This window comes from Myxine glutinosa, chromosome 6, assembly GCF_964187855.1.
Source record: "Myxine glutinosa chromosome 6, kmMyxGlut1.1, whole genome shotgun sequence".
NCBI classification, from domain to species: domain Eukaryota; kingdom Metazoa; phylum Chordata; class Myxini; order Myxiniformes; family Myxinidae; genus Myxine; species Myxine glutinosa.
The window spans coordinates 46,149,665-46,218,261 of NC_136266.1; the positions used below are offsets into that span (position 1 = coordinate 46,149,665).

Consider the following 68,597-nt stretch of genomic DNA (forward strand, 5'->3'; position numbering starts at 1 on the left):
ATGGGGAGCAAATGCTCAAAAGCGTGCAGCTGACATTAAATCGGTATGCCTGACCAACATTTCCATTCTTTTTTCAGTTCATTTTGCAAGTTGATGTTTCCGGCTGAAAAGTAATGTTGGAAAGATGTTACAAACGGAAGAGGATGCAAAATGGCATGTTTCGCTGACCATTTTCTTTTCTTTTCTTTTTCTTCCTTTCTGTCCAGTCCGAGCATCATATCCTTCGTGCTCCACATCCATCTCCGCTTTCTGCACACAGGGGATTTTTTGGCTGCCGACACTTCTCCAAAGCAAATGCTCTTTTGGAGAAATCTGGGCAAAAGCCCATTGACTGGGCAGCACTTTAAGGACTTTTTTTTTACGTTTTCCTGAAGCTTCCCTGTTGTGTTAAAAACTTAATAAACCAACTAACCCCCTTCCTTCTGCTTTCAGATCAATACTGTTAAATATTTGTTATTCGGTTCAAGTTGCCACTGCAGTGATGTTTGACAGCATTGCAAGTTTGACATGTTTTCCATGCATGTATTATGAGGAATATGCTCCCTGGAATTTTGGAGAATTTCTCCTTTTCTAATGCTCCTGCTCATCAACTATAAAATGTACTTTTGTAACTACCAAATAAAAACACTTTATTTTATATTATAGTCGATTTCCAGCTATCCATGTCTTGGAAGACAGTTTTTTCTAATAAGTTTGTTCCATTGTTAATAAAAGTTTGGAAATTAGCCGGTGTTTGAAAGTTGTTTTGTTGTATGTTTGCTTCTTTAAGGTGCTATTGTTTTGATTGAGATTAGAGAAAACAGTCAGGAGTTCCTTTTTTCATGGCAGTGCATTCCTGAATTTCGATGGGGTGATGCCAGGTAATTATGTGGGGCACACTTGTGGCCTCCTTCCCTCAACACGTGAGCATAAATATTCCAAGGAACTTGTTTCCTGTCACACTGGCGTTGCACGTCGTGTGCGGATGGTGCACCCTGTTTGAGCCATGGCCTACTTGGGCCTCAGCAGTCTGACAGTTTATAGTCGGACAGAGATTTGAGCTTGACTACTCATACATGCCAATCCATTGTGATCCCTACCTGTAACGCGGACCATCAATATCTCATTCCTTATCGTCTTTTTACCAACTCATGAGATTTCCCTGCTCCTGCCCTACTCTTACCTCCCACAGTGACATTAAGTATATAAACTGATATATTTAATTAATGTGGTTTTGGTAAAACACAGGTATTATGGGCCAAATGGACGCCTTCTTCCTTCCTCAAAGGTCCTCCATTGTATTTCATGTTCACATTATCCAAACGGGCAGGTGCGAACTAAGTAGATCTACTCTTGAATTTGAGCCACCACTGAGTCTGAGAATAAATAAATTATATTCTTTTTTGAAATGCCATTGTCATATAGGCAATCTGTTCATCCCCCTGCCACTCTTCCCCCTCCTCGCTCACCCCCATCCTCCCTCTGCTTGCTCACCCCATCCTCCATCTGCCCGCTCCCTTGCCCACCCCATCCTCCCTCCCAGCCCCAACACTTCTTCTCCTCTTCCCTTCATAATGGGTGAGGTCCAACACACACCATTTGCCTCTGTACACCACCCATGGATCTGCCCAACACTACCTTCATGGATCTGCCCCGGTTCATACTCAATACCCACTTTTAAGAGTGAGGATTACTTTCTCCAGCCGGTCATGTTTGTCTGGAAACGATTACTTCACAAAGCGAGGAACTTTAGATGATGCCTGAGTTATCTCACCTAAATTTTAACTTTCTTTATTTTATTAAATTGTCACAAGAAAATTAGATTCGATAACTCAACCCGTGTACATATAACCTAATCACTTAAGGATGATTCACCACTCTTACACAATCACAGATAGAGTCCACTGTGGTTAAAACATCGGAAATGAGACTTTGCTTTTTTTTGGACAATAGTTAAGCCTCCCTCTATAGTCTATACTCTATACCCTACTATTGTGGCCAAAAATATTGGCACCCTTGCACTTTTTTCAAATAATGCACCATTTCTTCCAGAAAATTTTTAAAATGAAAAAGTATTTTGGTATCCACATATGTATTTCTTTGCTTTGCAGTGGAACAAAACAAAAAAAGTTCAAAAATTACTAAATCTGAGCTTATTCCACACAGAAATCCTAAAATGGCCCAGACAATATTGTTGTGGATATGAGGATTGTATTTTTTTTATTGTGTGTTTTATTAATATTGCTTGATTCTGGACCCTCCTGCCTCCAGTGTTGTGTAAAGGTCAAAGGGCGTCCCATAATTAGTCCATAAAGCATACACGTCAGCCAATCATAGATTTCCCCCTGGTTGATAGTTATATCTTTATTATGTGTATTAGGGTAAGGCCTTGTCTCCCATTAAGATGACACTCCATTGCACCAAGTGAAATAGAGTAGATTCCTTTCACTTTCCCCTTTCATCATTGCCAAGCCTCGATTGCCAATTACATCCCCTCCAAAACCACCATTGAACATGTGCTCGGGTCGGGGAAGACGGGCGTGCCCGCCCGTCGTCATCAAGGGCGGAGCCAGAGGGTCGCGTGACCAACCAGGGCCGAGGTGAGCACACCGATGGGCGTGTCCTGAAGGCCGGCGGCTTGATCGCCGGAGGCGCTATAAAAACGCGCGTGCAAGGTACTGCGTAAGATCATCCAGCAGCGATTCTTGTCCAAAAGAGACCATCCAGAAAGACCATCCAGAGAGATCATCCAGAGAGAACATTAGTGAGGATATCCAGGGAAGCACACAGCCTGCTATTCATCGCCTTGCTCGCCAAAGTTGGACCAAGCAAGAGAGTTGGGCAAGAAGCAAGCACGTTGTTCAGTGGTGTGGTTGGACCAGACGAGTCCTGGCAAAGCACGCGACGTCCACGCAGCAGGAGCAGCAGCCACAGCAGCTTCAGATACAGCAGCTTGGGGCCTGGACGGCAGTTTTGAGCGGGGCCGCGAAGGAACGGCGGCTGCCAAACGCGCCGATCGTGCTGCAGTACTGGTGGACCTTCCTCTCCCTCTAGCCATCCACCTCCCGCCAGTCCTATCATCATTCCCCGCATGAGTCTGTCTTTGTTTGTTCTGTCCCTGGGTATTTAATTAAGCTTGTATAAGGAATTTGCACTGTGTCTCTAATATCTTCTGTATATTATTTTCTTATCTTTCCTTCTCCTTGGTTTTTTTGAGCCTGTAAATAGTAAATAAATTAGATTCGTATTTCCAACCTTTTTGTCTTCTTCTTCACATCCGTGTCGCCTTAGTCTTTTCCCTATTGAATATCTGTGGTGCGATCTGGCCAACGTTCGGGAATCGGGTTAGTCGGGATAACTGTACGGCCGCGGTGCCATCCGCTCGGCAAACCAACATCCTTATCCGCGGTCCGTAACAATTGGTGGCTGGGAGTGAGATACGAGGCCCGAACCAAATTTTTAAAACATAAAAAAAAAAAAATTTGGTCAAAATTTGGAGCGGCCGAAATTTGGTTTGTTTTAAAGAAAAACCCGAATTTAGAAATCGCGCCATGGCTAGTCAAGGCGATCGGATGCCGGTGGGGGAACTAGAGGAGGGGTTAGGAGTAACCCAGGATCAGAGGGACGAAATAGAGGAGAGCAATGAGGTGGTTGAGGAGGTTTCAGGCGCGCAAAATGGCGCTCTCACGCACGAGGTTACAGAGGCGCAAAATGGCGCCTCGTACGAGCGCGCGGTAGCCGAGCCCGCTGTACCAGCGGGCTTTAACATGCAGCAGTTCATGGCACGGTTCGGCGAATATATGGCGGAGTCGAAGTGCGACAACGAAAAAAGAAGCAGGGAAATGAAAGAAATGAGGGACGAAGCGAGGGCTGATAGTAAAAAAATGGAAAACAGAATGATGGGGGTAATGAGGGACGAAGTGAGGGGTACCAGTGCCCAAATTGGGAAGATAGACAGTAAATTTGAGGGGTTAGACAAGAAAATGGAGGGGTTAGACAAGAAATTTGAGGGGTTAGACAAGAAATTTGAGGGGTTAGACAATGGGATAGAAGGGGTGAAACATGGGTGAACGGGGGTGGAAAATAGAATGGCTGCCCAGGAGAATCAGATAGAGGGGGTGAAAAATGGGTTAAGGGGGCTATAAGATAGGATGGAAGGCAAATTGCGGGAAATAGGGGAGCAATCGGCCCGGGAAATTAAACGGATGCGGAACCAGATAGAGGAGGTGAAAATCGGGTTAGAAGGTAAATTGGATGCTCAGAGGGATGAATTGGGACAGATGAGGGTGGCATCTACTAAGGAGATGAAAGAGGAGATACGACGAGGTGTAAGCGAGGAGGTCTCGGGGGTACGCGAGGAGGTAAAGCGAGGTGAAAAGCGTATGGAGAAAGAGGTGAGGAATAATACGGCTAGGTTACAAGGGGGCATAGAGGACCTGACGCAGGAGGTGGAACAGCTGACGGTGGGACAGACGGAGTTAACGGAGCAGGTACAAAAGAACACTGCGGTACCAGGAGGGTTAAAAGCGACGCAAAAAGACATCAGAGATGGGTTGATAGCGACGAAGAGGCAATGTCAGATGGTACGTGAGGGACTGACAACGAGGTTGGACGAGGTGACAGAAGTAATGGAGACGAAGGACCGGGAGGTGAGGAAGCACATAGAAACGGTCAAGGTAGCCTTAGAGGACGAGATAGAGGAGACGCACCGGGAAATAAAAGAGGTGAAGCAAAAGTTAAAGGAGGTGGAACAGGGGGTGAGTGAAATTAAGAAGAGACGGACGGAAACTAAGAGAGAAATACAGGAGGAGGTGATGGAATATGTACAAGGTCGGTGTTCAAATCATGATTATGTGCTCGCTAACCAAATAAAGAGTTTGCAGGTGGTGAAGGAGGTGCGGAGACGAGGTGCCAAGGTGAGTGGCGATATATTCGGAAATGTAGATGATGTGAGGGGAGCTTCAGTCGGCTTGTGGGTTGCTTTGGATCCGGGTGTTCGTGAGAGGCCGTTGGTGAAGTGTGCGACAGGTACGGTGTGCGAAGGAGGAGGTGTGCGAGAATGTCCGACTGGGGTGTGTGAGGAAAAAGTGCGCGCCAAGGAGTGAGTGTGCTGTCGAGAGTGAGTTGGTCGTAGCGCGTGTGCGAGGGGGCACATGGAAGCGCGGTGTGGTGAGTGTTACAGAGGAAGTAACGAGAGAGTGTGCGCAAGAGGATGCGCGAGAAAGGTGTGTAACGGACAGGTGCATGGGGAAAGAGTGCGCTGTCAAGAGTAAGGAAGAATGCACACCTGTGGTGAGTGTTACAGAGGATGTAACGAAAGAGTGTACACCTGTGGTGAGTGTTACAGAGGGTGTAACGGGAGAGTGCGCGAGAAAGGTGTGTAACGGACAGGTGCATGAGGAAAGAGTGCGCTGTCAAAAGTAAGGAAGAATGCACACCTGTGGTGAGTGTTACGGAGGATGTAACGGGAGAGTGTGCGCAAGAGGATGCGCGAGGAAGGTGTGTAACAGAGGAGTGCATGAGGAAAGAGTGCGCTGTCAAGAGTGGTGGTGAGAGTAGTGAGAGTGACACGGAGCGTAAGTTGGTTGTGGCAGGTGAGAGAGGATGTACACCTGGAATGGAGGGATGCACACCTGGAATGGTAGAACGCGTATGGGAATGCACACTTGAGTTAGTAGTGAGGCACGTGGTTGGGTGTGCAAGTGAGAGCACACCTGTGGTTGTCACCGAGGAGGGGGAGCAAAGAGGTGTGTTGGTGAAGTGTGCAAACGACGAGTGTGTGCAAAGGTGTGCGGTGGTCAGGTGTGTGACCAAGTATGTGAGCGAAAGAACGAGTGCAATAACGAAGTACGCGGGGTGTACGGGCGGCGTTGGAGCACCGAGCTCGGTGAGGGTGAAAGGGGTAGCGTATGCGTGTGAGCATGCAGGTGAAGCATCGACGGTAACCGGGTTAGCGGTTAGAACGACATTTAGCCGAATCGAGCCCTCGGTGCGCGCCGAGCAGCGTCGCGTGCCGCGAGGACCAGCGGGGATCCGAACCACGGCGGTTTCGAAAGAACCGCCGTACGCGATCCACGCTGGGCCTCGCTTTGAACGGCCGCGTCCGTGCTCCACTAGGCGGAGCGGGCAGCCCGATAGGAAGGGTCGTCATGGCGACCCCTTTTTGTTGAGGCGTTCCGGCAGGTCGAGATTGGGCCATTGGACGGCTCTGTGCCGAGGTGGTGCGTGGGATCTCGGCCCGGGTAAGTGTCCTTCCCTGCACCGAATGCTGGACGCATCCAGCCGCTGGCACCAAGCAACCCGCATTCATTGCTCGGCTTTTCGAAGCCGAGCTTTAGAGATGAATTGGCGCACCGAGAGGATTTAGTGAGTAGACGTAATGATGAGGATAGTGTTTTGGCCCCGAAATTAGAAAAACAAAATTTGATGATTGGCAGAGTGAGGATTGGCAGACGATTGGCAGATGATTGGCAAATTTTTGATTTGTTGAATTTGAGTGCAAAATTGATAGTGGGAGATGCCCGATGTGGTGGGATGGCAGCTCTGTCATCCCTCACAGCGGGGGCAAAGGAGCATTAGTCTTATGGGGTTTATGGCAGTGAAAACTAGCCCGGGAGGGTTTGGATAATGTGTAGGGACCTAGAGATTGACAATAGGTAACGGTAAGGTTAGGTAGCTACATTGGACAGGTAGCTGGGGACATAGAGAGGGTAGTTTGGATGATAATGACGTGGTATGTGCTTAGTTTAAAGGGGAGACGGGGAGCACTAAGTTAGCAGGGCAACAGGTAGATTAGATGATGCCATGTGTATGGTTAAAAGGTGTGATTGAACAGTTGTGCAACTGGACAGGTGGATGGAGCATTGTATGAGTGAGTGATAGTGATGTGAGTTGTGCTGACCAAATGGTCCAGGAAGGAAGGAGGGTGCAGGTGGCACCAGGTATGATTGCACAGGTGTGCAACAACAGGTGTATGGAGAATGGTTGTGTGAAATACATGGAGTGTGGAATACATGGAGTGTGGAATATATGGAGTATTGGAATGGATGGTCGTGGAGTGAGTATGGTGGAAACTATGGAGTGGAGTGGATGGTGCGAAGGTGTGAATGGGGGAAGGAGGGACCCCCATCACGAATACCCGGGGAGGGTAGTGTAAGTGTTAGGTAGAGGGTATAGGTAAATTGTGGTTGGATATTGGCATCTGTGGTGCGGGTAGTTGCACAGGAGAGTTGTGATGGATGCATTAGTGTTGTGGAAATGGCTGGGCGTGTAGCCTGTTAGTGTGTGTAGTTGGTTTGGGCACTCCACCACTGTGAGGATGTCGGCCAGGTGAGGCCGCAGGTGGGCTCTGGGAGCCGGTAGAGTTGTTGTGGATGGGGCCCGAGGATCCGGAGGACGGACCCGGGTAGCCCAGTGCCAGAGGGCACCGAGGGGTGACAGAGCCAGGAGGGGCCTTCCCCAATTAGATAGGTTAGGGTGAGGAGCTAGGTAAGCTCGGGTGGCAACTGCAGTGGTGGAGGTGTGCAGGTGGGTAGACCTGCTGGGAGAGCTACACGACCCAGCCCAGAAATTGTGCAAGGGCACAGGGAGATGAATCGGGGGAGTGAGACCCCAAATTGAGAAGCACCACAGTTTGGTCAATGGGAATTGGCTTTTAAAACCACATAGAGTAAGATTGCCAATGGTTTTGCAGGGAAAGACCCCGGGTAGTGTAAAGTGTGTTAAAGTCATTTAGAGGATAGTTAGGATTGAAATCTCCTTGCACCATCTACATCCACTCACCTGAGATGACGTACCTCCACACCATGCCAGGTTGTTTTATTATTTTTGATGCAAATGTTTGGAATGAGAGACGCATCATGACGTGGGTGTGACATTGTGCTTGATGTTCCATCTCTTCCTCCTTATGAGGATTGATGATGAATTGGGTGATGGCAAATTTTGGCTAGAGGGATTGTGGTGACGAATTTGGAATAGAAGAAATAGGGGGAAGACGTGACAGTAGTGACGAATTTGTAAAGGTGTAGGTTGTTGTACATATGGGGTAAGGGCAAGGGTCGTGTAGGTGACAGGGGGGGTGACGTACGGTAGGGACGAGTTTTCTCACTTCGCTCTCCGTACGCATTTCGCCTTGCATTGCCTTATTGATGTGTACCCTTGTGACCTTACCCCTCGCTCATCTGTCTCTCCCCCCCTTTGTCTCCCACATGAGGACCTGTGCGCCACTGGGCGCCGAGGGGAGCGTGCGTGAGTCCGCCATTGTGCGCCCGGAACTCCCAGAACCAGCTGTCTTCATCGATGCACCACATTATGGACCACATGTCTGTGGCCGAGCACCACTTATGGATCCCATGGGTTGGGGCATGGCCCCTCTGCTGGAACCGGCCATGAAGGCCCGAAATCTTGCTGGCGGACCTTGATCACAGGGCACCGATGCCCCACAGGTGAACCACACTAGTCGGCCCTGTGGGCCATAAATAAAATAAATAAAAATGGACACGTTGGGTGCATTTTAATAGTGCAAATAGGCCGCCAGCAAAGGAAGATGACAACACCAGGAAAATAATAATAGCCAGCAGAGGGAGCCAAAGAGCAAGAGACCACCTGCAGGGTGAGGGGTTGTTGTTTTTATTTTTATTCATGAACAATGATGACTGTGCACCGATTGGTGCTTGAGGGTGTGTTGGTGCGTTTTGGGTGCTTTCACGGTGCGGCGATGCAGAGCAGACTGTCTCTCCCCCCCAAAAGAACAATCACAGGTCCTGGGTTAGTTTTGTAAATAAAAGCAGAGTCATTGTAAATAATGCTCCCCACCATCAGTGTATAGTTTGAAGACCATTCCGCAATTCGGTTAGCTGTGGGCGTGAGTCTGTTAGGTAGGGTGCAATGGAGCAGCGGGACATATTTATTTATGTTTTAAAACTGTCGCACTCAGGGTCAGGTGAAATGTAGAGGGAACTACACCTACGTGTCACACTAAGTTAAAGTTATAGGTCCGGGACGTGTCTAAGAGGAGGAGGGTGCAGTGTTGTGGATATGAGGATTGTATTTTTTTTATTGTGTGTTTTATTAATGTTGCTTGATTCTGGACCCTCCTGCCTCCAGTGTTGTGTAAAGGTCAAAGGGCGTCCCATAATTAGTCCATAAAGCATACATGTCAGCCAATCATAGATTTCCCCCTGGTTGATAGTTATATCTTTATTATGTGTATTAGGGTAAGGCCTTTTCTCCCATTAAGATGACACTCCATTGCACCAAGTGAAATAGAGTAGATTCCTTTCACTTTCCCCTTTCATCATTGCCAAGCCTCGATTGCCAATTACATCCCCTCCAAAACCACCATTGAACATGTGCTCGGGTCGGGGAAGACGGGCGTGCCCGCCCGTCGTCATCAAGGGCGGAGCCAGAGGGTCGCGCGACCAACCAGGGCCGAGGTGAGCACACCGGTGGGCGTGTCCTGAAGGCCGGCGGCTTGATCGCCGGAGGCGCTATAAAAACGCGCGCGCAAGGTACTGCGTAAGATCATCCAGCAGCGATTCTTGTCCAAAGGAGACCATCCAGAAAGACCATCCAGAGAGATCATCCAGAGAGAACATTGGTGAGGATATCCAGGGAAGCACACAGCCTGCTATTCGTCGCCTTGCTCGCCAAAGTTGGACCAAGCAAGAGAGTTGGGCAAGAAGCAAGCACGTTGTTCAGTGGTGTGGTTGGACCAGACGAGTCCTGGCAAAGCACGCGACGTCCACGCAGCAGGAGCAGCAGCCACAGCAGCTTCAGATACAGCAGCTTGGGGCCTGGACGGCAGTTTTGAGCGGGGCCGCGAAGGAACGGCGGCTGCCAAACGTGCCGATCGTGCTGCAGTACCGGTGGACCTTCCTCTCCCTCCAGCCATCCACCTCCCGCCAGTCCTATCATCATTCCCCACGTGAGTCTGTCTTTGTTTGTTCTGTCCCTGGGTATTTAATTAAGCTTGTATAAGGAATTTGCACTGTGTCTCTAATATCTTCTGTATATTATTTTCTTATCTTTCCTTCTCCATGGTTTTTTTGAGCCTGTAAATAGTAAATAAATTAGATTCGTATTTCCAACCTTTTTGTCTTCTTCTTCTTCACATCCGTGTCGCCTTAGTCTTTTCCCTATTGAATATCTGTGGCGCGATCCGGCCAACGTTCGGGAATCGGGTTAGTCGGGATAACTGTACGGCCGCGGTGCCATCCGCTCGGCAAACCAACATCCTTATCCGCGGTCCGTAACAATATTATTGGCACCTCTTAGAAGTTGTTAGAAATAATTAGATTTCAAGCAGGTGATTCTCCTTTACTTTGGGATTGAACTCACCTGTGGTGAGTTGCAGGTGCCTACAAACACAACAACAACATGCATTTTAAGGCCATTTTCCCTGCCAGAGCGGGGGTTAGCCTTGCGGTCCCCATGACAATCTTCTCCATTTTGCCCTATTTTCTGGATCTCTCCTTGTTAACCCCCTTGCCCGCATTTCTTCTTCCACCATCTTTAGCCAAGTGTTTCTCAGTCTTCCCTGTCCTCTACTTCTTTCTACATTCATTTCCATCACTCTTCTCAACCAGTCACATTCATCCTTCCTCAACACATGACCAAACCATCTCAACCTGTTCCTCTTCACAGCATCAATCACAGGCTCTATTCCCATCATCTTTCACAATTCATCATTTGTCTTCCTCTCTCTCAACGATACTCTGCACATCCACCGAACCATTCGCATTTACACCCTTTCCAACCTTCGTTGCTGCTCTACGTTCATTACCCATGTCTCGCTCCCATAAATCATAACACTTCTCACACATGCAGCATACACCTTTCCCTTCAGCTTCAACGACACTCCCCTCCTCATCAGCACGCCACTCAGTTCCCCAAACTTCTTCCATGCGGCAACTGGATCTGTGAGGCCGGGAGCAGCTCGGGGAGGTGATCTAACCATTCGGACCCCGGAAAACATCGAAAGGGTTCGACAAGCTGTGGAGTCCAGCCCTCGTCGGTCAGCGGTACGGCACGCTCGCGCTCTACGGATGTCAGACAGATCAGTTCGTCGAATTTTGCACGAATTCCTTATACATTTTGCACATTATCACGCGTACAAAATCATGGTGGTTCAAGAACTGCAGCAGAATGATTTTGTACGGCGGTTTACGTTCGCAGAAAGAATGCTGGAACTGCTGAGGGATGCTGCTGTGCTGAGAAATGCTGGAACTTTTCCGCGCGTCTGCAAGAATGCTTGGACAAGAACGGCCGCCATTTAGATGGTCATTTTTCAAACATGAATTACATTTTGAAAATGTCTGTTACAGTGTATTACATGGCATTATATATGTAGTCTTTAAAAAAAAATATTTGAAATTCGACTAAAAATAACTGTGTACGAGTTTTCTGAAAATCGTCACACCTCCCTGACGGACCCTGTACATTGAATGGAGTTCACTCCGACACCCTTCCTGCACACAGCACATGGCCACTTCCCAGTTCTTTCCACCTCACCAGATGCTTTACCACTTGCCATCACCTTCGTCTTTCCTATATTCACCTTCAGACCTTTTGTCTCCATACATTCCTTCCACTTGTTCATCTTTTCCTTCAGTCCATCCATACTTTCCGCAATCAACACCAGATCATCTGCATACAACAACTCCCACGATAAACTCTCCTTTTCGTTCTGAGCCAGCACCTCCATCACAGCTACAAATAGTAGTGGATTTAGTACCGACCCCTGATGCACTCCCACCTTCACCTCAAACTCACCACTGTTCCCGTCCTTTGTCCTTACAGCTGTGCGCGCTCTTTTGTACATTGCCATCACTACTATGATCAACCATTCTTCCACTCCTAACTTCCTCAATGCCCATGTCAATACTTTGCATGGAACCCTATCGAATGCTTTCTCCAGATCAACAAACCCAAGAAACAACTTCTTCCTCTTCATGTACTGCTCCTGCAACTGCCTCACAATAAAGAGCGCGTCTGTCGTTCCTCTTACTGGCAAAAATCCAAACTGCATTTCGTCGATCTTCACCTTCTTCCTTATCCTCCTCTCCAACACCCTTTCCAATACCTTCATTCCAATGCTCCAATAACTTTATCGCTCGGTACGAGCCACACTCCAGAGGGTCACATTTCCCCTTCTGTAGAGGGACGAGGGTACTCAGTTCCCAATCCACTGGAATGCTGCCTTCTTTCACCACCAGATTACAGATCTCTGCCATTCTCTTTGCACCCCATCTTCCTGCTGCCTTCAACATATCTCCCACGACTCCCGTCGGCCCTCCCGCTTTTCTACTCTTCATTGATTTTATCCGTTCCTCAACTTCCTTCTCAGTTATGTTCTCTGCCAGTCCTAAAACTAGGTTACTCTCTATGTTGCCATCCCATTCATTCTCTGTATTCAACAGCATTTCCATATATCTTTTCCATCTTCCTTTAATTCCATCTGGGTCCACAACGATTTGTCCCACTTCATCCTTCAAGCAACTCACACCCATCACATCACACCTCTCTTTCGCTATCTGCTTTGCAATTCTGAATACCGCTCTCTGACCCTCTTCCGAATCCAAGCGTTCTCCGAACATTTTCCTACATGACTCCTACGCCTTTGCTACCTCTTTCTTTGCAGCCTTCTTGGCTGCCTTATAACTTTCATGCTCTGCTTTTTCCGCTCCCGTACCCTCTACCTTCTGCCACTCCTTGAACTTCTTCCTCTTCTCGTCAATCCTCTTTCCAACTTCATCATCCCACCACCATGTTTCCGAGTGCCTCGGTGGTCCTTTTGTCCATCCACATACCTCACCAACGGCTCCCAACAGACTCTCTTGCATTGACATCCAACCACTTTCAAGCTCAACCACATCATCCTCTACCCTACTCAGCCTCTCTTTTAATGCCTCCCTCACTGTCACCTCTTTCAACCTCCACACCTTCATTCTCGGTTGGTACTTCACCCGCCGAGCTCTCCTCACACCTTTCACCCTTATGTCGCAGACAACCAAGTGGTGCTGTGAAACAGCCTCCTCCCCAGGGATCACCTTTGTGTCCCAGAGGTGCCCCCTATCTCGCCTACGCACCATAAGGTTGTCAACGGTTGTCGTCGACCCACCTGACGTGTATGTAACAAGCTTATTATCCTCTTTCTGGAACTGAGTATTACAAATCAGCTCCATCAGCAAACTCCAAAATCCTTTCACCTTCTCCATTTCTCACACCATATCCGTAACCCCCATGAACTCCCTCAAAACCGTCCATACTCCTTCCCACATGTCCATTTCGGTCTCCTCCTACCACAACAACTTCCTCATCTTTCACGTTTTCCATCAGCTTCTCTATCGCACATAGTCAGGTTCACTATGTTTTTTCGTTCAAAATCATGGTAGATTAGCAAACCTATACATTTTTGGAAACGTTATTACATGGAAAATCTGAAAATCAATCAATCAATTTACATTTGCCAATTCCGACCAATTCGACCAATCGACCAATTCCATTCGACCAATCGCTTCGATCGACCATTCGACCATTCGATCGATTCGATTCGATTGACCATTCGACCAATTCGATTTGCCAATCAATTTGACCGACCTTTGCTTGTGTGGAACGGACTGTGAAAACGATGCGGACTATATTGTCGGATACGACACACGGGACAGTGATGACGAACTCTAAATGGCATATTCTGTAATCGTGTATGTTTGATGCCATTGACTGCCTGTGTATATTTTGTCATTGACTGCCTGTGTAGATGTGAAGTTATACTGACTGCATGTGTATATATGATTTTGCTGACTGCCTGTGTATGTTTGGTGATATGAATTATTGTGACACATTTTGATGTTATTAACTGCCTGTACAAAATGATAACATGTATTTGATTGTGCAACTTATCGCGAATATAAAGACAGTATTTTGCAATTCAAAACCTTTGATTCGTGTCTTACCATTCCCCATAGCACTAATTTGATACTTTCATTGGATTCCTTGTCCCTGAAAATATAGGTTTAGTATATTTTAAAAAGTTTTTCGGGTAATTAGAGGCAGAAATGGAACAAAATATGTATTGTTACAGACGCGGTTTTAGATGTTAGTTTACCGAGCGGTTTGGTATTACCGCGTCCGAACAGTTACTCCCCGATTAGAACCCTATCCCGCCCGATTCCACTCGAACGTTGGCCGAATTGCGCTACGCTAAATCAATGATGGAAAGGACACAACGGCTGGGTTAAATGAAACGACACAAGGGGTACAGTTCTCAAGACCTCCGGAGGAGGATATAATTGGTGATGCAGAAAAAGGGTAGATTACACGGTAAGAGGTAAAGCACAGAAAAGATGGGCACTTAAACACAGTCTTATCTATCCCCGACAGACCACAGACAAACGGGACAAGACTGACTTACACGGGGATTGATGGCAGGGAAGGACAGGCAGTCGATAGCTCAAGGTGCACCTTGGCTCAGGGGCAGAATCAACACGGTCCGGTCCAGAGATGCGGGGAGGTATTTCAGCGCTCGGAGGTGGCGTCTTCTCTCTCCAAGCTGGGGGCGCATCTGACGTCACCTCCCTCTTCCTGCGCATGCTCAGCGGGGAGTGACACGCCCTCGGCTCGTTGTCTCCGCCCCAGATGGAATCGGTCCGCCGCTTCTATTGGGTGCGGGGGGTTACCGGGCTCCGCCCTTGACGAGGAGCTGACAGCGAGCCCCTGCGTGGTAACCCCGTCGGAGCACATGTTCAATGGCGGCTAACTAAGCCGGAGTGAGGACGCACACTCCCCGCGCCGCCGCCGCTGTTGTTGTTGTTGTTGTTGTACCATGAGGAAGAGCTGCGGGGAGGTATTGGGAGGTCCTAAACTTTCTAACGGTGCCATACAATCACATTCTGGTGCAACGAAGAGTCAGAATTAATGGAAACGAGTCCTTAACTGACATAGACTAAGAATAACTAGCAAGATGTCCTATAGTTGTCTACGTGAGATGCGGTGGACCTGGATGCGACATTTAAGGGGGAAATAGGGGAAGGTCGGGGCTACAGAGTGTTGTTTACAGACAATGGGACTAGGGAATGGGGGATTGGGGATAGTTGGGAAGTATTGGGGAAATAGGGGAATATTTACAAGCGGATATGGATGGAGGCCAATCTCATATCCGCAACAGTATTTTACAGTGGCCATTTTGAAAATCCAAAATGGCCGCCATACAGGTATCTCTCCAAATGTAAACATTGATTTTTAGTTTCCTTATGCTATAACCTTTCCAAAAATGTATAGGTTTGCTAATCTACCATGATTTTGAACGAAATATAATTTATTGACATCGTGAACCTGACTAACACCAGAACTTGTCCTTCTCTTCATCGCTCTGACCAACCTGCGGAGCATACCCCGAGATGACATTCACCAAGAGCTTTCCAATCATCATTTTCACCATCATCAGTCTATCACTCACTCTAGTCACACTCACCACACTGTCTACAAACTCCTCAGAAAACAGGACACCAACACCATTCACGCCCTCCGGGCACCCTTGCCACAAACTTGTATTTCTGTTCCTGCCTACCCTTCACCATTCTCACACCACTTCCCTTCCATCTTGTCTCCTGCACACAACATATGTCCACTCTTCTTCTGACCAATACTTCCACCACTTCTCCTGATCTCCCTGTCATTGTCCATACATTCCATGTCCCAAACCTCAGAAACCGATCTCCACTTCGGGCTGTACCCTGCCCATATGTAGTTGCAATTGTCATGGTTCTCTTTTTGAGACAATGTTTTTTTTTATGGCCGGATGCGCTTCCTGACGCCAACCCTCTTAGTTGCCGCTTATGACACGCAGGGATACGGTGTATCTATTCTAAACCAGGGTACACACCGGGAAACGTTTAAAACATGGAAATTCTGGGGGTTGGGGGGAGGGCGGTGTCAGCACCACGGCTGCCGGGGCCTGCAATATAAAAATCACTCATTCAACCAGTTTGAATAGAGAAACGGAGTCATTTTGCTGTTATGTGTCTGTGTGTACCACAGTGAGCATGGAGGAAAGAAAGAAAAACAGAGAATTGTCTGAGGAGGTCAGACACAAGATTGTAGCCAAGCATGGACAATCTCAAGGCTACAAGTCCATCTCCAGAGACCTTGATGTTCCTGTGTCCACCGTACGCAATGTTTTTGGGAAGTTTAAGGCCCATGGCACTGTAGCCAACCTCCCTGGACATGGCCGCAAGAGAAAACTTGATCTAAGATTGCAGCGAAGGATTGTTCGAATGGTGGAGAAAGCACCTCGATCAACTGCCAAACATTCAAACTGACCTTCAAACACAAGGTACAACAGCTTCAATTCAAACCATCCGTCGCCAATTCAATGAAAGGGGGTTCTATGGGCGGAGACCCAGGAGGACCCCACTGCTAAGAGAGAGACATAAGAAAGCCTGACTGGAGTTTGCCAAAACGCACCTGAAAAGCCAAAATCCTGGGAGATTGTCCTGTGGACAGATGAGACCAAATTAGAGCTTTTTGGTAAGGCACATCATCTCTATGTTTACAGAAAACAAAATGAAGCCTTCAAAGAAAAGAACATCTTCCCTACAATCAAACATGGAGGAGGTTCAGTGATGTTTTGGGGTTGCTGTGCTGCCTCTGACACTGGCTGCCTTGAATGTGTGCCTGGCATCATGAAATCAGGAGATTACCAAGGCATTTTGGAGCGCAATGTTCAACCCAGTGTCAGAAAGCTGTGTCTCCATCGAAGGTCATGGGTCTTGCAGCAGGACAATAGCCCCAAACACACTTCAAAAAGCACCCAGGAATGGTTCAAGACAAAACGCTGGACTGTTCTGAAGTGGCCAGCAATTAGTCCAGATCTAAATCCCATTGAACACCTGTGGAGAGATCTGAAAACAGCAGTTTGGAGAAGGCACCCTTCGAATCTGGGATAACTGGAGCAGTTTGCACAACAAGATTGGGCCAAACTGCCAGTAGAGAGGTTTTGGAAGCTCATTCATAGCTATATGAAGCGCTTGACTGCAGTTATTTTGTCCAACGGCTGTGCTACCAAATATAAAATCTAGGGTGTCAATAATTTTGCCAATGCCATTTCTTTTTATTTTCTGATTTAAAAGGATATATTAAGTTCTGAATCAAAAGCAAAGGTTCTGTAATATTAACAGTGAAATAAAGAATTGTGGAGACCAAATACTTTTGTCAATTTCAACTAATTGTTAGAGAAAATTGTGAGTTGTGAAAAAGTGCAAAGGGTGCCAATATTTTTGGCCACGACTGTATATGATAGAGGGAGCCACTGGAGGCTTATACCTGTTGTAAAGTTAGTTTCTACCATTAATACCCCCAGTTTTTAATGGTACCGCAGAGTTTCTTACATCCCTAGGAGTACTAAGCCAACATGTAGGGGTTTTGTTTACCCCCCCCCCCCCACCTCCCCTTTTTCTGTCAATGTCCAAGTTGTATCTCGAACCTGGTTGGGATTTTCAGAATGAAATTTTGCAACGATAATGGGAATAAAACGTATGCCGGGTTGACAAGTTTTTGACCTTGACCTAACTTTTAAGGTCATGAAATAATTATAAACAATTTAACATTTTTCACCACAACTCGATAAAGGTTTGTCCGATCTCGATAAAGACTCGAGAAAGAATGGAATTGCCTTCTCCATATGCATGTGTGTTACAGCCTGAATTTAAAATGGATTAAACTGAGGTTTTTTTGTTACTGATCTACACACTGATCTACACATTGACAGACCTCATAATGTCTCGGTGGAATTTTTATTTTAGAATTTTTTTTACAAAATCATTAAAAAATGAAAAGCTGAAATGTCTCAAGTCAATAGGTATTCAACCCCTTTGCTATGACAATCCAAATTGTACTCAGGTGCATCCGATTTCTTTTTATCATCCTTCAGATGTCTCTACAACTTGATTGGTTGACTTGACCTGCAGCCAATTAAATTGATTGGACATGATTTTAAAAGAAACACACCTTTCTATATAAGGTCCCACAGTTGACAGTGCATGTCAAAGCAGAAATTCTACCATGAAATCCAAGGAACTGTTCGTAGAACTCCGAGACAATTGTGAGGAGGTATAGCTCTGGGGAAGGGTATAAAACAATTTCTAGAATGTTGAAAGTTCCCAAGAGCACAATGAGCTCCATCATTAGGGAATTGAAAGAGGATGGAACGAACTAACCAGACTCTTCCAAGAGCTGGCAATCCGACCAAACTGAGCAACCGGGCAAGAAGGACCTTGGTCAGGGAGGTGAACAAGAATCCAATGACCACTTTGACAGAACTACAGAGTTCCTTTACTGAGATGGGAGAACCTGCCAGAAGGACAACAGTCTCTGCAGCACTTCCCATTCTCGGCTTTATGGAAGAGTGGCCAGATGGAAGCTACTCCTGAGAAAAAGGCACATGACAGCATGTCTGAGGTTTGCAAAAAGGAATGTGAAAGACTCCGAGAATAAGGGAAAGATTCTGTGGTCCGATTAGACGACAATTGAATTATTTGGCCTGAATGCAAAGTGCTACGTCTAGCGGAAACCGAGCACAGCTCATCACCCATCTAACACCATCCCTGCTGTGAAGCTTGGTGGCGGCAGCATCATGTTATGGGGATGCTTTCCAGTGGCAGGGACTTGAAGACTTGTAAGGATAGAGGGAACGATGAATGGAGCCAAATACAGGCAAATCCTTGAGGAGAACCTGCTTCAGAGTGCAAAGACCTTAGACTGAAGCGAGATGTATGTTTCAACAGAACAATGACCCCAAGCAAACAGCCAAAGCAACACTGAAATGACTGCAGAAGAAGAATGTGAAAGTTCTTGAGTGGCCCAGACAAACCCCAGACTTGTTTCCCATTGAGAATCTTTGGAAAGACTTGGAGATTGATGTTCACCGACGCTCCCCATCCAACTTGACAGAGCTTGAGCAAATGTGCAAGGAAAAATGTGAGAAACTCCCCAAATCTAGATTGCAAAACTGTAACAGACATACTGAAGAAGACTCAAAGCTGTAATTGATACCAAAGGTGCTTCTTTGAAGTATTGACTCCAGGGGCTGATTACTTCCTTAAGTGAGATATTGCTTTATTTCATCTTTCATAAATTTATTTTATAATTCTAAAAACATGTTTACATTTTGCCATTACAGGGTATTATGTATGAACCGGTGACAAAAAATCTCAATTTATTCCATTTTCAATTCAGGCTGTAACACAACAAAATGGGAAAAAGTCAAGGGGTGTGAATACTTTCTGAAGGCACATTAGCTTAGGGTCCTGGAGCCTAGATAGAGCAAGGTGCATTTGTGCTTAATTTACATCATACACCCCTCTCCCGCCCCACCCCTCAGGTCTGGGTTAAAGGTCAAGGTCAAATGGCGGTCAGAAAAAAAACACATCTTTACAGTGGATCCCTAGGAGTAATAAGCCAACATGTAGGGGTTTTGTTTTAGGACAATTATTGGCTGGAAAAGCGTTTTCTGTATGTATCTCCCTCACAAATGTCCACCTATCAGAGCTGAGGATCGGGTCACATGACAGGAGGACATCATTTAGTAACTATTACAGTTGCACATTTTACTAAAAGAAAATATAATAACCTTCTGTAGAATGCGTCGGGGTCCCATTGGGTGTTGTAAGGTCAGTAGGAGGTTTCAGAAATTCCTCAATACAATTATGATTTTGAAATGCAATCGACACAGACCATGCTCCCGAATCCGGAAGTGAACAGATGATGACGGATTGCTGGTTTGGTAATATCTCATTATGCAGAAGAGACGTTGAGAGATTCTCACTTCCATGGTGACAGACAGCTTAGAGACTTACAGTACTTCAAAATAATTCAATACTTACATTATTTGCTAACTGGTTTCTCCACCCAGGTAATAATATCCTCTCCAACTAAAGTATCAAACAAGCCCGGCCACGCCACGCCGTTTTTAGACTTTCGGTCTTGTTTGTCATCGCTCAATCTTACCAATGCGGATCCTCAAAGACCACTTGGCCTTCCAAGATGTCCTTACATCATAATAATGTACCTGCACTGAAGTTATGCACGTTTTTGTTTCATGTCCTTGACCTACTTTTTTCGGATTGTGACCTAATTAACAAAAACACCTTTTTGATCTTGAATAATTTTCCTCCAATTTTCATAATGTTGAGTTTTATGCAAAGACTGTAGATGGAGACACATCTTCTTAATTTACACTCTATGACTGAAGGTTGAAGGTCAAGGTCTTATGGTGGTCTGAACATGGCCATCATTGGATCATGGGCGTTGGGGGAGGCTTACCCTTGGCGATCGCTTTGTGATCACAGATATCTAATTGGGTTGTACCTTCATTTTTGGCCCATCTGGAGCAAAATGTTGTTCAGGGGAGGTATTAGCATCGCACGGTGTCTATCAGTCAGGCTCTACGAAGGTAGTTTTAGCGTGAAGAAGATGCATCACCAACCACACACATCCCTTGTTGAGACCCTCTCACAGATATCACACTCAGCACAGATGTATACAATCACAGGTCTTCCCAATATTCCTGTGTCCCTCTATCTCCAACACTTCCAGGTACCTATCTAATTACAATTAAACCTATCTGCTGTTTGTGCTGCAACTACCTTTCCAGAGAGACCACACACCATGCATTAACTACTCACTGAGTGAAAGACCCTTGCCTTACTACCCCTCAATTAACTCCCCTCTTCTTTACTCTCAGGTTATGGCCCTTGATTCTAGCACTGTCTATTTTCCGAAATAACCCTTCTGCCCTCTTTTGGTTGATACGCTTCATTATCTTTCCCAACTCTATAATATCCCCCTCGTAACCGCTTCCTTTCTAATATACAAAGTTTTGTCTCCTTCAGCCACTCCTAATAGACATAGTTGAGTCTAGCTAGGCCCAAAATCAATCTAGTGGCCCTGCACTGACCACACTCTATAGCATATGTCCTTCCTGAAACGTGGTGACCAAAACTGCACTCAATATTCTGGTTGAGGCCTTATTAAATTCCTGTACAGCAACCAGTGTTAAAACTACCTCCTTTGATTTATCATTTACTAGCATGGATCGGCTTGCCAAGCTCGCCTCACCACATGTTGCTACATAGGCACAGGTTTGTTTTAACTGAGGATAATGACTGTGTCAGTTTCTGTGTTTTCATGATTTACACCAATCATAATACAAACATTTCTTACGTACAAATTTATTTGTGATATTGGTGATATTATTTATTTGTAATTTATTTGTACAGTAATCTAAAAATGTCCAATTGGTGTGAAGCTCTAAATGGTCAAGGGCCCAAGCTGTCTAATCTGTCTGAAGGGTGTAAGGGATCTAAATTGTATTGAGGTCTAAGTGGTCTAAAAGGACAAATGGTATAAAGGTCCAAAGATTATAGGGGGCTTAAATGCTGAAGGGATCTTAGGGTGTCTAATGTGTTGAAAGGTTCTTCAAGGTAAAAGTGGTCTTAAGGGTCTTGGTGGTCTTCAGGATTTTGGGGTCTTATGAGTCGAAAGGGTCTTACAGATAGATCTTTGGGGTCTCATTGGTATTTGGAGTCATAGGGGTCTTTGGGGTCTGAAGGATCTTTTGGGTCTTTGGAATCGAGGGTTTTTGGGGTTTCAAGGGCCTAAAGGGTCTTTGGGTCGAAATGGTCTTTGGGGACTGATGGGTCTTTGGAGATTTTGGGGTCTTAAAGTGTATTCAGGGTCTTGAGTGTCGTTGGGGTTTTGGGATCTTTAAGGATATTGGGGGTCTTAAAGGATCTTCAAAGGTATAAGGGGTCTCAGCAGTCTAAAGGGTCGAAAGGATTAAAAGGTACATTCCAATATTACGTAATTAATAGACTACGTGTAGTCAGGGTGCAACCGACATTCATACTACATAATTAATAGACATACGGCTTCACGGACTGTGTATTGTACACCGCACCTTTCCTATGCCATCTCCAGGCGCTGCATATCGTCATTGCCGGGCACCGAAGGGGGCTCGGTAATGACGCACGCTGAAAGGGAGTACTCAGTTTTCATTCTGGTTGTTTTTTTGTTTGTTTTCTTGTTTTCTTTCTTGTTTGTCCGGGCGATATCTCAGCCATCCTTCGAGCTAGGAAGCTGAAATTTCGCAACAATAGTGAGCAAGTCCTTTGTCAAAAACGTTATTTTTTTGTTTTTTGATTTATCAATTAATTTAGGAGTTATTTAATTATTAGCGATTAATTAAGTACTTATTTAATTAATTAAATTTCCTTTCTCTTCTGCCCATTATCTCCGGCACCTTTTGAGTTAGGAAGCTGATATTTGGACATGCCAATGACCAGGTGATTTGGCTGCAAAAGTTATTTTTGATTTATTACTTAATCAATTAATCGATTAATTATTTAATTATTGATTAATGACTAAAAAATTTTTTTTTTTTAAGTTACAGATTCTGATGAAATGGTGGTGGTTTATGTGTTCTATGACCGAATTGATTAATAATTTAATTTTTTTATGATTTTATTATTTATTTATTTTCATTATTAATCATTTATTTATTTTCTTTCTCATTTGGCCAATATCTCAGGCACCTTTTGAGCTCGGAAGCTAATATTTGGACATGACAGTGACCAAGTGATGTGGCTATCAAGGATATTTTTGATTTATTGATTAATCATTTAATCGATTAATTATTTATTGATTAATCAATTAATTATTTAATTTTTTATTAATGACTTATTTAATTAAATTTTTAAAAGATACATCTTCGGATGAAGCACTAGTGGTTTAGTTATGCTATTAGCCAATTGATTAAGAAAATATTTTGTGATAATCTTTTATTGATTTTAATTATACAATTAATCAATCAATTAATTATTGTACACCTCTCTCTCCCAATTCAATCTCTATGAGCTGCACTGCGGTATATTTAATTAATTGGCATGGGGGCGGTGTACTTTGAATGTATCTGTACTTGTTTCATTATTAGCTCACCTGCAACGAAGTTCAGGGGAGCTTATGCGATGGTGCGTTGTCCATCCGTCAGTCCGTCTGCAAACACTTAAAACTTCTTCTCCGAAACCGCTGATGGGATTGCGACCAAATTTGGCACAGATGATATTTGTTGTGTGAAATGTCACGTGTCAAATTTGGCACAGAATCTGTCTGAAGAATGTAAGGGGTCTAAATGGTGGTAAGCTCTAAGGAGTCAAAAGGGACTTAAGGGGTGTAAAGGCATAAAAGTTCTAAAGTGTCTTGGAGGTCTCAAGAATGTTGGAGTCCAGTGGGTCTAAATGCTCTTATGGGTCTTTGGGGTCATCAGGGTCTTAAGGCTCTAGGGGTGTTTTCAGTGTTTTGGGTCTTTGGGGTATTATGGGTCTTTGGGGTCTAAATGGTCCAAAAGGGTGTTTAGGGTCATCTAGGTCTTCAGGGTCTTTAAGAATCTTTGGGTATTTAAGGGTCTTTTGGATCTTCGGGGGTCTTTTGAGTCTTCATGGCCTTCAGGGTCTTTTTGATCTTCTAGGTCTTTTGGGGTCTTTAAGGTCTTTGGAGTATTTTGGGTCATCTGGGTCTTCAGGGAGTTTTGGGTCTTCAGGCTCTCTTGAGTCTTTGCATCTTTTGGGTCCTCTGGGTCTTTTGGGTCCTCAGTGTCATTTGAGTCCTTGGGGTCTCTTGGGTCCTCTGGTTCTTATGGGTCTATGGGGGGGTATTTAAGGGTCTTCTTGGTCTGTTTGGTGTTAAGGATCTTGGAGGTCTTCAAATGTCGAAGGGGTCTCAGCAGTCTAATGGGTCGAAAGGTACATTTCAATTGCACGTAATTAATAGACGTACGTAATTAATAGACAGGATGCATATTTATCAAATTTACCCAATCATCAAATTTCCAACCGAATATTATAGAAGTTTGCGTTTTAAGCTCATAATAAACGTATTGAAGAAATGTCACGAGTCAATTTTACGAGTCGGCACAATGAGTTTGCCACCTCGTGCTAATTGGCTGTCGTTTTGGGATAGTGTGTGTTCTTGTCATTTACCCATCTGTGATCTGATCCACAAAGTTTTGTCATGTCGATGTCGTCCACAACTTTTTGAGATATCGTGCTGTAACATCGTTTTAAATTATAGTTTCAAATTAATTACTAAAATTATACTTTGATAGAAATAAGACAAATGTTATTGTATCTGCTTGATTTATATTCATTAAAAAAAAAATTATTGGCAGTGTAGCCGGCGGTCCTGTTATAGGAGGTTTATCGGTTTGACGACAACCGGATAAATAATCCCTAACTGTTTTTAAAATATATATATATTGCTGGATATATATAAGGCATGAAGAAAGTAACATGAGCATTATAATACTAGCAGGATTAATTTGATTTGTTCGACGTATCACAGCGATTAATAGAACGAGAGTAGAATTGGCTAAAACCGAAGAGAATTTGGCAAACCTTGAACTTGAAGGTTTCGTTCACGGCGATCGTCAGGTAAACAGTTTTATTTCAATTTGATAATATTTATCTTTATCGCACAACTGTTGACGTTGGTATCGGACCATTATTTATCTACTGGAGGTTTTGTATGTGCGCCATGCCTGCATTAGTTAGTGTATGTGGAGGCGCAACGAGGGAAGAGCAGGAAGGCCTTTCTCTTGTATATAATTATAAATATACATCCTGCCCTGTACACATTTTATAGTGACTTACCTCTCCCATGCCCTCTACTCTCTTCTACTCTCCCATCCCCTCCTGTACTCTCCCATCCCCTCCTGTACTCTCCCATCCCCTCCTGTACTCTCCCATCCCCTCCTGTACTCTCCCATCCCCTCCTGTACTCTCCCATCCCCTCCTGTACTCTCCCATCCCCTCCTGTACTCTCCCATCCCCTCCTGTACTCTCCCATCCCCTCCTGTACTCTCCCATCCCCTCCTGTACTCTCCCATCCCCTCCTGTACTCTCCCATCCCCTCCTGTACTCTCCCATCCCCTCCTGTACTCTCCCATCTCCTCCTGTACTCTCCCATCTCCTCCTGTACTCTCCCATCCCCTCCTGTACTCTCCCATCCCCTCCTGTACTCTCCCATCCCCTCCTGTACTCTCCCATCCCCTCCTGTACTCTCCCATCCCCTCCTGTACTCTCCCATCCCCTCCTGTACTCTCCCATCCCCTCCTGTACTCTCCCATCCCCTCCTGTACTCTCCCATCCCCTCCTGTACTCTCCCATCCCCTCCTGTACTCTCCCATCCCCTCCTGTACTCTCCCATCCCCTCCTGGACTCTCCCATCCCCTCCTGGACTCTCCCATCCCCTCCTGTACTCTCCCATCCCCTCCTGTACTCTCCCATCCCCTCCTGTACTCTCCCATCCCCTCCTGTACTCTCCCATCCCCTCCTGTACTCTCCCATCCCCTCCTGTACTCTCCCATCCCCTCCTGTACTCTCCCATCCCCTCCTGTACTCTCCCATCCCCTCCTGTACTCTCCCATCTCCTCCTGTACTCTCCCATCTCCTCCTGTACTCTCCCATCTCCTGTACTCTCCCATCTCCTGTACTCTCCCATCTCCTCCTGTACTCTCCCATCCCCTCCTGTACTCTCCCATCCCCTCCTGTACTCTCCCATCCCCTCCTGTACTCTCCCATCCCCTCCTGTACTCTCCCATCCCCTCCTGTACTCTCCCATCCCCTCCTGTACTCTCCCATCCCCTCCTGTACTCTCCCATCCCCTCCTGTACTCTCACATCCCCTCCTGTACTCTCCCATCCCCTCCTGTACTCTCCCATCCCCTCCTGTACTCTCCCATCCCCTCCTGTACTCTCCCATCTCCTCCTGTACTCTCCCATCCCCTCCTGTACTCTCCCATCTCCTGTACTCTCCCATCTCCTCCTGTACTCTCCCATCCCCTCCTGTACTCTCCCATCCCCTCCTGTACTCTCCCATCCCCTCCTGTACTCTCCCATCCCCTCCTGTACTCTCCCATCCCCTCCTGTACTCTCCCATCCCCTCCTGTACTCTCCCATCCCCTCCTGTACTCTCCCATCCCCTCCTGTACTCTCACATCCCCTCCTGTACTCTCCCATCCCCTCTTCTACTCTCCCATCCCCTCCTGTACTCTCCCATCCCCTCCTGTACTCTCCCGTCCCCTCCTGTACTCTCCCGTCCCCTCCTGTACTCTCCCGTCCCCTCCTGTACTCTCCCGTCCCCTCCTGTACTCTCCCGTCCCCTCCTGTACTCTCCCGTCCCCTCCTGTACTCTCCCGTCCCCTCCTGTACTCTCCCGTCCCCTCCTGTACTCTCCCGTCCCCTCCTGTACTCTCCCGTCCCCTCCTGTACTCTCCCGTCCCCTCCTGTACTCTCCCGTCCCCTCCTGTACTCTCCCGTCCCCTCCTGTACTCTCCCGTCCCCTCCTGTACTCTCCCGTCCCCTCCTGTACCCTCCCGTCCCCTCCTGTACCCTCCCGTCCCCTCCTGTACTCTCCCGTCCCCTCCTGTACTCTCCCGTCCCCTCCTGTACTCTCCCGTCCCCTCCTGTACTCTCCCGTCCCCTCCTGTACTCTCCCGTCCCCTCCTGTACTCTCCCGTCCCCTCCTGTACTCTCCCGTCCCCTCCTGTACTCTCCCGTCCCCTCCTGTACTCTCCCGTCCCCTCCTGTACACTCCCGTCCCCTCCTGTACTCTCCCGTCCCCTCCTGTACTCTCCCGTCCCCTCCTGTACTCTCCCGTCCCCTCCTGTACTCTCCCGTCCCCTCCTGTACTCTCCCGTCCCCTCCTGTACTCTCCCGTCCCCTCCTGTACTCTCCCGTCCCCTCCTGTACTCTCCCGTCCCCTCCTGTACTCTCCCGTCCCCTCCTGTACTCTCCCGTCCCCTCCTGTACTCTCCCGTCCCCTCCTGTACTCTCCCGTCCCCTCCTGTACTCTCCCGTCCCCTCCTGTACTCTCCCGTCCCCTCCTGTACTCTCCCGTCCCCTCCTGTACTCTCCCGTCCCCTCCTGTACTCTCCCGTCCCCTCTTCTACTCTCCCGTCCCCTCTTCTACTCTCCCGTCCCCTCTTCTACTCTCCCGTCCCCTCTTCTACTCTCCCGTCCCCTCTTCTACTCTCCCGTCCCCTCTTCTACTCTCCCGTCCCCTCTTCTACTCTCCCGTCCCCTCTTCTACTCTCCCGTCCCCTCTTCTACTCTCCCGTCCCCTCTTCTACTCTCCCGTCCCCTCTTCTACTCTCCCGTCCCCTCTTCTACTCTCCCGTCCCCTCTTCTACTCTCCCGTCCCCTCTTCTACTCTCCCGTCCCCTCTTCGACTCTCCCGTCCCCTCTTCGACTCTCCCATCCCCTCTGCTACTCTCGTCTACTTTCCCATCCCCTCCTCTACTCTCCCATCTCCTCTTATACTCTCCCATCTCCTCCTCTCCCCTCATACTCTCCCATCCCCTCCTCTCCCCTCATACTCTCCCATCCCCTCCTCTCCCCTCATACTCTCCTGTACTCTCCCATCCCCTTCTGGACTCTCCCATCCCCTCCTCTATTCTCCCATCCCCTCTTCTACTCTCCCATCCCCTCTTTTACTCTCCCATCCCCTCCTCTACTCTCCCATCCCCTCTTCTACTCTCCCATCCCCTCCTCTACTCTCTTCTACTCTCCCATCCCCTCTGCTACTCTCGTCTACTTTCCCATCCCCTCTGCTACTCTCGTCTACTTTCCCATCCCCTCTGCTACTCTCGTCTACTCTCCCATCCCCTCCTCTACTCTCCCATCTCCTCTTATACTCTCCCATCCCATCCTCTCCCCTCATACTCTCCCATCCCCTCCTCTCCCCTCATACTCTCCCATCCCCTCCTCTCCCCTCCTGTACTCTCCCATCCCCTCCTGTACTCTCCCATCCCCTCCTGTACTCTCCCATCCCCTTCTGTACTCTCCCATCCCCTCTTCTACTCTCCCATCCCCTCTTCTACTCTCCCATCCCCTCTTCTACTCTCCCATCCCCTCTTCTACTCTCCCATCCCCTCTTCTACTCTCCCATCCCCTCTTCTACTCTCCCATCCCCTCTTCTACTCTCCCATCCCCTCTTCTACTCTCCCATCCCCTCCTGTACTCTCCCATCCCCTCCTGTACTCTCCCATCCCCTCCTGTACTCTCCCATCCCCTCCTGTACTCTCCCATCCCCTCCTGTACTCTCACATCCCCTCCTGTACTCTCCCATCCCCTCCTGTACTCTCCCATCCCCTCCTGTACTCTCCCATCCCCTCCTGTACTCTCCCATCCCCTCCTGTACTCTCCCATCCCCTCTTCTACTCTCCCATCCCCTCCTGTACTCTCCCATCCCCTCCTGTACTCTCCCGTCCCCTCCTGTACTCTCCCGTCCCCTCCTGTACTCTCCCGTCCCCTCCTGTACTCTCCCGTCCCCTCCTGTACTCTCCCGTCCCCTCCTGTACTCTCCCGTCCCCTCCTGTACTCTCCCGTCCCCTCCTGTACTCTCCCGTCCCCTCCTGTACTCTCCCGTCCCCTCCTGTACTCTCCCGTCCCCTCCTGTACTCTCCCGTCCCCTCCTGTACTCTCCCGTCCCCTCCTGTACTCTCCCGTCCCCTCCTGTACTCTCCCGTCCCCTCCTGTACTCTCCCGTCCCCTCCTGTACTCTCCCGTCCCCTCCTGTACTCTCCCGTCCCCTCCTGTACTCTCCCGTCCCCTCCTGTACTCTCCCGTCCCCTCCTGTACACTCCCGTCCCCTCCTGTACTCTCCCGTCCCCTCCTGTACTCTCCCGTCCCCTCCTGTACTCTCCCGTCCCCTCCTGTACTCTCCCGTCCCCTCCTGTACTCTCCCGTCCCCTCCTGTACTCTCCCGTCCCCTCCTGTACTCTCCCGTCCCCTCCTGTACACTCCCGTCCCCTCCTGTACTCTCCCGTCCCCTCCTGTACTCTCCCGTCCCCTCCTGTACTCTCCCGTCCCCTCCTGTACTCTCCCGTCCCCTCCTGTACTCTCCCGTCCCCTCCTGTACTCTCCCGTCCCCTCCTGTACTCTCCCGTCCCCTCCTGTACTCTCCCGTCCCCTCCTGTACTCTCCCGTCCCCTCCTGTACTCTCCCGTCCCCTCCTGTACTCTCCCGTCCCCTCCTGTACTCTCCCGTCCCCTCCTGTACTCTCCCGTCCCCTCCTGTACTCTCCCGTCCCCTCCTGTACTCTCCCGTCCCCTCCTCTACTCTCCCGTCCCCTCTTCTACTCTCCCGTCCCCTCTTCTACTCTCCCGTCCCCTCTTCTACTCTCCCGTCCCCTCTTCTACTCTCCCGTCCCCTCTTCTACTCTCCCGTCCCCTCTTCTACTCTCCCGTCCCCTCTTCTACTCTCCCGTCCCCTCTTCTACTCTCCCGTCCCCTCTTCTACTCTCCCGTCCCCTCTTCTACTCTCCCGTCCCCTCTTCTACTCTCCCGTCCCCTCTTCTACTCTCCCGTCCCCTCTTTGACTCTCCCGTCCCCTCTTTGACTCTCCCGTCCCCTCTTCGACTCTCCCGTCCCCTCTTCGACTCTCCCATCCCCTCTGCTACTCTCGTCTACTTTCCCATCCCCTCCTCTACTCTCCCATCTCCTCTTATACTCTCCCATCTCCTCCTCTCCCCTCATACTCTCCCATCCCCTCCTCTCCCCTCATACTCTCCCATCCCCTCCTCTCCCCTCATACTCTCCTGTACTCTCCCATCCCCTTCTGGACTCTCCCATCCCCTCCTCTATTCTCCCATCCCCTCTTCTACTCTCCCATCCCCTCTTTTACTCTCCCATCCCCTCCTCTACTCTCCCATCCCCTCTTCTACTCTCCCATCCCCTCCTCTACTCTCTTCTACTCTCCCATCCCCTCTGCTACTCTCGTCTACTTTCCCATCCCCTCTGCTACTCTCGTCTACTTTCCCATCCCCTCTGCTACTCTCGTCTACTCTCCCATCCCCTCCTCTACTCTCCCATCTCCTCTTATACTCTCCCATCCCATCCTCTCCCCTCATACTCTCCCATCCCCTCCTCTCCCCTCATACTCTCCCATCCCCTCCTCTCCCCTCCTGTACTCTCCCATCCCCTCCTGTACTCTCCCATCCCCTTCTGTACTCTCCCATCCCCTCTTCTACTCTCCCATCCCCTCTTCTACTCTCCCATCCCCTCTTCTACTCTCCCATCCCCTCTTCTACTCTCCCATCCCCTCTTCTACTCTCCCATCCCCTCTTCTACTCTCCCATCCCCTCCTGTACTCTCCCATCCCCTCCTGTACTCTCCCATCCCCTCCTGTACTCTCCCATCCCCTCCTGTACTCTCCCATCCCCTCCTGTACTCTCCCATCCCCTCCTGTACTCTCCCATCCCCTCCTGTACTCTCCCATCCCCTCCTGTACTCTCCCATCCCCTCCTGGACTCTCCCATCCCCTCCTGGACTCTCCCATCCCCTCCTGTACTCTCCCATCCCCTCTTCTACTCTCCCATCCCCTCTTCTACTCTCCCGTCCCCTCTTCTACTCTCCCGTCCCCTCCTGTACTCTCCCGTCCCCTCCTGTACTCTCCCGTCCCCTCCTGTACTCTCCCGTCCCCTCCTGTACTCTCCCGTCCCCTCCTGTACTCTCCCGTCCCCTCCTGTACTCTCCCGTCCCCTCCTGTACTCTCCCGTCCCCTCCTGTACTCTCCCGTCCCCTCCTGTACTCTCCCGTCCCCTCCTGTACTCTCCCGTCCCCTCCTGTACTCTCCCGTCCCCTCCTGTACTCTCCCGTCCCCTCCTGTACTCTCCCGTCCCCTCCTGTACTCTCCCGTCCCCTCCTGTACTCTCCCGTCCCCTCCTGTACTCTCCCGTCCCCTCCTGTACTCTCCCGTCCCCTCCTGTACTCTCCCGTCCCCTCCTGTACTCTCCCGTCCCCTCCTGTACTCTCCCGTCCCCTCCTGTACTCTCCCGTCCCCTCCTGTACTCTCCCGTCCCCTCCTGTACTCTCCCGTCCCCTCCTGTACTCTCCCGTCCCCTCCTGTACTCTCCCGTCCCCTCCTGTACTCTCCCGTCCCCTCCTGTACTCTCCCGTCCCCTCCTCTACTCTCCCGTCCCCTCCTCTACTCTCCCGTCCCCTCCTCTACTCTCCCGTCCCCTCCTCTACTCTCCCGTCCCCTCCTCTACTCTCCCGTCCCCTCCTCTACTCTCCCGTCCCCTCCTCTACTCTCCCGTCCCCTCCTCTACTCTCCCGTCCCCTCTTCTACTCTCCCGTCCCCTCTTCTACTCTCCCGTCCCCTCTTCTACTCTCCCGTCCCCTCTTCTACTCTCCCGTCCCCTCTTCTACTCTCCCGTCCCCTCTTCGACTCTCCCGTCCCCTCTTCGACTCTCCCATCCCCTCTGCTACTCTCGTCTACTTTCCCATCCCCTCCTCTACTCTCCCATCTCCTCTTATACTCTCCCATCTCCTCCTCTCCCCTCATACTCTCCCATCCCCTCCTCTCCCCTCATACTCTCCCATCCCCTCCTCTCCCCTCATACTCTCCTGTACTCTCCCATCCCCTTCTGGACTCTCCCATCCCCTCCTCTATTCTCCCATCCCCTCTTCTACTCTCCCATCCCCTCTTTTACTCTCCCATCCCCTCCTCTACTCTCCCATCCCCTCTTCTACTCTCCCATCCCCTCCTCTACTCTCTTCTACTCTCCCATCCCCTCTGCTACTCTCGTCTACTTTCCCATCCCCTCTGCTACTCTCGTCTACTTTCCCATCCCCTCTGCTACTCTCGTCTACTCTCCCATCCCCTCCTCTACTCTCCCATCTCCTCTTATACTCTCCCATCCCCTCCTCTCCCCTCATACTCTCCCATCCCCTCCTCTCCCCTCATACTCTCCCATCCCCTCCTCTCCCCTCCTGTACTCTCCCATCCCCTCCTGTACTCTCCCATCCCCTTCTGTACTCTCCCATCCCCTCTTCTACTCTCCCATCCCCTCTTCTACTCTCCCATCCCCTCTTCTACTCTCCCATCCCCTCTTCTACTCTCCCATCCCCTCTTCTACTCTCCCATCCCCTCTTCTACTCTCCCATCCCCTCTTCTACTCTCCCATCCCCTCTTCTACTCTCCCATCCCCTCTTCTACTCTCCCTCTTCTACTCTCCCATCCCCTCTTCTACTCTCCCATCCCCTCTTATACTCTCCCATCCCCTCTTCTACTCTCCCATCCCCTCTTCTACTCTCCCATCCCCTCTTCTACTCTCCCATCCCCTCTTCTACTCTCCCATCCCCTCTTCTACTCTCCCATCCCCTCTTCTACTCTCCCATCCCCTCTTCTACTCTCCCATCCCCTCTTCTACTCTCCCATCCCCTCTTCTACTCTCCCATCCCCTCTTCTACTCTCCCATCCCCTCTCCTCTCCCATCCCCTCTTCTACGCTCCCATCCCCGCTTCTACGCTCCCATCCCCTCTTCTACTCTCCCATCCCTCTTCTACCCTCCCATCCCCTCCTCTCTTCTCTTTGACCCTACCATCCCCTCCTCTCTCCTACTCTCCCATCCTCTCATCTACTCTCCCATTTCCTCCTCAGGCACACTTGACACATTACATCCTCTTTATAAAACTGAATTATTTTATTAAAATGTTTTTTTTTTTTTTTTTTTTTTTTTTTTTTTGTTATGAGGCTGTCCTCAGGTTTTTTTGAGTCCCCGGGGTCTTTTGCATCCTCGGAGTCTTTTGGGTCATCAGGGCCCGATGGCCCTATGGCTCTTTTGGGCCCTCGGAGTCTTTTGGGTTATTTGGGTGTTTTGTGTCATCGAGGCATTTTATGTCATCGGGGTCCTATTGCTCATTTGGGTATTTTGAATCCTCGGGGTCTTTTGCGTCTTCGCAGTCTTCGGGGTCTTTTGGGTCTTTTTGGATGCTTGGGGTCCTCTGGTTCTTCATGGTATTTAAGGATCTTCAGGGTATATTTGGGTTCTTGGTGGTCTTAAGGGTCTTGACGGGTCTTAAAGGTTCTTCAAAGGTCCAATGCTGCTGAGCAGCCCAAAGTGTCGAAAGGTACATTCTGATAAGTACATAATTAATGGGTGTACGTAATTAATAGACAGAATGCCACTGACTTCAAACAGTACATAATTAATAGATATATTGAAAACTCACATGGTTGGAGAAGATAATAGAGTAGAGTTTCTTCTTCAAACAATAACTTCTGGCTGCCAGACCGCAAGACCAATCGTATTGAAGTTTTAAACACGTCCTCCGCTTCACGTCATCCCTGGTGTTGGGCTAGCGGCTAGGGTGCCGGCTTAGGATCCTAGGATCCTGGGTTTGAATCCCGGTTGATCGCTGAATTAACGCCAGGGGGGTTGACTCAGCCTGTCATCCTTCCGAGGTCGGCTAATTGAGTACCAATTCACTGGTAATTCCCTGTTTGTCGTTAAAGGCGGCAAAAAGGGTTGGCGTCAGGAAGGGCATCCGGCCATAAAACATTGCTTCAAAAAGGGGACCAAAAAACAACAACCACGGTTCCCGAAAAAGGCCAACCCCCACTTTGCGGGGAAAAATGGCCTCTAAAGGTGGTTATTTTTTATATATGTCCCGCTTCACGACTACTACATTACTTTGAAATTTCGCATTGCTAAATGAAGTGGTTCAAGAGATATAATTTTAAAAAGATTTTTGTTCAATCTAATATGGCCACCAAACCATGTGACGTATGAATTATTCAAAGACAGCATGGTATACGCAAGGCATGTGACGCAAGGCATATTTGTGAACTTTCTGTTCGATCTTTTCAGGCGTTCGTGAGGAGAGGCTTTTAAAACTTATTCTTCAAAAAATCGTAGTTGCCAAACCATGTGAACTATGACATCAGTCTATGAACCTTTTGTTCATCATGGGTATGTGATCAAGCATGTTATGTTTTTTCCTCAATCTGTTTAGCCGTTTCAGAGAAAAATGTTTTTTAGTGGTTTTTAAGGCTTTTGTGTTAAAACAAAAATGGCGGCCAAACCACGTGACCGATGACATCATTATTATTATTATTTTTCCCCGACCAATTTATCCTTAGATGACGCTCAAGAAATTTCATCTTGATCAGATGAAGTTTTGTACTTGTCGAATTATTACGTCATAATCATCATTAACATATGTTATTCCCCATGGATAGTTCTTTAAAATGAGCCATGTCTCAATTTTTTCTATGAAGCACTTTCTGAGATGCAGAGGTGCAAATTTTTTCAGTTTTTCCAAGATGCTGCTGTACCACGTAACCTATGATGTCATAATTATAATTATGACATAATTATCATTATCATTATCATTATCATTATCATTATCATTAATGATAATTATCATTAAAAAATATATTCAGGAGGAGGTGCACGTATGGTGGAAATTTCCTGTCATTTGGACTAATGGTTGCAGAGAAAGTCATACTTATTTTGTGCGGACAAACAGACAAACGGACTCAGATGCAATACCCTCTCTTCTGGCGAGGGTAAAAACACAAACCGGAATGGAAGTCGGTAGAGCGCATACCTCCGCCAGGCTAATTAGTTTATATTTTGTATCCCACGGAGAGGTTGGATCTGGATTCGGACCTGAACCAAAATTTAATAGCCTTGTTCTTGTCACCTACCAAACTTATCCACCAAGTTTTGTCATAACTCGTCAACAACTTTTTGAGATATGCTCTATATCGATTTTGGCCCCATCTCTCAATTGTGAACAATCACTTTATAAATTAAAATATTATCTTATTTGGAAATATATATTGGTTGTGCAATCCTTTACCAAAATGAAATTAATTTATTTGTCTTTTTACAGACCCAACATGTCCACCAAGTTTCGTCTGAATCCATCAATAACTTTTGGGATATCGTGCTATATACTGTATATCGTTTTTAGTTCTCTCTCTCTCAATGGTGAAGAATCACTAGAATTTCTTCACCAAAATCGAATCTATTTGTCCTTGTCACACACCCAATCTGTTCATCCAAATCCATCCCCAACTTTTTGAGATATCCTGCAAACAGCAAACACACAAAAACAGACGGGTGAAAACATAACCTCCGTCAATCTCGGGTGGGTGTAGGTAATGATAATAGCATAATATTAATGTTATTACAAAACAAAATTAACACAATTAAAAATAATAATATAATATAATAATAATAATATAATAATAATAATATAATGTTATTACAAAACAAAATGAACACAATAAAAAAAAAAAAAAATAATATACCACTATACCACTGAATATATGAATATACTCCCCAAGTGACTTTTTTTTTTTCTTTTTTTTTTTTGGCCTTGGACAAATGTCGTATTAACGTTTATAAAAAGCTTGTCGTGGTGTTTCATGGGGCACCCTAAAATGTTTTTTTTAAACAAACACTTTTGATTACTTTTTGTAACAGTCACCACTGCTGTTTAACACGAAACTGAAAGGGAGGAAACCCAGGGTGTGTTCAGTTACCAAGCTGCTATCTAGCGCTTGCCAAGCCTGCCGTTCGTTATCAACAGTTTTGAATGGAGTGCTTGCTCAAATGCTTAAACCACTTGGCGAGTGCTCTACAAGAAACTTGGTAACTGAACACACCCCCGATGTTCTTGAGGCCCGACCCGAGATGTATTGTAATCTATATACCCCCAGAGAGGATAACAACATGGCCCTTACTGCCGCTCCTGTTCGGAGTTGGTGTACTGACTCGTATAGAAAATCCGATAAATATCCGTAGATGAGAGATGTCAAGTTCATACCATTTCCTCATAGTTACAAGTGTGTGGTAGCAGTAGATATAACATGCACATGGATGGGCGTACACTTTTCCTTTTACCAATAGATGCAAGAAATCTTGTATAATTTATCTTGTGGGACCGGTGTAGAAGTCCTACTTCTACACCTCCGACACCGGAACCAAACAAAAAATATATATTTCGAATGGAACCTGCAGCCCATTCAGCTCCTGCACCCAACCATACACCTCCCCATTCAAAAAACATGATTTATCATAAATATCATCATTTTAAACTTACCCTGTCTATTGGCAAGCCTCAGATATGATCTTCCTCTCAGTTTTGGGGAATAACTAAATCGGATACAGTGTCTCCCTCTGGGAAGTCCACCTGAATGTTGGGAATGACCGATTGCAGACATCCATTAAATAAATAACCAAGCCTGCCATGTTTGCATGAGGTAATGAATCCCACAAGGTTTAAAGTCCACTTACTGGCAGTGACGATCAGGTAAGTCTGGTAGAACGAGTCCGTCCATAGGCTTTTCGTGGGCCCACATCGTCGGGAGTTTTTGTACTACGCTGCAAGATATCAACTTTTTGGGCGAGTTGATCAAAAAGTTCTCCAAATATTTTAATGTGCAGAGGCACACCTCTTTCTCTCAGGTACTTTTCCCAATATTTTCGGTTTATTTTGGAAGCTTTGTGAGCCATTTTAGCGAACAATCCTTATCTGGCATGCACGACATGTGTTCCCCTGCCCTTATGACCATTGTTGCTGGGGGTTTCTGCACATGGGTGCGAAGCTTTCTGGGGTGGATTACGTCATTTTGAAAGTCACATACTGATTAAACATTGTGCCTGGACTCGAGACTGTACTGGGAGCACTTTTAGTTTGTCACAAAAATGTTATTTTCATTGTAAAGTAGTTCATTCAGTTATTTAGTACCTTTCAAATCTTTGCACTCATATTTGTTCATTTGTTTTTGCAGTCATGTCTCTAGCTGATGAGCTCCTGGCTGACTTGGAGGAAGCTGCAGAAGAAGGGGCAGATGAAGGGCTGTCTGATGTGGAGGAAGAGTGGGAAAAGGAGGACATTGTGACTTCGGGGATTCGGAGAGGCATTTTGGAGGATCAAGCTGGCGGTCGTGGCATGGAAATTGATTCAAATAATTTGGACTCTGTCCGATCTCTTGCGAAGCTTCGGGACAGTCGGCAGGTATTGGTTCAGAGGGAAGAAGAATAGGGTGGAAATGGTACAGTTGTAAGAAAACTTGAAGGGGGGGGGGGTGTAGAATTGAGTGCAGATGTACAGTTTGGAGAATAGCCAGATGGGGTAAGGCAGGCAAGGAGAGGAGGGGTTGGGGGAAATGAGTTATCCTGCTTGCTGTTTTGCCTTTTGATTTTGCTTAATGATTCCCAGACCCTATATTTGAATCCCACCAACTATATAGATTAGTCCGTTGTCTACTACAACAACAACAACAACACAACAGGCATTTTAAGGCCATTTTCCCTGCGAGAGCGGGGGTTAGCCTTGCGGGCCCCATGACAATCTTCTCCATTTTGCCCTATTTTCTGCATCTCCCCTTGTTAACCCCCTTGCCCGCATTTTTTTCTTCCACCACATTTAGCCAAGTCTTTCTCGGTCTTCCCTGTGTTACGGATTTGTCACTTCCGTTGTTGTGGTTTTCATCCACTGGAAACATTTTTGATTCCATGTAGTATTATTGTTGTCGTTTAAGGGAAATAGAGATTACTATTTTCAAAAGGTAAAAAAGTTAATGTTTTAAATGAAACCGGAACCGGATGACGACGAAGAGGAAGAGGAGGAAGAGAAGGCGGAGCGAACGAGTCAGACAAGAAGCCTAGCTGCTTCGAGGTCTGGAGCGAACCTTGGCGAACGAGAGTCACGAGTGAACTTTGGGGTTTCCTGGGAAAGGGATTCCTGCGACAGAGTTGTTATCGCTGTGACAGATAAACCTGCGTGACGGGTTTTGCGGTTGATTCCGGAGAGAATGATCAGAGTGCCGTTACGCCACGAGAACCGGCCGTCGGCCATTTTTACCTCGCGCAGGATTTGCGCTTCGCTCAAGGTTTTTCACTTAGCTTCAACCATTTTCACTGCATTCAGACGTTAATCTGGTGTGTGTGTGTGTGCAACGTGGCTTTTGAGTGGGAAATCTGCGGTTCGCCGAGTGGGAGCCGTGGAACGTCAATACCCGAGGGTGTGATTTCCCAGTCGCCTTGAGGGCACCTTTGTGCAGCTTTGGCCGCGTGACTGTGACTGTCATCCGAACGGGATTCTGGTCTCGATTAGACATCGTTCTGACGATTACTGGAGCGGATCGACTTTGGCTTGATGCCGGAATAGAGACATTGGGAATGTTCTTTTTTTCGCTCACTTGGAGCACAGTGAGTTATATTGTACGAACCTGATGGTACCATCATAGGAAATATATATTGGTTGTGCAATTGATTACTATTGTTGTTGTTCTGTTATTCTTGTGTGATCTTAATACAATACTTGTTTGTTGGTAACAATTGGTGTGGTTTCACAGCCAAGTCTTTCTCGGTCTTCCCCATCCTCTACTTCCTTCTACATTCATTTCCATCACTCTTCTCAACCAGTCACTTTCATCCTTCCTCAACACATGACCAAACCATCTCAACCTGTTCCTCTTCACAGCATCAATCACAGGCTCTATTCCCATCATCTTTTGCAATTCATCATTTGTCTTCCTCTCTCTCAACGACACTCCGCACATCCACCGAACCATTCGCATTTCCACCCTTTCCAACCTTCGTTGCTGCTCGACGTTCATTACCCATGTCTTGCTCTCATAAATCATAACACTTCTCACACATGCAGCATCCACCTTTCCCTTCAGCTTCAACGACACTCCCCTCCTCGTCAGCACGCCACTCAGTTCCCAAAACTTCTTCCATGCACATCTCACTCTAGCAACCGTTGCCGAGTCTGATCCACCTTCTCCATTCAGCATGTCTCCGAGGTAGCAAAATGTTTTCACACCTTCCAGTTTCATGCCATTTCCAAGATCCAACTCGACATTTCCTCCATCTGCAACTCCCTCTGTGCACACCTTACACTTGAATGTAGCTGCCACACTGGTTAATGACCCCTCTCAGACCACTACACTTTTGATGAAACCACTCGGCGCACATTGTACATTGAATGGAGTTCACTCCGACACCCTGCCTGCACACAGCACACGGCCACTTCCCAGTTCTTTCCACTTCACCACATGCTTTACCACCTTCGTTTTTCTGATATTCACCTTCAGACCTTTTGTCTCCATACATTCCTTCCACTTGTTCATCTTCTCCTTCAGTCCATCCATACTTTCCGCAATCAACACTAGATCATCTGCATACAACAACTCCCACGGTAAACCCTCCTTTACATTCCAAGCCAGCACCTCCATCACAGCTACAAATGGTATTGGACTTAGTACCGACCTCTGATGCACTCCCACCTTCACTTCAAACTCACCACTGTGCGTGCTCTTTCGTACATTGCCATCACTACTCTGATCAACCATTCCTCCACTCCGAACTTCCTCAATGCCCATGTCAATACTTTGTGTGGAAACCTATCGAATGCTTTCTCCTGATCAACAAACCCAAGAAACAACTTCTTCCTCTTCTCCATGTACTTCTCCAGCAACTGCCTTACAATAAAAAGCACGTCTGTCGTTCATCTTCCTGGCATAAATCCAAACTGCATTTTGTCGATCTTCACTTTCTTCCTTATGCTCCTTTTCAATACCTTAATTCCATGCTCCAATAACTTTATCGCTCGGTACGAGCCACAGTCCAGAGGGTCACCTTTTCCCTTGTATAGAGGGACGAGGATACTCAGTTCCCAATCCACTGGAATGCGGCTTTCTTTCACCACCAGATTACAGATCTCTGCCATTCTCTTCACACCCCAACTTCCTGCTGCCTTCAACATATCTCCCACAACTCCCGTCGGCCCTCCCGCTTTTCTACTCTTCATTGCTTTTATCGCTTCCTCAACTTCCTTCTCAGTTATCTTCTCTGCCGGTCCTAAAACTGGGTTACTCTCTATGTTGCCATCCCATTCATTCTCTGTATTCAACAGCATTTCCATATATATCTTCCATCTTCCTTTAATTCCATCTGGGTCCACAACGATTTGTCCCACTTCATCCTTCAAGCAACTCACCTCCATCACATCACACCTCTCTTTCGCTATCTGCTTTGCAATCCTGAATACCGCTCTCTGACCCTCTTCTGAATCCAAGCGTTCTCCGAACATTTTCCTGCATGCCTCCTGTGCCTTTACTACCTCTTTCTTTGCAGCCTTCTTGGCTGCCTTATAACTCTCATGTTCTGTCTTTTCTGCCCCCGTACCCTTCGCCTTCTGCCACTCCTTGAACTTCCTCCTCTTCCCGTCAATCCTCTTTCCAACTTAATCATCCCACCACCATGTTTCCGAGTGCCTCGGTGGTCCTTTTGTCCATCCACATACCTCACCAACAGCTCCCAACAGACTATCTTTCATTGACATCCAACCACTTTCAAGCTCAACCACATCATCCTCTACCCTACTCATCCTCTCTTTTAATGCCTCCCTCACTGTCACGTCTTTCAACCTCCACACCTTCATTCTCGGTTGGTACTTCACCCGCCCAGCTCTCCTCGCACCTTTCACCCTTATGATATATATTTCACCCTTTCATCAATATACCTTCATCTGTTCTTTTCCACAACTTTATCCTAGAGAATTTTTGAAAGCTCTTGGTGCTCATGGTGGAGTCTTTGCTGTGACATGCACTACCCAGCAGAGGAAACCTACAGGAACAGCTGATTTTATTCTGAAATAATATGAATCACTCCAATTTAACACAGGCGGAGGCCAATTCACTTGGTGTGATTTTGAAAGTGATCGGTTACACCTGAGCTAATTTACAATCGCTATTATCAGGGGGTTGGACATTTATCCAACCAAGATATTCTAGTAATGTATTTTTAATAGATTTTTTGAAATTTGTAGAATTTGTTTTTTACTTGGAAGTTGTGGGTTACAATGTGTAAATAAAGGTATAAAAAATAAAAAAAAAGTCTGGTTTAATGCATTTTAATTCCAGGCTATAAGGTAACAAAAGGTGAAAATTTTGAGAGGGGGTGTAGACTTTCTTTTGGCATTGTATCTTTGTGGAGGAAAATCTTCAATATTTTTTTCTTTTACTTCTAGTTTGCAAATACTATGAAGACAATTGAAGTGTACATGGCAATGCCAAAGAAAACAGAAGGTGAGTTTGATTAGTAAGCTCGTAGATATGTTTGTTTTCTTGGTTACGATTTGTAACTTTGTTGTATTATTTCAATGTTTTGCTGCTTTTCATTTTGGAACTTGTGAGCTGTTGTTTTTCGTGTTGTTCTGCAGTGCTTGGACCCGTGGAGGCAGATCCCGAATACAAGCTTATTGTTGATTCAAACAACATGACTGTTGAGATAGACAACGAAATCAGTAAGAAAGTCGGGAAATAGGGAAGCTTGGGGTGGGTTACGGTTAATGAGTTGGAGCTGGAAAATTAAAACCTCTCATTGAATTTTCATGGTGTCTCAGGTTTATTTTCTGTTGTATGCCTTTTCATCACCTTTATCTCATTCTTGATCAGCAGTTTTAAATGGTATATATTGTTTCCATTGCATTTTACAGTCTATGCCAATGGAGTCATCTGTAGCATGTATAGCTTAACGTAGGTACAATGCAATAGGTATGTCTCAAAATCCTGAATTTATTTATTTTATTTATTTATATGCAAGGTCTTAAGCTCGTAATGGAGCTGCCCCTCAACGCACACACATGGACATACGGACGAGACCAATGGCTAACACAGCCAATGAGCTTGGGGGAAGTGCCATTACTTCCCGGGATACTCTGTGTACCAACGACGTCATAACAATGGCGCCGCTTTTCTCACCGTACTCAGCGGGGCATTTCATCAAGAGGAATTTCCTCCTCTCAATGAATGCCAACTGATGGAGATTGTCAGTGCTCTATCCTTTTCAAGCAAGGAAGCAGCACGTACCATTTTTAAAGTCGTTGGTATGATTTGAACCGGCCCAAACCGGATTAGTGTTTTTTAGGAGACGCCATCTCCTTACTGGATGGCCATTGGCTCCCTCCAGGAGCTCATTCGCCCTTATCCAAGTGATGTCTTTGGTCCTGGCGGGGTGTCAGTCACCCACCCCCACTAGCAAAGCCATGGAGGGGTGTCGGTTTAGTCACCTCCAACCCGACCATGCAGCAGGTACCACTGGGTTACATGTTACCAGCGGCAGTCCCAAAAGACACAGCTGACCAAAAGAAACTTGTTAATATGGTGTGGTGGTATGAAGTAAGGATTTTGTTTGGAAGGGGGGAAGAGGGGTGGAGGATATAAAAATAAAACGATGTTTCATGCATGGCAGCCAAAAGAGACCCACCTTTGTGTGGTGGAGGCAGTCACGCTGACAACCATTATGGTGGCGTGAGTAAGTACCTGCTGCAGCACTTCACTGCTCTTACATCGGTCCAGTTGGTTCCCCAGTTCCTGAGGTGCAAGCAGAAGAACATCAAGTTGCCATCTTTTTGAAAAATCCTTATCAGTCTTTATTACAAACTATTTCGAGAACGTATGAAATTATTAAATGTAATCACAGTATTATTATAGTTACAAAAACAGTTTGAGTTTTGGGGCAGTTCACCAATTTTTCACGCAGTTGTGCCCTTTTTGGACTTAGAAAATGTCACATATTGGATACATGATATTGATACATGGATCAGTTTACCAGACATTTCCTGCTTACCCTTTAACATATTAAATTGACACTTGGTGGTAGGGGGCATGTATTGCAATGCAATTCTCCATTTTGTTGTTTCCTAAACCTCAGATATTATTCACAAGTTTGTGAGGGATAAGTACTCCAAACGTTTTCCAGAATTGGAGTCTCTTGTGCCCGGGGCTCTGGAGTATATCCGTACAGTTAAGGTGAGCTCTTGTGGCGTACTTGTATGTACTTTTCCTTCCAACAACATTTCATGCACTCTGGGACTATTGTCATTTACATCTGGATTATGGTCCTTTTTGTCCCCCGTCGCACCGCGGAGCGAAAGGGGGACTATGGTTTTCCCGTGCGTGCTTGCGTGTGTGCGTAAGCGAAGGAACGAACTCTAATTTGGTGTGTAGGTGTTACCCACGTCAAAATCCAAGATGGCCGCCACCATATATATGTCTGAACCTTGTGAGCGAAATATCTTGAAAAATAAACGAACTACTAACTTCTAATCTGGTGTGTGGGTGTATCTACGCATAAGGGAGAACGCTGTTGAAAATTGGATCGCCATGTCAAAATCCAAGATGGCCGCCTTGCATCTTCCACTTTGTCAACTCGCATCACTTCACCGACGGGGGACCTAGGCGTAACGCTTGTTCTCTTTGATTATGTGACCTGTTTGGAAGAGATCAATAATTGGTTGTCTTCGAGAAATACATACCGGTTTTGTAAGACGCCATTTTGAAATGGACTTTGATGGTTTGTAATAAAGACTGATATGGATTTTTAAAAAAGATGGCAACTTGCTGTTCTTCTGCTTGCACCTCAGGAACTGGGGAACCAACTGGACCGATGTAAGAGCAGTGAAGTGCTGCAGCAGGTACTTACTCACGCCACCATAATGGTGGTCAGTGTGACTGCCTCCACTACGCAAGGGTGGGTCTCTTTTGGCTGCCATGCTTGAACACGTTTTTATTTTTATTTCCTCCCCCCTTCAGCTCCCCCACCCCAAACAAATAATCCTTACTTCATCACCCCCACCATATTCATTTAGTTATTTTGCAGTCTCTCTTGTCATTTTGCCCATGTAATGAAATTGTGGTTTATCCCTCATTGTTCCTTTTGAGTCCTGATGTTGAAAGGGCTCATTCAGTACAGCAAATGTCGTGTCCTCAGACAATCGTAAGGATTCATTGCAGTGGAAAAAACCCCCCCATGATTCACCATGGTATTGCACGTAGTTTCATTGCTGTACGTTTTATTTTCTCAGTTCTCGTCTCACGCCTGAAGAGCTGGACTCTTTGGATGAGGCCTGTACAATGGGTCTGGAACTAAGTGAGGCTCGTCTTCGCATCCTTGACTTCGTGGAGTCACGCATGTCACTTATAGCTCCAAATCTCTCTATCATCGTGGGAGCTTCAACTGCAGCCAAACTCATGGGTGCGCTGCTGAAGGAGAGCAATGCATGTTCAGAATTATCACAGAACTTCCTGTAGAGATATTTTCCTGAGATAACACATTGTGTTTTCATCACCCCCAGGCGTTGCCGGAGGTTTGACACCGCTTTCCAAGATGCCGGCCTGTAATGTTCACCTTCTGGGGGCTCAGCGGAGGACACTTGCTGGATTTTCTTCCACAGCTATTCTTCCACACACGGGCTTCATCTTCTACTCACCTATTGTCCAGGCACTCCCACCAGTATGTTTCTTTATTTTGGTTTGAGTGCTGATCTCTATCACAATATAGCATCCTTACTTTCCTGACTGTGATTTGTGTCCGTCGTTGATCAATAGCCTCACCTCCAACTCCCCCTAAGGATCTGCGAAGAAAGGCTGCAAGATTGATCGCTGCCAAGTGTACGCTCGCAGCACGTGTGGATAGTTTCCATGAGAGTACAGATGGAAAGGTATTTGTGGCACAATTATTTTGTTTATTTTTTGCTTGTCACTGTCTCCATGGCCTAAAGGTACTCACACACGCCTCCAAGCTGTCTATCCTGGGTTTGAATCCTAACCCAGCTATAAACTGTCATGCTGGTGTTTGGCAGGCAGTATGACTCATCAATGTGTGTGCTGTCCCTCGGATGGACGTCGCACCGGTCGTCCCGTCTGCCAGAATTGGTTGGTAGATGTTAAAGATAACATGGTGTCCTTCCCGAAGAGTAGGCGAGCTATCACCGGCACCATGAACAAATTCCTAATCCCTGCCACAACCAGCAGAGGGCACAGCCACGCCCTCAGCCAGTGATGCCACCCACAGTCTTGTGCTGCATATGCATAAAGAACAAGTAATAAAGTTACAATTATAGGTTTGCTCACAAAAGTAAAATATTTGTCGATGTGCAACTCCTTTTTTGATGACCATTAGAAAGTTTTTCTTGTTTTCAATTGAAGCTCCTTGTCTTGTCGTGATGAAGCTGATTCATTTAAATTGCGCCCGTGGCTCTTCATTGCAGGTAGGCTTTGAGCTCAAAGAGGAAGTTGAGAAAAAATTTGACAAGTGGCAGGAACCACCACCTGCCAAGCAAGTGAAACCCCTTCCGGTGCCCCTTGATCCTCCCAGGAAGAAAAGGGGTGGCCGAAGGTGAAGCTGTTCTTCTTTTGCTCCATATCCTTGACTTAGCTTGCCTTTCATTCATCTTGATCTTATTCATCTGCAGTGTTTTGACTTTGTCTTTTGCATTCGTTCTTTGTTTCCATAGATACCGTAAGATGAAGGAGCGCCTTGGTTTGACCGAGGTTCGCAAACAAGCTAATCGAATGACATTTGGAGAGGTAAGTAGAATTAAGGGTTGGAAGTTATTTTGAATATTACAGCCTGCTGTAGTGAAACTTTTGATGCGTACGGGTGTTATTATTGTTTTTTTGTTTTTGTTTTTTTGATGCATCTTCGAATGCCAGTTTGTAACTTCCCTTGGACGGAGTTGTTATAATCGTAAGCGACGGGATACTCATTCTCTTAACCTTCCAAATGGTTTAATGAACACCATAGTTTCACCATGGGAGCAAATGAGTCACACCACCTTGACTATAAACAATTCGTTATAGACATACCAGAACATTTGTATCATAATTTAATTTTAGCATCTTCTTCTTCTCATTATTTTCTCATAAGGGGTGAGCTCCGTTACCAAGCTTCTGCCTTGCCTCGACCACGATACTCCTCCACTTCCCCATGTCCCCAGCCATCTCTCTCCACTCCAACACCCCCACCTTATTGATATCGCTCCCCACACAATCTTCCCATCTCAACCATGGTCTACCTGTTTTCCTCCTACCTTGCTCCCCCAACCTATCAAGTCTCTTTGCCATTATATCTTCCTCAATCTCCCCGTCAAGCTCATCAGCACACCAATCTCCTCCCTCAGTTCATCCATCCTCCTTGTATCCACCCTCTTCACTCGGATTGCAATTCTCCTGACCTAGTTGTTCTCGCAGACCTGCATGTGTCCTTCTCCCCTCCCCTTGAAGCACTCTCACTTCGAATGTCCCTTGTGCGTTTATGAAAGTTATTGTAGGAAGACGTGCAGCACGCTTGGTTGGTGCATTCAACATGGATGTAGTAGAAATTGATTAATATTGTGAATGCTTGAACTAATCTTTCAAATAATTTCTGTGATATACCAGATTGAAGAAGATGCATATCAAGAGGACCTTGGCTTCTCTCTGGGCCAACTCGGCCGTGCAGGTTCAGGACGTGTACGCGTAGCCCCCAATACCGAAGCAAATAAGTCGCGCATCTCCAAGAGTCTTCAGGTAGTCACATTAATGCCATCTTCAGGATTAAAATAAAATTCTCACTTTGAGTCATTTGAAAATCTTTGTACTTGAACCCATTTTCTTGGTTTTTTTTTGGCAGCGTACCCTCCAAAAGCAGAACCAAGTTTATGGAGGCAAATCCACAGTAAGGGACCGGGTTTCGGGTACGGCTTCGAGCGTGGCTTTCACTCCACTCCAGGTACGGAAAATTGGGTGTTTGTCCCTTTACCTTTTAATATAATAGATTATCTTTATCATGTATATATTGGACTTGCATAGTTGATACATATGAAAGGGAAACTGACACTGTCCTTGGTGTTTTGCTTATTATTGTCGCTTATTGAGGTGCGGATTTTTTAGTCCCTGATGTTGGGCTAGCGGCTAGGGTGCCAGCTTAGGATCCAAGGATCCTGGGTTCGAATCCTGGTCGATCGCTGAATTAACGCCAGGGGGGTTGACTCAGCCTGTCATCCTTCCGAGGTCGGCAAATTGAGTACCAGTACACTGGTAATTCCCTGTTTATCGTAAAAAGGCGACAAACAGGGTTGGCGGCAGGAAGGGCATCCGGCCGTAAAACATTGCTTCAAAAAGGGGACCAAAAAAACAACAACAACCACGGTCCCCGAAAAGGCCAACCCCTGCTTTGCGGGGAAAAATGGCCTCTAAACGGTGGTTATTGAGGTGCGGATTTGCATGAATGGGACATTCGGACAAATCTCATACTTTCAACACCGGCTCAGACTCGGTCTTGTTTTCCAAGCTGTCAATCAGTTGCATTCTGGGTCCTCTTCTGGAATGTTTATCTGATTGTTAACATTTTCTTTTGGTGAGCTCAAACAATGGGTCACTATTTTCTCCTGTTTCTCAATGTCTTGAGACTAGCATGCCACAGGGCAGCACACTGGGACCAATCTTGTTCTTTGTGTACATTGCTAACCTTACTGCCTGCGTGGAAAATCATCTGTGCCATTTTGCTGATTATACGCTGTTAAAAACAATAGACATTGCATCTGACAGCTAGGGCTGCAGCTGCATACCTACAGTCACGTGAAAAAGTAAGTACACCCCATGTAAAGTTTTGACTTTTTCAACATATTTGAACATACAGCTATTTGATCTTCATTTCAACAATATTGATAGATAAAGGTGATATAATATAACAAATATCATGAAACATTTACATTTTGTAGTCCATTGTATAATTTAAATAAACATAAATGCAAATTTCGCATGTGGAAAAAGTAAGTACGTACACCCTTGGCTCTAATAGGTGGTATTGCCCCCTTTGGCAGAAACAACCTCAAGTAGGCGTTTCTTATAACTGTCTACCAGTCTCTGGCCGACTGGGAGAAATTTTTGCCCACTCCTCCATGCAGAATTCTTTCAGCTGTGCGATGTTTGAGGGGTTTCTTGAATGCACAGCTGGTTTCAAATCCCCCCACAACATCTCGATGGGATTTCGATCCGGGCTTTGACTTGGCCATTCCAGAACCCTCCATTTCTTTCTTTTCAGCCATTCCTTCGTGGATTCCCTGGTATGTTTTGGGTCATTGTCATGTTGCAAGGTCCACCTTCGGTTGAGCTTCAACTTTCTGACAGATGGCCTCACATTATCCTCAAGCATCCTCTGGTACAATGAAGAATTCATAGTGGATTATATGATGGTGAGCTGCCCAGGCCCTGATGCAGCAAAGCTGCCCCAAACCATAATATTTCCACCACCATGCTTTACAGTTGGTATCAGGTTCTTGTGGTCAAATGCTGTCTTTGGTTTTCCCCAAACATCTCTTCTGGTACTGTGGCTAAATAGCTCTACCTTTGACTCATCTGTCCAGAGCACATTGTTCCAGAAGTGCTGGTCTTTGCCGAGGTGTTTATTGGCAAACTTTAGTCTTGCCCTGATGTTCTTTCTGGACAGCAAAGGTTTCCTCTTGGCACACCTCCCATGTAGATCAAATTTGTGCAGCCTCTTTCTAATGGTGGACTCGTGCACTTTGACATCAACAGTGGCAAGAGCTACCTGTAGGTCCTGTGTTGACATTCTGGGGTTCTTCGAGACTTCTTTCAGCATCTTGCGGTCTGCTCTCGGGCTGAACTTGCTGGGGTGGCCTGGCCTGAACAAGTGGGCAGTTGTTTGGAATCTTCTCCACTTGTAGATGATCTTCCGGACAGTCGAATGATTGATTTCAAATTGTTTGGAGATCTTTTTAAATCCCTTCCAAGACTCGTAGACATCCATAACCTTCTTTCTGAAGGCCTCCGAGAGCTCTTTTGATCTCTGCATGGTGATGCCGCACACTTCAACAACAAAGAGCAAACCAAACTAAATGTCTGAGGTTTAAATAAGACAGGTTCCTCCAAGACCCTCTAACTATGTTCTAATCATTTGCACCTGAGCTGGTGCACCTGATTCTAATTTTAGGTATTTGAAGTAGTGATAAATGTAGGGGTGTACTTACTTTTTCCACATGTGAAATTTGCATTTCTGTTTATTTAAATTATACAATGGACTACAAAATGTAAATGTTTCATGATATTTGTTATATTATGTCACCATTATCTATCAATATTGTTGAAATGAAGATCAAATAGCTGTATGTTGAAATATGTTGAAAAAGTCAAAACTTTACATGGGGTGTACTTACTTTTTCACATGACTGTATGTGCAGGTATATATTTTTAAAAGGCCTCTTGTCAACTATCTGGGATGTTTTTCAACACTGAGAAGACACACGTAGACCCTCGCATGCCACTCCATACTCTCTCTCCCCACCCCCACCCTCTGGCCTCACTCTGCAACAGCTGTTTAAGCCCCCAGTTTAGTTCAGAGGCCAATTCCTGGTCAAAGTGAAGTTTCTGGAGCTCCTGCGCCTTATCAGCAATGTCCTCATGTCTTGTGCAGACCTCATCTTTGATTGACCTCTAAGGATGGTTGATGCTTGGGTAGTTGCTGTCGAACTAAATCTGAACCGTCCACTGCACCTTATGGTATTATGGTGCACAAGCCCTTGATTTTTTTGGATTTTTTTTGTATACATGATCATTTTTTCGTGAGGCTCATGGAAGAACTAGAGCAGAATGGAAGGGAACAAAATGGAAAGGGGGAAACACTTACAGCAGAATAGAGATGAGAGTGATCAAGGGGATGGGAGAAGGACACATGGGGATGAACAAAGCTGCACACAAGCTGAATGAAATATAGCATTACGAGGAACGGGAAGGTGGGGATGAAACAGAAAGGAACAAACCATCAACGAGAGCAAAGCAGAACAGATGAGTGGAGGTGAGCAGTGAGCCTGGATTTTTGGACTGTAACAACAAGAGGGTTACTAGCAGACCATGTGCCTTGCATAGAACAATTAGGAACAGAGCCAAGAGAAGGCAGCTGTAGGAAGACCAAAAACGAGGCAATATAATACAGAGGCCACCTTCCTATGATGCGAAAGATACAGCAGATCTAGACACTCGGCTTCGTCTTTGGAGATCCCAATGATTTTGTGGGCTTTGCTTTCCATGACATCAAGAAGGGCAAAGTTTGAGGCAGGGGCATGCTGCCAAAGAGTAGAGCAGTGCTCAATCAAGCTTAAAATGAAGGCCTGAACTAGGTTGAAAAAGTTCAGATTGGCCAAGGAAAGACCTTGCAAGACGAAGGATGCCCAGTCGATGTCTGGTTTTGGAGAGCATCTTGGCAAAATGGCCTGCCCAAGAAAGATCATGGCTGATGGTAATGGTTCAAACCCAAAGATTTGAGTGACAAACCTCTTCGTGGTTTGTTTAGGAAGAATAAGGGAGGATTTGCCAGACAATCCTTTCCGAGAGACAGGGTGAGTGTGTAGGATTCATCAGGGTTGAAAGACATTCCAATTGTTAGACCAGCTCCTGATTCGATCATGGTCTGCACAGAGGGAAGAGGCTGCTGTGTCTGCCTGTCTGAGGGATGAGAAATGATGCAGTAGAGAGTGGAATCATCAGCAAAGACATAAACGGGTCTCACAGTTCACTCCCAAGCCTACAAGGACCACCTACAACACTACAAAGATGCCCTCTCCCGCGCTCGCTCTGCCTACTACTCTCAAATTATCCACTCTGGCTCCGGAAACCCAAAAGCACTCTTCTCGACAATAAACAAACTCCTCCGCCCCCTGAACACCACCACCCAGTCATTCACAGTAGACAACTGCATCTCCTTCCTCTCTTTCTTCCAACGCAAAATTGACAACATCTACAACAGCTTGACCACCGCTGCACCCGCTCCCCCTCCAACCACCTGCCCCCCCTTGTCCTGCCATCCCCTGTCTCGGTTCTCCCCAATCTCCCCTACTGACCTCTCTGAACTCCTCATAGGAATGAAAACTGCCACCTGCACTCTTGACCCCATCCCCTCCAGCTTTGTCAAAGCCTCCCTCCCTGCTCTCTCTCCACTTATCATTGCAACAATAAACTCCTCCCTGTCTACAGGCATCGTCCCACCTTCCCTCAAAATTGCTGCTGTTACCCCCATTCTAAAAAAAACCTGGTCTAAACCCTGACACCCTAAACAACTTCAGACCCATCTCCAACCTACCATTTCTGTCAAAAGTTTTGGAACGCGCTGTAGCCACTCACCTCAAACATCATCTCTCTGCCAATAACCTGTATGAAACATTCCAATCCGGATTCCGCTCCAACCACAGTACTGAAACTGCTCTCCTCAAAATCACCAACGACCTTCTCCTCTCCTCTGACGCTGGCAACCTCAACATTCTCGTCCTCCTCGACCTCAGCGCTGCCTTTGACACCATCGATCACACTATCCTCCTCACCCGACTTGAATCCACCTTTAACGTTACCGGCACTGCCCTCTCTTGGATTAAATCATACCTCTCTGACAGATGCCAGTTCATCTCCATCAATAACTGCAAATCCCCCACTGCTCCCCTCCCCCAAGGTGTCCCCCAAGGTTCAGTTCTTGGCCCCCTCCTCTTCATCCTTTACCTGTCCCCCCTCGGTCACTTAATCCGCCGTCATGGTCTCCAATTCCACTGCTTCGCCGATGACATCCAGCTTTTCATCTCCACCAAGTCCGTCTCCACCGACACCCACTCTATCCTGACAAACTGCATCACTGAAATAAAATCCTGGCTTCAAATCAACTTCCTTAAGCTTAACTGTGATAAATCTGAAATAATCATCATTGGCCCAAAAACGCTCACAAAATCCACCCATAACTTTGCCCTCAACATCGACGGTATCCCAGTATCCACCTCCCCTCACATCCGGAATCTTGGCGTCATCTTTGACCAAACCCTTTCCTTCGACAAATACACTAAACAGATCACAAAGTCAGCCTTCTTTCACCTGAAAAACATTGCCCGTCTCCGCTCATCCCTCTCCTCCACGGCTGCAGAAACCCTCATCCACGCCTTCATCACCTCCCGTCTGGACTACTGCAATAGCCTCCTCTATGGTTCACCCTCAAAAATCACCAATAAACTCCAATACATTCAGAACTCCGCTGCCCGTCTACTCACCCATTCCCGGACCCGTGACCACATCACCCCCGTCCTTTACAAGCTTCACTGGCTCCCCATCCCCCAGAGAATCCAGTACAAAATCCTCCTCTTGACATACAAAGCCCTCCATAACCTGGCCCCATCCTACCTGGCTGACCTCCTCTCCAGACACACTCCCACCCGCAACCTCCGCTCTGCTGGTACCAACCTCCTGACCCCCTCCATCCAGACCAAATTCAGATCCTGGGGGGACAGGGCCTTCTCCATCGCTGCTCCCACCCTCTGGAATTCACTACCTCACACCATCAGAGACTCCTCCTCACTCACCACATTCAAAACATCACTAAAGACCCACCTGTTCAACACTGCATTCAACATTCAACCCACAGCATTTAACCCCTGACTATCTCTTCTCCTTCTCCCTCCTTTTGCTTTAAATATTTCCCTATTGATTCTTGTCTTTTTGCAATTGTTGTTTTCATGTATTGTTATGCATTATGTTTGCCACTCTGTCAAAGCGCCTTTGGGCTTCTGGAAAAGCGCTATACAAAATAAATGAATTAAATAAGCAGGATTTTCCAGGGAATTAGAAAGATCATTGATGAATTGAAGGATGAAGTGGGAAAATCGTTGTGGACCCAGATGGAATTAAAGGAAGATGGAAAAGATATATGGAAATGCAGTTGAATACAGAGAATGAATGGGATGGCAACATAGAGAGTATCCCAGGTTTAGAACCGGCAGAGAAGATAACTGAGAAGAAAGTTGATGAAGCGATAAAAGCAATGAAGAGTAGAAAAGCGGGAGGGCCGACGGGAGTTGTGGGAGATATGTTGAAGGCAGCGGGAAATTGGGGTGTGAAGAGAATGACAGAGATCTGTAATCTGGTGGTGAAAGAAGGCCGCATTCCAGTGGATTGGGAACTGAGTACCCTCGTCCCTCTATACAAGTGGAAAGGTGACCCTCTGGAGTGTGGCTCGTACCGAGCGATAAAGTTATTGGAGCATGGAATGAAGGTATTGGAAAGGGTGTTGGAGAGGAGGATAAGGAAGAAAGTGAAGATCGACGAAATGCAGTTTGGATTTATGCCAGGAAGAGGAACGACAGACTCGCTTTTTATTGTGAGGCAGTTTCAGGAGAAGTACATGGAGAAGAGGAAGAAGTTGTTTCTTGGGTTTGTTGATCTGGAGAAAGCATTCGATAGGGTTCCACGCAAAGTATTGACATGGGCATTGAGGAAGTTAGAAGTGGAGGAATGGTTGATCAGAGTAGTGATGGCAATGTACAAAAGAGCGCGCACAGCTGTAAGGACGAAGGACGGGAACAGTGGTGAGTTTGAGGTGAAGGTGGGAGTGCATCAGGGGTCGGTACTAAGTCCACTACTATTTGTAGCTGTGATGGAGGTGCTGGCTCAGAACGTAAAGGAGGGTTTACCGTGGGAGTTGTTGTATGCAGATTATCTGGTGTTGATTGCGGAAAGTATGGATGGACTGAAGGAGAAGATGAACAAGTGGAAGGAATGTATGGAGACAAAAGGTCTGAAGGTGAATATCGGAAAAACGAAGGTGGTAAAGCATGTGGTGAGGTGGAAAGAACTGGGAAGTGGCCCTGTGCTGTGTGCAGGAAAGGTGTCGGAGTGAACTCCATTCAATGTACAATGTGCGCTGAGTGGGTTCATCAAAAATGTAGTGGTCTGAGAGGGTCATTAACCAGTGTGGCAGCTACATTCAAATGTAAGGTGTGCACAGAGGGAGCTGCAGATGGAGGAAATGTTGAGTTGGATCTTGGAGACGGCGTGAAGCTGAAAGGTGTGAAAACATTTTGCTACCTCGGAGACATGCTGAATGGAGGTGGATCAGACTCTGCAATGGTTGCTCGAGTGAGATGTGCATGGAAGAAGTTTCGGGAACTGAGTGGCGTTCTGATGAGGAGGGGAGTGTCATTGAAGCTGAAGGGAAAGGTGTATGCTGCATGTGTGAGAAGTGTTATGATTTATGGGAGCGAGACATGGGTAATGAACGTCGAGCAGCAACGAAGGTTGGAAAGGGTGGAAATGCGAATGGTTCGGTGGATGTGCGGAGTGTCGTTGAGAGAGAGGAAGACAAATGATGAATTGCGAAAGATGATGGGAATAGAGCCTGTGATTGATGCTGTGAAGAGGAACAGGTTGAGATGGTTTGGTCATGTGTTGAGGAAGGATGAAAGTGACTGGTTGAGAAGAGTGATGGAAATGAATGTAGAAGGAAGTAGAGGATGGGGAAGACCGAGAAAGACTTGGCTAAAGATGGTGGAAGAAGAAATGCGGGCAAGGGGGTTAACAAGGAGAGATGCAGAAAATAGGGCAAGATGGAGAAGATTGTCATGGGGACCGCAAGGCTAACCCCCGCTCTCGCAGGGAAAATGGCCTTAAAATGCATGTTGTTGTGTTGTTGTATTGATGAAGATGCGGAACAAGACTGGGCCCAAAACACTGCCTTAAGGCACTCCATCTTGATCATGAGAGGAGATTAGAAGATCTCGTTAAGAGCTACATGCTGAATGCTGTAACGGAGGAAGTTGATGATCCATGAGAGGAGGTGGCCTTGGATGCCACACAGCAAGTTTTGTGATCATGTTGGGGTGCCAGACTGTATCAAATGCTTGAGATATGGCCAGAATCCAAAGTACCAGCTCTGTACTCCAGGAAAGGGCAGCTGCTTCTCATCTTCTCAAGTAGTTCAACCCTTTCTTTGCTACCTACTACTTTCATTGTCATTATTACTATTATGCATTTGTGAATACTTGCCTGTTCCACCCTCTGTTGTTTAGCTCTGGATTGAGCCTCAACTTCAGTGGAGAGACAAAGATAGTTAATGGATTTATTTTTGTGTATATATAGATATATAGATATTGCACATGCACAATTATTTAATTTTGCCATTTATCTATATATCTCGAGCTCCATTCGCATGTTTGGGATGTTGATCTGCCTTGCATTTTGACTCATTTGGATACCTTGCACACATTGACGCTGCCAGTTGGTTATGGTACATGGTATCTTCTAACAACGTTGCATATGAGTGCTGAATTCTCAACAATGTGCACATGTACCAGCATGCAATCCATACACCAGTAACACTGTTCTGTTTTCCTGCAAGGTTTTGAAGTTGTTATTGATTTGATAAACTTTCAACACCCCCTCCCAACCCCCCCCCCCCCCCCCCCCCAAACACTTCAACTGCCACAACCCCAACAGGGCCTGGAAATAGTTAACCCTCAAGCTGCTGAGAGACGTGGGGTTGATGCGAACAAGTACTTCTCTGCCAGGGCAGAGTTTCTTCGTGTCAAGAAAGATCACAACACACAGAAAGTTTGAAAATACTTCGTTTATTTGAACTGTCTCACCATTTTGCTTACTCCTCCTCATTCGATGACGTTCCTCCATGCCCAGTCCCCCTCACCACCCCCCCCCCCCCCCACCATCACCCTCTGGCTCCCTGTTCTTGTGTTCCTTCCCCTGCAGTTGCTTTATCTTAACATCCCTCATCTCTCCCCTCCCCCCTCCCCCCTCCCCCCTCCCCCCTCCCCCACCCTTTCCCCCTTCAGTCTTGCATTTGTATTTTGTTTACTCTTCATTTGTGAATAAATTAAGTACCTGTATTACTTGTCCATTTTGCTATTCATTTTCTGAACTAGAGTTCATAGAACACCTTACCCTGTGCAGTCTTGTGAAAAAAGCACATGGAGGGGCTCTGCGAGTGGCAAATTTGATTGTTCAAGATAATATAAAATGCTTAAATATTTTGTCCAAATATTGCTAAACAAAAGATTTTTGAAAGTGTCAATATGGCGATTTGTGTTCTACAGTGTTCAAGTATATAATTTCATTGAAATAAAAACATTTTAAAAGGTGTTTAAAAAAAACAAAAAAAAAACAGACTTTTTCAGAAGTTTACCGCCATTGATTCAGCGTCTTTTACACCACTTTACTTAACACGTTACATTAGTTTTTCGTGCCCTTTGTTTGTGTCCTTTATGAAGTCCTTAAAACAGTAAGTTTCCTGTTTGGAATAATTTTCAATTTTGGTTGACTACTGTTTAAAAACAATCGGTAGACAGGTGGACAGAGTAAAATATTTATCTCACAACTCTGTGTTCAGGATGTGCAATCTGGATGAATTCAGAGCCAAAGTTCTGCTAAACTGCAGGTTTGGTTTTCTATTTGTGTTCAACATTCAATTGAAATAGTTGTTCCTCGATCATAAACAGACGCTTGTAGACAGATAAAGTGAACCAATTGCTTAACCCCTCTTTCACTTCACGTGCGTGAGGTAAAAACAAAAATTCTGTAAAAAAACAACTGCTCTTCATGGTCTGGCTCACTATAACTGAGGGGCAATTAATGCCTAATGATGGCCAGATTTTGTTCAGACCACCATATGACCTTCAACATTTAGAGATGTTGTAAATTAAGAAAAAAAAGTCTCCATCTCCAATCTATCCAAAAAAACCTCAACATCATGAAAATTGGAGGAAAGTTATTCATGTTATCAAAAAGGTGTTTTTGGATAATTAGGTCACAATCCCAAAAATATTTCAAGGACACTATTTAAATATCAGGTGCACAAATCAGGGCAGGTACACTATTGTGATGCAAGAACATATTAGAATGCCAAGCAGTCTTTCAGATTCCACATTGGCAATATATACTGTATATATATATTTTTTTTTCAGACCGACATTTAACCTTGACCTTTAACTCAGATAGGTATGATGCAAATTAAGCATAAATGTGACTTACTCTATGCTATTTGGAGAGGGCAATTTTGTTCCAGTCGAACAAACCTTAGTTGAGCTTTGGTGATGTGTAGAATGTCTATAATTGGGTCATGACCTGAAAACAATTAGGTCAAGGATAAATAAAATTCTGTCAACCCACATACTTTTTATTCCCATTATTGATGCAAAATTTAATTCTGTGGTACCATTGAAAATTGCAGGCACTGATTGTAGAAACAAACCTGACAACATGTATAAGCCTTCCCCTCTCCTATAGGGGGTGGCTTAATTAAATACAATGTAAATAAAGGTAAACTGAATAATTATGTGGAGGTGATTGATTAACAATTTGTGCAGGAATGAAACTGTTGAGGAACCACCATGAGGACCGGTTGTTGTTTCATGTGCAGCCTGTGGATGCTGGTTGAATTATTTCTGGAAGTGAAGCTGTGCCGCTGATGCAGTGCCCCCTGTTACCAACAAGCGGGTACTCATTTTGCCGATCTCGGAAGGATGACGGGTTGAGTCAACCCACCTGGTATTATTTCAATGGCACAGCAGGGGCTCAAACTCCAAGACCCTAATAGTAAGGGCATTTTATGAGATATTTCACAAATCTGTTAACTAAATTGTTACCAAAAAATTTCTTCACCAATATGTTTGTAAAGGTGTGTAATAACATGTGTTAAAATGTTGAAGTTCAACTCCCGTGGGAAACCCAGAAAAAAAGCTGTTGAATTCGGGTACCGAAAAATTATTTTCGAGAATTTTTATTTTTTTTAATCGGCCCTTAAGTAACTTATGAGGGGTCAAATAAGGGTTTTTCATGATTCTGAGTTGATTGTTAACATTTATATTTCACCACAGACACTCCTTTGTGGAAAAATAATTTCTAAATATATCTCATTTTCTACTTTGCAGGACATGGAGTCTAGCAATATGGATGAAGACGTTACTCCACCTGTGCTCAATTGCTTCATCTGTGCACGCTCGGATACACCAGCTGAAAGGCTCATACAGGCAACTCCAAAGGGATACTCAACTTTATTGAAACAAGCAGAAACTGTCGAAAATGTTACTGTTGTGGAACGTATGAAGTAGGCTCAAAAGGAAGGAAAACTGAGGTACCACCAGAAGTGTAAAAATGATCTGTACAACAACTTTGTTGCAACCACCAATAAGTCAGCTCAAGCATCAAAGGCAGAGAAAGAGTCATCAAAGTTGAAGAGAAGACGCACTACTTGTGAGTTCAGTTCATCAACTGGCTGCAGTTCTAGAAGATCACAGTCAGTTGACCTCCTGTATAAGGATGTATGCATTCTTTGCAACCAACCAGCCCAGCTCTACAAAAATAATCCAGCACAAGCTAGAAAGAAATACAGAGTGCCAGATAATTTGACTGCAGATACACTGAAGGCAAGCTTGCTGAAGACAGCACGGAGTCGCGGGGATGACTGGGGCACTGAAGTCACTGGACGCCTGGAAGGGATCAACGACTTGGTAGCAGAAGAAACACTGTACCATTTGCGATGCAAACTTATGTTTGCGAGAGGTGACAGTTTGTCCAAGACTGATGAGGAAGGAAAAAGGAAGAGAGGACAGAGGAGTATTGATGAGGAGCGAGAGGCAGTTTTTATTGAATTCTGCGAATGGTTAGACTCAGAATTAGAGCATGGGGTAATGAACATGGACCAAGTCCATGAAAAGCTGCAGGAGTTTGATCAGTCACCAGAGAAGAGCCTTTCTTATTCAAAGCATTGGCTAAAGATAAAACTTCTAGAGAAATACGAAGACACCTTGTATTTCACAACAGGAAAGAAGGGCAGATGTACTCTGTCTCAAAGATGGCACCGACAATATTCTGCGAGTGCATCATGCTAATCTTGACCATGGAGATGAGAAGACTCAGATCATAAAGACGGCACTCAAGTTCATATCCAATGATATTGCCTTGATTGATTTAGGTCCAAAGTCATACCCCACCACACACAGTATGACTGACATCGATAGTCAGCTGACACTTGTTCCTGCAAGCCTTCAGATGTTCTTGAGACCGATTGTCAAGACAGACGAAAGAGTTGCCGTTTGGGGGCAGAATTTTATTAAGGCCTGTCGACCTCGGTCTGGAGTATTGCCACACCAAATGGGGCTTGCCATACAACTTGATCATAGATTTGGGTCAAAATGGATGCTCAACAAGTTCCACCGGCTGGGATACACTGAGTCTTACACGGAGACACAAAACTACAAATACTGCTTCCTTAATAGTAGGAGTGGAGATGATGTTCCAGATACTTCTGGCACTCTTGACACCATTGTGGAGGAAACCGATGAACAGATCAATGATGAGCTTGCGGTTGATGCTGCGCTTGAGGATCAATCAGTGATGACAGCCAAAGTGCCAGTTGCCTGTATGAGCCTTTCAGCTGGTGTATCCGAGCGTGCACAGATGAAGCAATTGAGCACAGGTGGAGTAACGTCTTCATCCATATTGCTAGACTCCATGTCCTGCAAAGTAGAAAATGAGATATATTTAGAAATTATTTTTCCACAAAGGAGTGTCTGTGGTGAAATATAAATGTTAACAATCAACTCAGAATCATGAAAAACCCTTATTTGACCCTCATAAGTTACTTAAGGGCCGATTAAAAAAAATAAAAATTCTCGAAAATAATTTTTCGGTACCCGAATTCAACAGCTTTTTTTCTGGGTTTCCCACGGGAGTTGACCTTCAACATTTTAACACATGTTATTACACACCTTTACAAACATATTGGTGAAGAAATTTTATGGTAACAATTTAGTTAACAGATTTTCATATGTTTCCCTTACTATAAGATCTCAAGCCAGCCCTCATAACTTAAGCCAACACCAGACAAAATGACCGGTAATAACAAAAGACAAACTTCCGTTTCATTGGACAATTTATTTACATGATATACGGGAAGAATTATTCAGGAAATATAATTTGCACACAAACCTAAAGATTATTATAAGAGGAAAATACCTTTAGAATGCCAAAGTTGTGGAAAATAATGGATTTGCTAAGCAAGAAAGGGACCAAAAGGGATTACGGTTGCTGATGTGGCATGGATGGAGTGAGTGGTCATGTTTGCCATCGTTTGCTGTTCATCTCCTCCCTCCGGAATAACAAATTGTCCTTATTTCGGAAACGTTGGGGAGAAAGTCAGTGCCTTCTGTCTATAAAACGCATAATGTTATAACTATCATCCAAACGATTATTTACGGTATTTTAACGAGCATGTTGTCCGTGCCCGCAAGAGATTCGAAACCGGGGTAGGGATGGAGCTGGCAAAAATGTAAATGGCGTCTTCAGTCATCGAGCCGGCAAGCTGGGAGCAACAATTCACATTTATTACTACATCTGATGCAATTTAAATACTCTAATGGGGGTAAAGTGCTCCATTTAAACTTTTCATGCTTAGCGTCCATAATAAAAATTTGTATTTGTATTGGTATCAGTACCAGTGCCCAAATGCAAATGATAACAACGAGCAACGGTACCCGCCCTATGGGCGGGGCTTCAATTGTGAGGCCCAAATGAAAAGGCAAAATATCAGAAATTCAAGGCTTTTTTTCTTTTAAGCGATTCATATAAACATTCGTTGAATCATATCACACGCAAATCATCAAAATCTAAACAGTACATGGTGCCCATTTTGAAAAAAGATTGAATTCTGCAAAACGGAAGCGGCCGCTACACCTGTTTCTCAGTCGCTTTGCACACGCTGCCATGTTACTTCGGAGCCGCACGTTTATACAGGAATAGTTCATCAGGAGTCGATCTACTCTCTCGTGGTACGTAGAATTTCAACAAAAGCCACATCACTGTTCATATCGGTAAATATTATTCCATCGTGTTTGTGGAAATTGGAAAAAAATTGGAAAAACAATATAGCCTATTTTACACTGGGTGGTCCCAGGAATACCCACCCAAAATATCGTTGCGATCGGTTCAGCCGTTTTTGCGGTACCTGGGAACAGACGAACGGACATTTGGTGAATTATAGTGAGATAGGATGCCAACACAGCTGAAGGCTGGAGGCATGTTTTTGAAATGTCCGTCTGTCCATTATCGTTGTTAGCCTGGCCCTTGCACACACAGCAGGAGACAGGGTTTTGCAATCACGTGTGTGTGTGTGTGTGAACTTTCAGCTGTCATCAAATTCTCAAGTTTTTTTTTTCGATCAAAAGGTCAAAGGTCAAGCTTGCATAAAATTGTCATTTTCCATCCAATTGATCTGAAATTTGAAGAATTTGCAAATTGGGGCACAGAATTGGTTAACCGATCAAAAGCTAGAAGCTGATTTATTTTTAGATCAAAAGGTCAAAGGTCCGCTCATGGCTCATTGTAAAGAACTCTCCATGGGGAATAAAATATGTTAATGATGATGTCATAGGTGCCTCCATTATGACATCATAATTCGACAAGTACAAAACTTCATCCGATCAAGATGAAATTTCTTGAGCATAATCTAGGAATATAATTAGTTTAGAAAACAAATAATGATGACGTCAGCGGTCACGTGGTTCGGCCGCCATATTTTTAATTCTGGCAAGTCCTCGGTCTCTGACCGATTTCTAGTTTGTTTGTTTGTTTGTCTGTTTGTCTGTTTGTAAACAGTACTACGTCTACATCGTTGCACCTAGAATCGCCAAACTTTACACACATATTTGTCTTGCCCTGGAATAGACTGTGCCCAATTTTTAACTCTCCAGGCCCAAGGCCTCCATTATGACGTCATAATTTGATAATTCATCAAATACAAAACTTCATCCAATCAAGATGAAATTTCTTGAGCATAATCTAGGAATAAATTAGTTTAGAAAACAAATAATGAGGACGTCATTGGTCACGTGGTTCGGCCGCCATATTTCTAATTCCGGCAAGTCCTCGGTCTCTGACCGATTTCTCGTCTGTTTGTCTGTTTGTGCGCAGTACTACGTCTAAATCGTTGCAAATAGAATTGCCATACTTTACACACATATTTGTCTTGCCCTGGAATAAACTGTGCCCAATTTTTAACTCTCTAGTCTAGGCCCAAGGCCTCCATTATGACATCATAATTCGACAAGTACAAAACTTCATCCAATCAAGATGCAATTTCTTGAGCGCCATGTCGGCATAAACTGGTGAAGAAAAAAATAATGATGACGTCATCGGTCACGTGGTTCGGCCGCCATCTTGGAAAAACCGAAAAACTTTGCACCTCCATATCTCGGAAAGTGCTGAATAGAAAAAATTGAGACATGGCTCATTTTAAAGAACTCTCAATGGGGAATAAAATGTGTTAATGATGTCATTGGTGCCTCCAATCCAATATATCAAAAACAGAGATCTGTAATTTGGTGGTGAAAGAAGGCCGCATTCCAGTGGTTTGGGAACTGAGTACCCTTGTCCCTCTATACAAGGGGAAAGGTGACCCTCTGGAGTGTGGCTCGTACCGAGCGATAAAGTTATTGGAGCATGGAATGAAGGTATTGGAAAGGGTGTTGGAGAGGAGGATAAGGAAGAAAGTGAAGATCGACGAAATGCAGTTTGGATTTATGCCAGGAAGAGGAACGACAGATGCGCTTTTCATTGTGAGGCAGTTGCAGGAGAAGTACATGGATAAGAGGAAGAAGTTGTTTTTTGGGTTTGTTGATCTGGAGAAAGCATTCGATAGGGTTCCACGCAAAGTATTGACATGGGCATTGAGGAAGTTAGGAGTGGAGGAATGGTTGATCAGAGTAGTGATGGCAATGTACAAAAGAGCACGCACAGCTGTAAGGACGAAGGACGGGAACAGTGGTGAGTTTGAGGTGAAGGTGGGAGTGCATCAGGGGTCGGTACTAAGTCCACTACTATTTGTAGCTGTGATGGAGGTGCTGGCTCAGACCGTAAAGGAGGGTTTACCGTGGGAGTTGTTGTATGCAGATGATCTGGTGTTGATTGCGGAAAGTATGGATGGACTGAAGGAAAAGATGAACAAGTGGAAGGAATGTATGGAGACAAAAGGTCTGAAGGTGAATATCGGAAAGACAAAGGTGATGGCAAGTGGTAAAGCATGTGGTGAGGTGGAAAGAACTGGGAAGTGGCCGTGTGCTGTGTGTAGGAAGGGTGTCGGAGTGAACTCCATTCAATGTACAATGTGTGCTGAGTGGGTTCATCAAAAATGTAGTGGTCTGAGAGGGTCATTAACCAGTGTGGCAGCTACATTCAAATGTAAGGTGTGCACAGAGGGAGCTGCAGATGAAGGAAATGTTGAGTTGGATCTTGGAGACGGCGTGAAGCTGGAAGGTGTGAAAACATTTTGCTACCTCGGAGGCATGCTGAATGGAGAAGGTGGATCAGACTCGGCAACGGTTGCTCGAGTGAGATGTGCATGGAAGAAGTTTCGGGAACTGAGTGGCGTGCTGATGAGGAGGAGAGTGTCGCTGAAGCTGAAGGGAAAGGTGTATGCTGCATGTGTGAGAAGTGTTATGATTTATGGGAGCGAGACATGGGTAATGAACGTAGAGCAGCAACGAAGGCTGGAAAGGGTGGAAATGCGAATGGTTCGATGGATGTGTGGAGTATCGTTGAGAGAGAGGAAGACAAATGATGAATTGCGAAAGATGATGGGAATATTGCCTGTGATTGATGCTGTGAAGAGGAACAGGTTGAGATGGTTTGGTCATGTATTGAGGAAGGATGAAAGTGACTGGTTGAGAAGAGTGATGGAAGTTAATGTAGAAGGAAGTAGAGGACGGGGAAGACCGAGAAAGACTTGGCTAAAGATGGCGGAAGAAGAAATGCGGGCAAGGGGGTTAACAAGGAGAGATGCAGAAAATAGGGCAAAATGGAGAAGATTGTCATGGGGACCGCAAGGCTAACCCCCGCTCTAGCAGGGAACATGGCCTTAAAATGCATGTTGTTGTTGTTGTTGTTGTCATTGGTGCCTCCATTATGACATCGTAATTCGACAAGCACAAAACTTCATCCGATCAAGATGAAATTTCTTGAGCATAATCTAGGAATAAATTAGTTTAGAAAACAAATAATGATGACGTCATCGGTCACGTAGTTCGGCTGCCATCTTGGAAAAACCGAAAAACTTTGCACCTCCATATCTCTGAAAGCGCTGAATAGGAAAAATTGAGACATGGCTCATTTTAAAGAACTCTCCATGGGGAATAAAATGTGTTAATGATGATGTCATAGGTGCCTCCATTATGACGTCATAATTCGACAAGTACAAAACTTCATCCGATCAAGATGAAATTCCTTGAGCATAATCTAGGAATAAATTAGTTTAGGAAAAAAAAAACATGATGACGTCATCGGCCACGTTTGGCTGCCATATTTGTTTTAACACAGAAGCCTTAAAAAACCACTGAAAATACATGCTGGTGAGGGTTTGCAATCTCTGATTGCTCTTTTTCTTGTTTTAAACTGTTTTCTTTATGTTGAGCATATGGAAGAAGCTGAAGACATCTGAATTCAAATGGGCTCAGATGGGCTTTGCATTTTCAGAAGCTTTCGAGTTTTATTTTCATTACTATGACAGCTTGTGAAACACTGAAAGGATTTTAACCAAACTTGGCACAGACAGACAAGTATGGACTAATTTATAAATATGAACTGATTACATTTTGGGTTGAAAAGGTCAAAGGTCATGCCTCTTTAAAATGAAAATAATTTTGCTGACCATCATTCCAGTTGGAAGCATCTGACGTCTCTCTTCTTCTTCTCTGTCATGAGACCTTCAGTTGAGATCAAACGTAATCGTGGGTTTACATGTAACATGGGCATAGACGTATGATTGTGGCTCGACCACCAGACAATGACTTCCATCATCTCTCCTTCAGTGTTTGAAAAGCAACTAACTTCCATCATAAGAGGGATTTAATTGAAAAGTTGATGAGATGTTGTGTGCCCCCTGTACGAATGACACTCACACCATCATTATGAATGTCTCATCTATAATCTCGTCTGTTACGCATCCTGGAAAGGATGAGTTTTGATGGTAATTATAAGTTTATTTTGCAAGTTCATTTCCACGTGTCGACTCACCCAAACAAGGCGCTCAATGCCCTCTGAACCTGGATCCAAGTGCAGCTCAATTATGCTGTATGCAGAATGTCTGTCCCAATGCAACATGCTCTGCAGATCTATTTCTCTAACCTCACATCATCCCTGTGAAAACTGTATTGCAGGTTCAATCTGATTGGATAAAAACAAGACTACTTTTAGAATGACATAATTCATGAAGGCTCTGCTGTGTAAGCACCTGAAAACCAAGTCCTATAATTATTTTTGTGTAGGCCATCATCATCAGCCTGTTTTCGGTCCACTGCAGAAGGAAAAGGTGTTTGTGTGGTGTGTGTTTACAAGGGTCTAACAGGTGTGAAGGTGTAAACTCGAAATGGTCGAAAAGGTACAAAATATCCATAACGGTCTAAAGGGACTATGAGGTGTAAAGGTCTAAAGGACATGTTCTCCTTTTGTAGTTTGGGTCTAAATGGAAATAAGGGATCTGAAGTATTTAAGTTGTCTAAGGGGTCTATAAATAGGGTCTAAAGGATCTCAGGAGTCTAAAGGGGGTACTAAAGTGTTTAAAGGGATCTAAAATGTACGTTCCAATCATAATTAATTTATAGACGTAGTCACAGTCCAATAATCTATATGCAGTCACGTGAAAAAGTAAGTACACCCCATGTAAAGTTTTGACTTTTTCAACATATTTGAACATACAGCTATTTGATCTTCATTTCAACAATATTGTAAGATAAAGGTGATATAATATAACAAATATCATGAAACATTTACATTTTGTAGTCCATTGTATAATTTAAATAAATATAAATGCAAATTTCGCATGTGGAAAAAGTAAGTACACCCTTACATTTATCACTACTTCAAATACCTAAAATTAGAATCAGGTGCACCAGCTCAGGTGCAAATGATTAGAACATCGTTAGAGAGGATCTTGGAGGAACCTGTCTTATTTAAACCTCAGACATTTAGTTTGGTTTGCTCTTTGTTGTTGAAGTGTGCGGCGTCACCATGCCTAGATCAAAAGAGCTCTCTGAGGCCTTCAGAAAGAAGGTTATAGATGCCTACGAGTCTGGGAAGGGATTTAAAAAGATCTCCAAACAATTTGAAATCAATCATTCGACTGTCCGGAAGATCATCTACAAGTGGAGAAGATTCCAAACAACTGCCAACTTGTTCAGGCCAGGCCGCCCCAGCAAGTTCAGCCCGAGAGCAGACCGCAAGATGCTGAAACAAGTCTTTAAGAACCCCAGAATGTCATCACGGGACCTACAGGTAGCTCTTGCCACTGTTGATGTCAAAGTGCACGAGTCTACCATTAGAAAGAGGCTGCACAAATTTGATCTACATAGGAGGTGTGCCAGGAGGAATCCTTTGCTGTCCAGAAAGAACATCAGGGCAAGACTAAAGTTTGCCAATGAACACCCAGACAAAGACCAGCACTTCTGGAACAATGTGCTCTGGACAGATGAGTCAAAGGTAGAGCTATTTGGCCACAGTACCAGAAGACATGTTTGGCGAAAACCAAAGATAGCATTTGACCACAAGAACCTGATACCAACTGTAATGCATGGTGGTGGAAATATTATGGTTTGGGGCAGCTTTGCTGCATCAGGGCCTGGGCAGCTCACCATCACAGAATCCACTATGAATTCTTCATTGTACCAGAGGGTGCTTGAGGATAATGTGAGGCCATCTGTCGGAAAGTTGAAGCCCAACCAAAGGTGGATCTTGCAACATGACAATGACCCTAAACATACCAGTAAATCCACCAAGGAGTGGCTGAAAAGAAAGAAATGGAGGGTTCTGGAATGGTCAAGTCAAACCCCGGATCTAAATCCCATCGAGATGTTGTGGGGGGATTTGAAACGAGCTGTGCATGCAAGAAACCCCTCAAACATCGCACAGCTGAAAGAATTCTGCATGGAGGAGTGGGCAAAAAATTCTCCCAGTCGATGTCAGAGACTGGTAGACAATTATAAGAAACGCCTACTTGAGGTTGTTTCTGCCAAAGGGGGCAATACCACCTATTAGAGCCAAGGGTGTACTTACTTTTTCCACATGCGAAATTTGCATTTATGTTTATTTAAATCATACAATGGACTACAAAATGTAAATGTTTCATGATATTTGTTGTATTATATCACCTTTCTCTGTCAATATTGTTGAAATGAAGATCAAATAGCTGTATGTTGAAATATGTTGAAAAAGTCAAAACTTTACATGGGGTGTACTTACTTTTTCACGTGACTGTATAATGGAGCAAGTGTATGTATGTGTGTTTATATGCATGTATATGTATGTATGTGTGTATATGTATGTATGTATGTATGTGTGTGTGTGTGTGTGTGTGTGTATGTACATGTATGTATGTTTAGGCCTCCCTTGACTGGTGTTGATGGTAATTGGCATACTCGCCACGCTTGCCAAGTGCGAGGTAGCTAGAGGGTTTGGGGCAGGAATCTGACCATGGTTGTCATTCTAAACTGAGTGTTGTACTTCTAAACTATCCTTCCAGTCCATAGAATGTCATAAACGTCCTTTCAAACCTGCTACCTCTGTCCTGTGATTCCCCTCGGTGAAGACCGGGAAATCACGAATAGCAATCGAGCGTGACTTCGAGGCGTTCGGTTCAATCGCGGATTTTATATCTTCACGCGGGTGGAAGAAAGAAGAAGAAGAAGCTGGAAGCTTTTACCTGAGCGATCCGCCGAGCAATCTTCAACCCGGCAAAAGTAACTCAAATGGGAACGGGTTTAAAATGTACAGTCACGTGAAAAAGTAAGTACACCCCATGTAAAGTTTTGACTTTTTCAACATATTTCAACATCCAGCTATTTGATCTTCATTTCAACAATATTGATAGATAAAGGTGATATAATATAACAAATATCATGAAACATTTACATTTTGTAGTCCATTGTATGATTTAAATAAATATAAATGCAAATTTCGCATGTGGAAAAAGTAAGTACACCCTTGGCTCTAATAGGCGGTATTGCCCCCTTTGGCAGAAACAACCTCAAGTAGGCGTTTCTTTTAACTGTCTACCAGTCTCTGACATCGACTGGGAGAAATTTTTGCCCACTCCTCCATGCAGAATTCTTTCAGCTGTGCGATGTTTGAGGGGTTTCTTGCATGCACAGCTCGTTTCAAATCCCCCCACAACATCTCGATGGGATTTAGATCCGGGCTTTGACTTGGCCATTCCAGAACCCTCCATTTCTTTCTTTTCAGCCATTCCTTGGTGGATTTACTGGTATGTTTAGGGTCATTGTCATGTTCCAAGGTCCACCTTCGGTTGAGCTTCAACTCTCCGACAGATGGCCTCACATTATCCTCAAGCACCCTCTGGTGCAATGAAGAATTCATAGTGGATTATATCATGGTGAGCTGCCCAGGCCCTCATGCAGCAAAGCTGCCCCAAACTATAATATTTCCACCACCATGCTTTACAGTTGGTATCAGGTTCTTGTGGTCAAATGCTGTCTTTGGTTTTCGCCAAACATGTCTTCTGGTACTGTGGCCAAATAGCTCGACTTTTGACTCATCTGTCCAGAGCACATTGTTCCAGAAGTGCTGGTCTTTGCCTAGGTGTTCATTGGCAAACTTTAGTCTTGCCCTGATGTTCTTTCTGGACAGCAAAGGTTTCCTCGTGGCACACCTCCCATGTAGATCAAATTTGTGCAGCCTCTTTCTCATGATAGACTCGTGCACTTTGACATCAACAGTGGCAAGAGCTAACTGTAGGTCCCGTGATGACATTCTGGGGTTCTTAGAGACTTCTTTCAGCATCTTGCGGTCTGCTCTCAGGCTGAACTTGCTGGGGCGGCCTGGCCTGAACAAGTTGGCAGTTGTTTGGAATCTTCTCCACTTGTAGATGATCTTCCGGACAGTCGAATGATTGATTTCAAATTGTTTGGAGATCTTTTTAAATCCCTTCCCAGACTCGTAGGCATCTATAACCTTCTTTCTGAAGGCCTCAGAGAGCTTTTTTGATCTAGGAATGGTGATGCCGCACACTTCAACAACAAAGAGCAAACCAAACTAAATGTCTGAGGTTTAAATAAGACAGGTTCCTCCAAGATCCTCTCTAACGATGTTCTAATCATTT

At 45.6% G+C, this 68,597-nt stretch overlaps 2 protein-coding genes across 2 annotated transcripts in view; both read left to right on the forward strand.

The window, feature by feature from the left end:
• The window catches only part of UNG (uracil DNA glycosylase), a 16,430-nt gene extending 15,705 nt beyond the window's left edge, over positions 1-725 (forward strand). Inside the window, exons 6-7 of the mRNA XM_068119931.2 lie at positions 1-43; positions 207-725. The exon at positions 1-43 is cut by the window's left edge and continues 142 nt beyond it. Coding sequence (XP_067976032.1) covers positions 1-43; positions 207-347 — 184 coding nt within the window. The 3' untranslated portion in view covers positions 348-725. The remainder of the gene's footprint in view (positions 44-206) is intronic.
• A 23,493-nt stretch (positions 726-24,218) lies between these two features.
• PRPF31 (pre-mRNA processing factor 31) lies at positions 24,219-55,575 on the forward strand. Its single transcript, XM_068119938.2, has 14 exons — positions 24,219-24,461; positions 36,620-36,846; positions 40,870-40,927; positions 41,062-41,145; positions 42,555-42,652; positions 43,267-43,373; positions 43,708-43,877; positions 43,978-44,135; positions 44,254-44,343; positions 44,893-45,020; positions 45,139-45,211; positions 46,064-46,192; positions 46,296-46,394; positions 54,923-55,575. Exons 2-14 carry the CDS (start codon positions 36,622-36,624, stop codon positions 55,040-55,042), a joined length of 1,539 nt encoding a protein of 512 aa, XP_067976039.1. The 5' UTR covers positions 24,219-24,461; positions 36,620-36,621; the 3' UTR covers positions 55,043-55,575.
• Positions 55,576-68,597: the final 13,022 nt, after the last annotated feature.

Bases quoted from the DNA above. Each gene is read 5' to 3' on its own strand.
- PRPF31 (XM_068119938.2), top strand. From the start codon at position 36,622: ATGTCTCTAGCTGATGAGCTCCTGGCTGACTTGGAGGAAGCTGCAGAA. The intron at 40,928-41,061 runs GTGAGTTTGATT...GTTGTTCTGCAG, and splicing joins AATGCCAAAGAAAACAGAAG to TGCTTGGACCCGTGGAGGCA. The intron at 46,395-54,922 runs GTACGGAAAATT...CAACCCCAACAG, and splicing joins TGGCTTTCACTCCACTCCAG to GGCCTGGAAATAGTTAACCC.